Here is a 68,269-nt window from a genome sequence, read left to right on the forward strand (position 1 = left end):
ATCCCGTTTCAAGCTGTTGGACAAGTGTGAAAGAAAACAAGCCATATCATTCAGCACCATCTCCATCCTACTCGAGAAATCCTGCTACAATGGCCGGGGTTCTCGAACAACTGTGCTTGTAGTAGCAGCCATTCTCATACTCGACTGGTTCTAACATTTCCGAGAAGGGATTGATCTCGATCCAGACCTCCCTGATCATGTTTTCAATGTAATATAACATATAACTTGACTATGCTCATTTTGTTTAAATAGAAACGGGTTTACAGATCATTTTTGTAGAATTATGGAGAAGGTAAGTATTTTTTCCTAGTGTTTTTCATGTTTAATAAATTATACTCTGTTCTGCATCGGTTAGTTTCTCTTTCGTCTTTCTTTCTCTGAATTTCACTTTACTGTTTCGTGTTTCCAAAGATTGTTCGGCTCTTGATGCATATGGCAGATTAGTTTCAATTTTCCTTAAAGGAATCAAGCAGTAGAAGTCTAGTCCTTTCTTACGCACTGAGTTTGCTATTAATATTGTGAGTTAACGGGAGTAGGGGAATGTAGTGTTGTACCGACCAGCTATGACCGCTTACAAGATGGTGAAGGCAGAACAGAAAATTCTGAAGTTGGTTCATTTGTTGCTCGCTTTTGTTTTGGGAATTATAGTAATGTATACACTGTTCAAATTCAGAGCCAGAATTATGGTAATGTATACTCTGTTCAAATTCAGAGCCAGATACCAGACATGTACAACTTGCACTCTGGTTTGGCTTGAGCAACATCTAAAGAATATAATACGTTTACTCTGTAAAAATTTATCAATTAATCAGTTGAGTCATCCATAAGAATAAGATTTATCTGAATCAGTTAGATGATTCTTGTTATAAAATTGTGTATAAATACTATTCTAAATCAATACAAATCATAGTTCAATTCAACAAACAATAATTTGTTTCATGGTATCAGAATACCACATTTATTTTTCCTCTGTTGCCACTGCGTTCTGACCACCTCCACTCAAAATCTCCACTGTCTCTTCCTCTTCCCTTTCTCCTCTGCTCGACTGTTGCTTGACCCCATTATTCGTTCACTTGCATCATTGTTCGCCCGACGCCATCCAATGTTCGCTCTGCACCGTCATTCATCCCTGACCCTGATCTTGTATCGCCTTTTGCAGGAATGTCTCACTCTACCTCATCGAGATTAGTGCTTCCACCGTTCGCTCATTTGGCCTCTCCTCCGGACGGTGTCCATGTAGTCAGATGTGATCCGCTATCTTAGAAATCGGAACATTTCCATTGACTCCACCATTTTGTTTTGTGTGATCGCAACCACCGGTCCAGATTGTATCAGCGAGACGAAGCTCGCATGTGTAAGAGATCTGCATGTGTGAATTTCGCAAGTGCAAAGAAAAAAAACTACTTGGATTCTGTTAAATTGGGTCCAAGTCCCTATCCCAAAATGACTAGCCACCTTAGGCAGCCTCTTTCCCAACTAATAAACTCAAGATATTTGTACTCACTAATCCATGTGGGACTATTTCTTAACACTCCCCCTCACGTGTAGACCCTCTTTTGTGACTCTACAAGTGGATAATTTAGGAGTAACCAGTTTAGGTGTAGGCCCTCTTTTGTGGCTCTACACGTGGATAGTTTTAGGTATAGGCCCTTTATTGTGGCTCTACAAGTAGATAGTTTAGGTATAGGCCCACATATGAGTACCTGCTCTGATACCATGTAGAATTTAGGATCTCATGAAAGGAACTTTAGATCAACAAGAAAGAAGAAAAAGAAGAAGAAGAAGAAGGAGAAGAGAAGAAGAAGAACGTGGAAGAAAAGAGTTTGGATTAAGGCCTAATCGGTTGCATCTACTTTCTTCTCTTTGTTCTTATGAATACAAGAGAAGTTGAGTGATGGCTGGATGTTATTATCACTTTCTAAAGGCACAAATTTGTTGATAATTTGGTGTTTGCTCTTGTGAAAGAAATTGGTTATTGTTCTCTTTTGTTGGTGATTGATTTGGTCTACGGGTTCTTCAAATTACATAGTGTAATTGTTCTTTGAAGAAGGCATTTTCCCTTTACCTCCATATTTTACTTGCCTCGTCATGGAGATTGGATACAATAGTAATAAGAGTGATATACTCCATATTGCTACAATTCCACTTAGAGGTTTCTCCAATTACATGAGTTGGTCACAATTGGTTCGGAGGGTTCTTATTACTCGTGACCTCTTGAGCCACGTTGTTAACTTTCCTCCTCCGATTGATGCAGAAGATACGTCCTACCACAAGTAGGTTAAGGATGATAACATGGTGATAAGTTGGCTCATTAATAGCATGGAAGAGCAGGTGGCCAACAATGTGGTCCACTTGGAAACCGCCAAGAACATATGGGACACTTGTGCCAAGCTTTACTCAAGAACTACTTCATTACAAAAAATATATGATGTCTTATCAAACATGCTGCATACGAAACATGGAGATAATATTCACGAAATTTTGGCACGGTTTCGCGGTCTTCTTCAAGAATGGAAACTAGCTCAGCCATATTCCACTGATATTGCCGTTCAAAAATGACAAAGAGAAGCTTTGGCAGCAGCCATTTGCTTATCGAATATTAAACCATACCTTGAGGTGGCCAAAACTCAACTTCTAAGTTCTTCTGCTCTTCCATCCTTCGATGATATTAGTGCTACATTACTTAGGAGACCGGATCCATCCCCTCCTTTTCTTATTGATGCTCCATCGGCGATGTTCTCTGGCAATCGGGGAACATCTTCCTCATCCTGAGGATGGGGCAGAAATATGAGAGGGGCTGAAAATAGAGGTGGTAGAACGGGTCAGAATTCTTTCCGTACTGAGCCTCAACTTTGCACTTATTGTGGCTGTCAGAACCACCTTGTGGCATCATGCTGGAAACTTCATGGCAAGCCTGATTGGGCCACAGCTAACCCAGTCTCAGTTAACGTTGAGAAAAATGAAGATAAGGCTGAATCATCATCTGAAAATGTGACTCTTACGACTGAGGACTATGCTGCATTTCATAAAATGAAGTCCTTCATGGGATCATCTATTCCCTCATCATCTACTGCCGCCACTACTATTGCCTCAGGTATGCTTTCTTCCTCTTCTTCCTCTTCCTCTTGGATTATCAACTCCGGGGCCTCCGAACATCTATCAGGTAACAAACACTTGTTGCAGTCCTTATCTCCTTGTTATCCTCATAAATTCGTTACTATTGCTGATGGTACCCAAACCAAGGTCTTTGCCAAAGGTTCCTCCTCTCTTACTTCATCTATTCCCCTTCAAGATGTTTTGTTTGTTCCTCAATTTTCTTTAAATTTGCTCTCGGTTAGCCAATTGACCAAACAATTAAATTGCTCTATCACCTTCTCACCGTCTTCTTGTGTCTTTCAAGATCTCACTACGAAGCGGGTGATTGGTGGCGGCCATGAAAAGGGGGGTTTGTACTACTTCACTCTTCCACCATTAGCTGCATTATCGTCCACTACATCTGAGGCCCAACTTTGGCACAATCGACTTGGTCATCCGTCTACCCTTTCACTTTGTTCTTTGGTTCCATCTTTAAAAGGACTTTCTAATATCAGTTGTGAGGTTTGTCAATTAAGTAAACATGTCAGGAGTACATATTCTCCTCGTCTTACAATTACAAGTACTGCTCCATTTGAGCTAATACATTCTGATGTATGGGGCCCTTTATGTGTCTCAAATATTTCCCAAGTTAAATATTTTGTCATTTTTGTTGATGATTTTACTCGAGTGACTTGGTTATATCTATTTAAAGAGAGTTCCGAAATTCTTCATTTGTTTAAAAATTTTCATGCTATGGTCTTGACACAATTTGGGAAAAAAATTCAAACCCTTAGATTTGATAATGTTAAGGAATACATATCTCATGGCTTCAAATCATTTTGTGAGAGTAATGGGCTTATTCATCAAACATCATGTGCCTATACTCCTCAACAAAATGGTGTTGCTGAAAGGAAGAATCGTCATCTTCTTGAAGTTGCTCGGGGCCTCCTCTACTCCATGAAGGTACCCTATTTCTATTGGCTTCATGCTATACTTATAGCATGCTTTCTCATTAATAGGTTACCTTCATCAGTCCTTCATCATAAAACTCCTTACTCTGTGTTATTTAATGGTGAAGATCCTTTTTCTCTTCCTTTGAAAGTGTTTGGATGTACGTGTTGTTGAAACCAGTGCGCTAAAAGTCTCGAACCTTTTAGGAAAGCAACCCCACGGATCTTATACAAGGGTTGACCCGGTTAATACAAACAAATATTCCAACACTCCCCCACACGGGGAAAACCCGTGGACAAACTCACCAAAAAAACCTGGGACAAATTCCTGGAAAAACCCAGGATAAATTCGGTGGGAGCGGGATTCGAACTCGGGACCAACCTGCTCTGATACCATGTTGAAACCAGTGCGCTAAAAGTCTCGAACCTTTTAGGAAAGCAACCCCACGGATCTTATACAAGGACTGGCCCGATCGATACAAACAAATATTCCAACAGATTCCACCTGTGCTTACTATTTCATCAACTTCGTTACCACAACCGACTTCTAACACTCCACCTCAAGGGCACCCTGAGTAGCAACTATAACCTATCCAACCATCACCATATCCTACCCATCTATCCATCGAAACACAATCTACCACCCAACAACTCACCCAATATTGTATGACCACTCGATCAAAAAATAATATCCGTAAACCAATTCAAAAACTTAACCTTCACATACGCCTAATATCCCAACCCGACCTTGAACCTATTTTCATGACTCAAACCCTCAAATATCATAACTAAAGTTGAGCTATGTTTGAAGAATATGATGTTCTTGCTGTAATGGAACGTGCAAGCTAGTTCATCCCGATGATATCACTAATCTTATTCGTTGTAAATGGAATTTTCAAATCAAAAGATACTTTGATGAGTCAATTGACAGATTTAAAGCTCGCCTTATGACCAAAAGATTTCATCAACGACTAGGTATGGATTACCATGAGACTTTTAGTCCGGTTGTTAAGCCCACCATCGTGAGACTTGTAATTAGTATTGTAGTTAGTAATGGTTGGTCCATTTGTCAACTCGATATCAACAATGTCATTCTTCAAGGCCGGCTCTCAAAAAATGTTTATATGACACAAACTTTGGGCTTTATTGATTCAAATAATCCAACTTATGTCTGCAAACTTCATAAAACTATATGTGGTCTCAAACAGGCTCCACGGGCATGGTATCATGAATTGCGTTAATTTCTTGTAGGTTTAGGTTTCAAGAATTCTTACTCTGATACCTCCCTCTTTATTCTCAATACTGGCAAACATGTTATGTTTCGACTGGTGTATGTCGATAATATTATTCTTACTGATAATAGTGATGACCTTATTTCTCAATTTATTGATTGTCTTGTTCAACATTTCTCTTTGAAAGATCTTGGCTTTCTTTCTCATTTCCTTGGAGCAGAGGTAGTTCTGCATCGCAATGACATATTACTCTTTCAAAGCAGATACATCCAAGAAAAAGAATCATATGGAAGATGCTAAAGCTATTCTCACACCATTGCCAATTAACTCTTCATCACTCACCATGACCTTGGGCTTTCCTCTTTTCTGATCCATCTCAGTTTCGTGAAGTAGTTGGCAACCTACAATATCTCTCTCTCACTCAGCTTGATATTTTCTTTATTATCAATAAGATATCCCAGTTTATACATCAATTGATTGACGAGCATTAGGTACTTGTTATATCAAACTTAGGTAATCTCATATTCTAGTTGTACAAACCGAAGTTGATGACATTGTATTTGGATCCACATATGAATTAACTTTGCTAAGAATTCTCATATTTCATGCAAAGTGAATCTGAAATGAGCATGATAGAAAATTAATTTCTTCCGAAGACTGCAAATTAAGCAGATAAAAGAAGGAATTTATATATATCTCAAACCGAATACATTAGGGAGTTATTAAAGAAATATAACATAGAGGAAGGAAGAAAATGTCTCAACTCCACTTAGTTCCACATGCAAAGATGAGGCAAAAAAGAGTTACACCAAACTAGATGTAAAGGGATATTTTTTCTCCTTTTAGGCTATTTGGATTCTAATTTGCAAGTAGCCTAGACAATAGAAAAAATACCTCAAGTACTTGTCAATTACTTAAAAAAATTGTTGGGTGTCATATTTCTCCAAGAAGCAAAAGTGTATGAGACTATCAACAAATTTGGGAGTGGAATAGCAGTCCTCCAGATAGTGTTGGGTTATGAACCATTATATAAATTATTTGTATTCTTACTATATATATTTTAATTTTCTATAGACTCATTTGAGATAAAAATTAAAATTAACCATAAAATTTTAATAAACCTATTTAGCACTTTTGTCTAGGTTTTACCTTTGTAGGACTTAACAGTTTAAGTGATCCAATACTGTATTTTTATTTTTATTAAAAAATAATTTTAATACATTCGATTGGCTTTACGACCAAGTGACAAATTGTTAGTATTTCCCCTCAATAAACTATATTAAATAATTAATAAATCACTAAACTGGATTACTTCAATCAACCATCAAATAAAGTGTAAATAAGACCAACCTTAACGGGTAGTTTATTTCAGTCTAATCATTGAGAAAACAGTTCAATACTTGGTACTTGGTAGATTCATTTGGTTAGGAGGTTCAGTTTTTAGCTGTGTTGCCTGTACCGCATTATTGATACACATTGGATAGTCTAAATTCCTATACTGATCAGTATATATCGGCCCATACATCCATCCATCGGCGTGTATCGGTTATTAGGGGATATATCAAATACCCAAAAGGCTGATACGCTTAGTGATGTTTTTTTTTTCCTTTAGGGGGGGTTAGTGCACAATGTAAGTGTGGAGGTAAAGTGGATTACAATGAAAAGTACTTTCCCTGGGAAAAGTGATATGGAATGTAAAGTACTTGTTTTTATTAGTGTGCGCAATGGAAAGTACAGTGTAAAATTCTTGTTTGTGTTAGTGTGCGTAATGGAAAGTGCAATGTAAAATACTTGTGTTAGTGTGCACAATAAAAAGTGTGGTTTAAAGTACATATAGATTATTTATTAAATAAAATATTTTGATATGTCTAACTATTAGAAAATTAAATTAATATTAGTTAATAAATAAAATATATTAAATATAATAATTAAACAAATGCTTACTTTTATATTATTAAAATTGTAATCAAATTTTAATTTTTTAATATCTAAATATAAAATAATTATACAAATATCGTACTACATAACTTACTACACAAATATTGTAATAATAAAAAGATACAAATATAACTCAATCACCTTTTTAATATAAAAAATTATATCTGTCCATACAAAAGTACAACACGAAAAATTTTTAGTGGCATTAAAACATAATTTATCAAATATTTATTTTAAAAATATTTTAATTATGACTATTAAATCACTAATTTAATATAATAATTATAAAATAAATATGTTAAATAAATAATAATTATTATTTTATAAATAAAAAATATAAATTATTATTTTTACGACGATGGATTAATTTTTCCTAAGTTAGGAAAAATTAAACTATCATCTTTTCACGGTGTGCGTCGTCTTCCTCAACGGCAGGACACTACGGCGACGGGCCAACAGGAAACGGCGACGGAGGCGACACTCCGACGGTACGCCGAGAGGCTTTGCGGCAAAGGCTCAGCCTCCCGTGCTCTGCGACAGAGGTCGAGAGGGAGAGGAGAGGGAGGCCGAGAGAGAAAATAAGCCGAAGGTCGCGAGTGAAAGAGAAATTTTTTTTCTTCGAAACCTCGTTCAACAGAGCTTCCTTCCCGACAGCCAAAGCCCGAGATGTAATTGAGCAATGACAAGTGAATTCAGAGCTCGACCCCTCTGAATTCACTTACCATTGCTTTATGCCTAAAATGGGGGGAAATGAAATTCATCTCTATTTTACTTTTCCCCGTCATTTACGCTACGCACTAATGGGTTTTGCCTCCGTTTCTCCGACGTAAGTGAAATACATTTCACTTAAGGGGGGGGTTAGTGCCCCAAAGTGGATTCTTGAAGATCAAGTCATGTCCAACATGAAGATCATGTCATGTCATGTACATGAAGATCAGGTAAGAATTTGTGTTAGTGTTGACGACTTCATGTGCACTGGAAAACAGTTTCTAGTGTTAGTGCCCCAACATGAGAAAAACATAAAAAACAAGAGAATTTCTAAACCTTTACAGTGCACTTAATTACAACATAATCCTTAAACCCCAAATTAGGTAAAACAACCATTATTACTACACGAATAAATTATTTAATGTATAATTAAATATACTAATATATTTATTAATTGAATTAGATATTTTATTATACATTAATATGGTAATTACATGAGCCAATGAAATAACTACATGATTAATTACAAATAATAAATAAATAACATTATAAATAACAAAAACGAAAGTAATACGTTGAGTTATTAATTTATTAATAACATATGATATACTTTAACCTAAAAATGAATAATTTAAGAGAAAAAAATGATCTAATCATAACTTTAACACACTATATATTTGTACATAACATATTTTATGTATTATTAATTATTAATATATTATCACAAATTTAAAACTATTGGTTTAATTAACTATAGCAATCGGATAATTATGCCAAAAATAATTTATCAAATATTTATTTTAACAATATTTTAATTATGACTATTAAATCACTATTTTAATATAGTAACTGTAAAATAAAAATAATTATTTATAAATAAAAATAATTAATTATAAATAAAAATAATTAATTATAAATAAAAATAATTAATTATAAATAAAAATAATTAATTATAAATAAAAATAATTAATTATAAATAAAAATAATTATTTATAAATAAAAATAATTATTTATAAATAAAAATAATTAATTATAAATAAAAATAATTAATTATAAATAAAAATAATTATTTATAAATAAAAATAATTATTTATAAATAAAATTAATTATTTTATAAATAAAATTAATTAAACCATCGTCGTCTTCCTCAGCTGCGAGCCAAAGGGCAACGACGATGGCAACGGCCAGCGACGACGGCGGGCAACGACGATGGCGACGGGGACGGGCTAGTAGGCAACAGCGACGGCCGGCGACGGAACGAGAGAGGGCTGCGGCAACACCGAGAGAGGGTTGCGGGAACGAGAGACGGTTGCGGAACGAAAGAGGGTTGCGGCAACACCGAGAGAGGGCTCCGAAACGAGAGAGGGTTGCGGCAACACCGAGAGAGGGCTGTGGAAATGAAACGGCAGAGAGGGTGTGCAGCAGAGAGCCCCCCGAGAGATAGCCCCACTCACCGAGAGAGAGCCCGCGCGAGAGTCATGTAGATGATTCTCAAAATCGGGCGGAAAACACTTTCCGCCCATTACTCTTGAGACATGAACTCGTGATTCATGTATATTCATGTACATGACATGAATTTCGGCACCCCCTAACAACATCAGGACATGAACTGCATAATGCGCATGAAGATCATGTCCTGAGTCATGTGCACTAACCCCCCCTAAATTGCGCACTAACAGTGCAGTTATTTGATCATAAAAAATCCTTATTAAGCTGCTTTAATCTTCTCTCTTTTCTCTTTCTGGGCTCAGAGAAGTCAAAATTGAACCATGGCAGCTTCCGACCTCTCTGAGTCTCAACAAGATCATGTGCGTTCTCAATTTGTCGTCGAAGAGAAGGAACCTTCACAGCTCCCCACCCTAAACAGAAAAGAACAGAAAAAAAAAAGTGTTTTGCTGCCTAAGAATAATTTGGCCACACAGGATACCAGTAACCAGAAAGTCTCCTTACATCCCGAAAAAGAGAGTTTAAACGGTAGAAAAATAAAGGAAAACAGTGTCCCAGAGACAGAGAGAACAGAAAACAAAAATTTTCTTTTCTCTTCCCATGGAAAATAAGAGAAAATTTTGAAAAAACAATAGAGTTTCATAGACGCGTTTATCCGCCACCCTTTATTCCGTCGCTTCGCCACAATGTTCTATTGAATCACAAAACTGCCTTTGACATCTCCGATGTCTTTCTTCTTTATTCCATTCTTTACTGCCTGGGTCGACATTAAAATGAGCTCAATCCGAGAATAAGGCAAAAGATTCAGCAAACAGTCCTAGGTAGTGAAAGAGGGGAAAGTCTTCCTGAAGATGGTAACCGAAACCGATTTTGGTAATTTGCGACGAAAAGTGCAAGGCATGGGCAAGGCCTACCTGTCCGATTCTGAATAAATGGAAAGCAATTATTTTACTGAAAGAGGGGAAAAGACAAGGAGGAGACGGCAACAAGTCGGCGGTGGGCGCGAGGAAATGCCACACTTGGTTGACTTCCGTATCGCACTTTAACTATCCGCCTTCTCCATAGTTACCAAAACGCCATTGCTTGACCTTTTTACTCTGAACGAACGGATAGATCTTCTCGTTGCCATGCCCCAAAAACCTTGGTTTGGCACAAATTGAGTTGTATCCACGGTACAGAGCAGAGAGATTTCTTGCTTCGTATCGGGGCGACATTTAGCAGAGAGATACCGGATGCCCCAAAGTTGCATAAAACGTAGGCCGAGGTTTTTACCTGTGATGGGCACTTCGGGTTTTCATATCTGCCAACACCTTACCCCTGTCCACCGTATAACCAGCAGGGCAAACATCCGATAAGGCGACCCGTCCAGGAAATGACTGTCCCACTATCAAATCCACCGGCGACGAGAACTGCAAAAAAGACTGGCGTTTTAGTTATTTTCAACTGCCTTAATGGCAATTCGTATGTTCGATATTCTCCTCTTGCAACTTGTTAAGTCGTAAGTCGTAGCGGAGGGACCGGTTCGGGGGACACTGAGCATCTAACATCGGTCAGCAGTCAAGACGGGTCATTTATGTAATTTGATGCTGTGGTCGCCTTCAGCTTGCTGCCTAGTGTGTAAAAACGCCAGGAATCATTCCTTTGGCACCGAAAATGGAGTCGTCGAGTCTAGACTCCTGACTCCTGTGAGGAAAACTTGCTACCAAGGGACGGGGGGCAAGGGTTGTTGGGAGTTCAGATCACCGGAGAAGCAGCGTTTCCGTCTTCATTAACCTTCAACAAAGGTACGTTTGAGTAACTAATATCTGCGTCATGTTCGTCAGGAACGATCTGCCGAACGGGTTCTCGGCTGGTCCTGAAAACCTCTCTGCGAAGCCTAAAAGTTCTCTTCCGGTACATGATCTTGAAGACCGAGATGAGAAGATGGAATTTTTGGTGATGGCTAGTCGTCTTTTGCCGGAATCCGATGTGGGTAATTCTGTTTTTTCTTCCAGACCGTCGAAAATGGGCTCTCAGGAGTTGACTTTGAGCTACCTATGCGATAACCCTAAACTGGGTATTCTAGATAAAGAGGCTTCAGGTACAAACCTTCTTGGGTCTTTGGAAAGAGGCAGATATAAGGGCAAGGAGGTTGCTTCTGATTCTCCTGAGGACAACCATAGATGGGTTGAGAGAGATTTCTTACAATTAAATGAAAACAAGGGGTCTAAGAGAGGGGTGTTATGTGGTAACGCTGAAAGTGATGGTAAAATGTGCGAGAAAAAACCGAAGATAGAGGCCCTCAATCTGTCTCTAGCACTTCCTGATGTATCGCTCTCCCTAGCTTCGTCAAACCCAGTGCCGAATCCTAAGAACACTCACAGTGTTCAATCCTGGGCCCCGTCGACTAACAATACCCGTACAAGTTCTGATGATTTTACCGCCTCCCTCTCTTATTCTTATCCTCACCAGCTTTCCCATAATCCAAGTTGCTCTCTCACTCGAAATTCCACCGAGAATTATGAATATTCCATTGGGAGTGTCAGGAGGGAGACTGATCAAATTTGGTACTGTGGAGAAGGAACCAACGGATCAGTTCATAGTAGGTTCAAACCCGCTGAAAATGGTGTTAATTTCTCAAACCATACTAACCGAAATAACAATCTTTACAGAACCACCAGCTCTGAAAACCATTCATTCTTCCCTACAGAATTACCGGCAAGACCCAGGAAAGATGCAGTTTCATCCGACTCCAGAGGCAAAGCTTTGGTCAATTCAGATACTGGACCTGATAAGATTTTACGAGATATAGTTTGTGAGTCAGTTCCTGTCATGGCCCAGATACTTCAAGAGGTGACAAACGATACATTAGATGCTGCAAAGGAGCATCTCAAAAGTCTACTGGTGGGATCTGAAAAGCGGGAGGAATTTGCAAATTTGCAGAGGCGGCTTGAGAGGAGAAGTGACTTGACTGCTGGGACACTATCGAAATGCCACAAGGTCCAATTAGATGTCCTGAGCACCATTAAAACAGGCGTTGTGGATTATATAGTAGGGAAGACTGTGGTTCCTACAAACGAGTTGATTGAGATCTTTTTGCTATCAAGGTGTAGGAATATTAATTGCAAAAGTGTATTGCCTGTTGATGATTGTGATTGCAAGATTTGCTCTACAAAGAAGGGGTTCTGTAGCACCTGTATGTGTCCAATTTGTATGAACTTTGATTGTGCCTCAAATACTTGTAGTTGGGTTGGGTGTGATGTGTGTTCACATTGGTGTCATGCTATATGTGGCATTCAGATGAACCTTATCAGGCCAGGCCAGAGCTCAAAAGGATCCACAGGGACCACAGAGATGCAGTTCAATTGTCTTGGATGTGGGCATGCTTCAGAATTGTTTGGGTTTGTTAAGGAAGCATTTATGTCGTGTGCCAAGGGTTGGGGTTTAGAAACTCTTATAAAAGAGCTTGACTGTGTGCGAAAGATCTTCCACGCGAGTAGAGATCTTAAAGAAAAAGAGTTGCACAATAAAGCAGAGGAGCTGCTGTCCAAGCTTAAAAAGAAACTCATCATTGCATCAGATGCCTGTAATGAGATACTGCTGTTTTTCAAGTGTAAGTTTCTTAACCATTTTAATGTGGATGCTTTTCTTTGTAGTTTCAATCTGGGTCCTTCAAACTTTTGTTTCTAGATTATCACTGAAAGATATCTCTTTATTTTCTAAATGTCATATTTTCTTCTCATCTCAGGTTACCCAACATAAATTTCCTTATCTCTGAAATTTATCTGTATTTTATCACCCTTCTTCCTATTTGTTCTTTCTTCTCTCTTTGCAGGGTTACATATTTGTTCACTAACCTAGCAAGTTGCTATTTCAATTTTGTTGGAACAGAAGTAGAATTCTAAAAGAGGCAAATTTCTATCTTCTTGTTTTTCTTATCCTCCTTTTCTCTCACATTTAGTTTCTTATTCGTTATTCTTTTCATTCTTCTATCTCCATTATGAGTAGTTCAAGTAGCTATAGTTTGGAAAGATTATTCTAGTCTAATCTTAGAAAGAGATATCCAAAACTATCTTCCCGTACCCAAAGTAGTAAAACTATGGTCCTCATTCTTTGTGGTCATTTCCTGGTTACAAATTTTACACTGCTGCCTTCAATTACTTCCACTACTAGTCTCTTTTGTTGGAAGGTAGGAACTATTAGATTCACTCTATGGTGAATTTTTGAACATGACTATACTGGCTGCTATGTCCGCTACCTGTGGCAGCATAGTTTTCTGGTGGAAAGGATTCTATTCTAGGAAAACTTAAGCTCAATTAATCAGTTTTACATTAATCTCACAATTACTTTTTTGCTTTGACGATAAATCAGATTTAATTTGGTTATCAAGAAAAAGGTTTGAGTCTCTGTTCCATGAAGGTATACGTGTTTTTATTAGTGAACTCTCACAGCCCAGGCAGGAGGGAATGGAATCTAAAATGCCTGATAAAATATGACGCTCTATGTTGGCCACTTCTTGTTTTAAAATCCTGCCAAAGCCCCTGAAGTTTGGATTTAGAGTTTATTTAGTTTTTTACATGGTTTCCAATATACCTACAAAACAATAATGTTTAACATGTTAATTTTGTCTTAAAGCCAAGAATCTAGGCCTACTGAAATGCTGAGGAAAAGTTGGGTCTCAGTTTGGTAAGTAGACACTTTAACTAGATGTTGAATACAAGGAAACAGCAAACAGCTTGAGGAAAACTATGGGGTACCCACAGTCAAGAAGGAGAGAAACATCCAAAGTTGTTTTAGATGGTTTTGGGCATGTTAGACATGATTAAGCATTGCATCAGTTGGAAGGTTTTGTCCATGTGGATTCTGGGGACTGTAAAAGACAATGAGAAACTCAAGAATGACATGGGTGAAATGTTTAGGAAAGACTTGAAGAATGGCCAACCTACAATGAAACTAAAATATGATAGAGCAGAACAGGGAAGGGTGTTTATTGTAGGTAGGGCAAAGTCCTAATGATGATGATAATGGAGTAGTTTATATGAACTTGTCACATGCACCAAGGTTGAAAAAACTTCAATATTTTGAGTATGCATTTTATTATGCATTAATTTTTTAAGTATCTCTAAAGATGCCTTTAGAATATTCACACACTTTCCTTCAAAAAAAAAAAGATGCCTTTAGAACGGAGTTGCTTTGAGTTGATCGATCTAACTTTGCACTGTAAATTCAGAGTGCTAACTGAATTTTCTCTTACTACATAATTTAAAAACGTTAGGATCAAAATCTTACTATATTAAATAATTTTTTTATATGATACAAATCTTAATTTTTTTAAAAAAATTAAAACATATCGGAGGCCAATGGAGAGTTCCATTTCTGAGGCTCTTTGCCTTTCAGGATATATAGAAACAAATTGAATCTACAGAGGCATTGTCACTTTGAGATCCTCACCCTATTATCTATGTTAGGTTTTGCTGCATGGGGCATTGTGACTGTGAGGTCCTCACCCTATTATCTATGTCAGGTTTTTCTACATGAATGCAGCCTTCTATTTTGCTACATCATTTACTGACTCTATTGGTAGTTGGCGTTTCTTTAAGTCTCTCCTCACCTCTTTAAATTGTTAAAGTTGGGTCCAAATCCATCCTAAAATGACTGGCCAATGTTACGATGCCTCTTTATAAGGAATAAGCTCAAGACCTTTCTAAAATTTGATCTGTATTCATGTAAGCTTTTTTTGTGGTTGCTGCACATGGATAATTTTTTGGTGTAGGCTCACGTAGTAGTACCTACTCTGATATCATGTGAAAGATGGGCTAAGGTCTATTCCAAGATAACTAGCTGAAATTAGGATGTCTCTTCTCAAGTAAGTTGGGGTTCGTTCTAATCCTTGGTCCATGTCAGATATTTTAACATAAACTATATCATTTTTGGGTGTCCATTGTTTCTTGTCTGCCCTTCAACTCACGTCAACAATACTCTTCTCTTAAATAAACTGTTAGATCTTATCAAGTATGCTAGAACCATTAGAATTAAGCCGCCAAGTCAATATTGTAGGCCCTGAAAACATGTCAGGAAACTAGAACAGTAAGCTGTGAAGTTTAGGAGTGGAGAGAATCACCACTTGTTTACAGATTTGTATGTTTGACAATTTTTCATTTCTTACCACTCTGATGCAACTAAATTTTAGCTTTAAAAATAAGACTCTTTTCCATCCCTTGAGTTTGTACTAACAATTTTTCTTATATCACTACTTTGATGTGTTTTCTGATTCTGAATGTCTTGAGATAGTGGGCATTTGGGTGGGACATTCTCTAATCCTATATTTTCTCCATAAGTGAAAATTCTAGGATTCTGCTAAATTGTTGTGCGTGTGAACCCTTGAAATCCTTGGCCCACATTCTTCGTCTAGGCTTATTATGATGTGATAACTTCTTGTCCTTTAGGTAGTGTTTTTGGTATCATTTGTTTCTTCCCCTCTTTCAACAGACATTACTTTCTACCTCACTAAGCTATATGCTAAATACCTTGTAAAAGTTGAGGTTTTAGGTGGTGGAAGGAGAGAGTAGTGAGAAGGAGAGAGAAGGAGAAGAGAGAGATTGAGAAAAGTTCCAAAGAGCACGACCCCCAATTCTATTTAATGAGTAGAGTTGAGCAAAATTATAAGAATACCCCTATACATTCAATAATGCTTATTCTCCTTATATCTTCCTAACTATGTGTCCTATGTACATGAAAATTAAACCATAGACATAATTCAATGCATAGAACAAGATTATGTTTAGAAATAAAACTATGAAAGTAGTAAAATGACCAAAATATTCCCCTTGGACATATTTTCTAACACTCCCCTTCAAGCTAGAGCGTATATATCCAGGAGTCCTTGCTTACTTAGAGCCTCGGTGAAGATATCTCGTAGCTATTTCCAGATCGGACAAATGGGGTAACTATCTCTTTCATCACAACATCTCGAATAAAGTGACAGTCTACTTCTATGTGTTTTGTCTTCTCATGGAAGACTGGAATGATTGCAATGAGGATAGTTGCTTGATTATCATAGAACACACTCATCGGTTCACTGTGGTAGAAACCCAATTCCTGTGAGACGGATTTGACACACATCAACTCACTCACTATGTGAGTCATTGCCTTGTATTCAGCTTTAGCACGAGATCATGCCACACCATTTTTTTTTTTTTTTTTACTTTTTCAACTGATGAGGTTGTCTCCTAAGAAAACACAATAACCAGAGGTTGACTTCCTGTCCAGTTTGGAACCAGTGTAATCTGCATCAGAGAAAACTTCAATCTTCATATGACCATTGGGTCTAAAGAAAAGACTCTTACCTGGTGTCCCTTTAATATACCTCAAAATTCTTGGCACGGTTTCTAGATGTATTTTGTGAGGATGCTCCATAAACTGACTCACTATACTCACTGCAAATGAAATATCATGTCTAGTAATTGTGGCAGATATGAACTTACCCACTAACTTCTGATTTTGTGTTCTGTCATTTAATTCTGCACTCTAATCACGTGAAGATTATGTCCCACATCCATTGGAGTATCAGTTGGTTTGGCTCCCAGCAAACCATGCTCTTGGAGTATATCAGTTATATATTTTTGTTGTGTCATTACAACTCCTTTGCCACTGCAATGCTTAGAAAGTATTTCAATGGCCCCAAGTCCTTGGGTTGAAAAATTGTAGCTAAGTGAGACTTAGTGTCCTCTATACCAGAAATATCACTCCCAGATAGAATAATGTCATCTACATAATAGCACTACAATTCCAGATGACTTCTTCATTAACTCCTCGAGAATCCCATAGTTATTACAACTTTGCTGAATTTTTCAAACCAAGCTCATTGACTCTGCTTTAGCCTATAAATTGCTTTCTTGAGTTTACAAACTTTATCTTTTTCTCCCTTAGTAACATACCCCGAAGGTTGTTCCATGTATACCTCTTCTTCCAAATTACCATACAAGAAGTCATTTTTTATGTCTAATTGACATAAGGGTCATCCTTGATTCACTGCAACTGAGATCAAAATACGAACAAAAGATAACTGGACAACAAGTGAAAAAGTCTCAAACACATCTATGCCATAAGTTTGAGTGTACCCTTTAGCTACCAACCGAGCTTTATACCGCTCAACCGAGCCATCAACATTATTTTTTGCCATATACACCCATTTGTAACCAACAACTATTACCCTGAAGGTAAACACATAGTTTCCAGGTACCCCGATCTACTAATGCTTCCATTTCACCATCCATAACTTGCTTTTGTTGGAGGGATAAAAAAGCTTCCTGTACTAATGAAAGAATAGTGCTGGTAGAGATGGACAAAACAAACTTTTTATAGTTGTCAAATAAGGAACCAAAGACACAGAATGAAATAGTAGATACCATGTACCTTTTCTGACACTTTTCCTAAGTGCAATAGGAAGATGTAAGTCACTAACATCAGGATCCTTAGATGATTCAGAGTCATGGTCTGATGTGAGAGAGGAATCTGAAGCCTAAGATGAAACTTCTTTCCTACGCTTATACTCCTGTAAATGTTTCTCAACAATGACAGCTTGTGAAGGTCCAATGGGTTCATCAACTGGTATAGGAATAACATATCCATGGTTAGAAGGTACAATGGGAGCTAAGGATAAAGAAGTAGACATAGAGAAGGGATCATTTTCAAAAAATGTAACATATGCTGACATAAAGGTTTTTTTAGTGGATGGGCAAAGACATTTATATCCCTTCTATGTTCAAGAGTATCCAAAAATATACATTTAACAGGTCCTAGTGACAACTTATCTCTGGAGGTCCCAATACATGTGCAAAATAGACACAACCAAACATCCAAGGAGAGATCGGAAATAGTGGAACTAATGGTAAAAGGACCTGAATAGGAATTTTACCTTATTGATAAAAAAAAAGGCAGTAAGTACAAAATCACCCTAGTAGGACTTGGGTATATTCATGTGTATCATCGTTGTCCTAGCAACTTCCAATAAATGACGATTCTTATGTTTAGCCACTCCATTTTGTAGAGGAGTGAAAACACAGAACGTCTGATGAATAATTCCTTGGCTTTGACAAAAATATGAAATTTATGATTCATGAATTTCAAGGCCATTGTCAATATGTAAAATATGGAGTAATGCAGCAAACTGACTCTTTATTTCATTGTAAAGTTTGAATACATAAAAAACCTTAGATTTCTCCCTAAGGAGGTAAATCCAAGTGCATGTACAAAAATCATCAATAAAGAAATAAAATACCTATGGCCAAACTAACTATTCATAGGACAAGGACCCTAGATGTCGAAGTGTACAATCTCAAACAAATGACTAGATTTGTAAGGTGAGACTTGGAAGGAACTTTTGTGATGTTGGCCTAGTTGACATGACTCACACTGAAATGAAAGATTAGAAGGAAACTCTAGGAAAACATGAATTAGTTTTGTTGCAGATAGATGACCTAGTCGCAAGTGTCACTATAGAGGAGAATCTACCGAGTGTAATGCCTGAATGTTATTTGGTCGGTGGCTATCCATATAATATAGTCCATCCCTTTCATGAGCAGAACCAATCATTTTCTTCGTTGCAAGATTCTAAAAAACACAGTGAGTAGGATAAAAAGTGAGAGAACTATTCATAGATTTGGCTAGCCGACTATAGATAACAAATTTAAAGGAAATTTGGGGACAAGAAACACTGACTGAGGAGATAAGGAGGCTAGAGTGATATTACGTACTCCTTGTACTAGAGAGGTAGATCCTTTAGCTTGATTTACATTTTTTATATAATAAGAAAATAGTAACGACATACCTAACATATGCCTAGAGGTCCTTGACTCAAGAACCCAGGATGGTGGTGAGTGAACATGGTAGGCTGACATACCTGAGCTAGCACCAATAGGTATAGAAACAAGGATGAAAGTATGAACTACAGATGCTGAAGGTGAGGTAATAGAGATTTGAGCCATCCGCTGTGCAATCTATTGTTGTTGTTGTATCAGTTGTTGCATCTCATCCGGAGTTCTTGATGTAACAGAGGTAGAAGAGTTAGAATGACCACTCCCACTATCATGGATAGTGGAGTTAGCCCATGCTGGAATCCCATGTGAAGATCATCTATAGGATTGAGAAAAGCTCTAAAGAGAGCTCATTGGCCCCCAGCTCTATTTAATGAATAGGGTTTGAGCAAAATTACAAGAATACCCCTATACATATAGTAGTACTTGTTCTCCTTTTATCTCCCTAATTATGTATCTTATTTACATGAAAATTAAACCATAGATATAACTCGATGCATAGAACAAGATTACATATAGAAATAAAACTTTGGAAGTAGTGAAATAACCAAATATCCCTGGACATATTTTCTAACACGCCTTTTCTACTCTTTTCACAGATGGTGGCACAGAATTTTCTAATTCAGGCAGCTCCTCCAAAGAATTGGCTCAAATGGCAGGTCCTGGCCCAAGGGTGGAAGTTGCTATTCCTCCTCCCATATCTGACCTATCAAGCCTCACTTGCAACATAAGCAAAGATACTCAGCAACACATACAACCAAGCAAAAACGAACGTCAGGAGAAAAAGCTTGAGCCAGAACTGAGATATGGGATTTTGAAGAAGGATGAGTTTGACAGCCTTGAAACCATTGTACGCATAAAAGAAGCAGAAGCAAGAATGTTCCAAAGTAAGGCAGATGATGCAAGAAGGGAAGCTGAGGGGTATGGACAGTTGGTTCGTGTAAAGAGTGAGAAGCTTGAGGAAGAATATACTGGGAAGCTTGCCAAGCTGTGCTTGCAGGAGACTGAGGAGAGAAGGAGAAAGAAGCTTGAAGACCTCAACATGTTGGAGAACTCACAATGTGATTATTACAAGATGAAGTTGAGGATGGAAGCAGACATTGCAGGTTTGTTAGAAAGGATGGAAGCCACAAAGCAGCAATTGGTGTAAGTAATATCGACTACAACCATTATGTATGATGATAATGATAATTTTCTCGATGTTTCTTTTTTGCCTTTGGTCTTTTTTCCTACTTTATTTTTTGGTGCCATGCTTTAAATTGCTGGTCTGTAGATTTTTTTAATGTTAAATAGCAAAGTTGCTTCCTTGTGTTTAGTGATTTTTCATGTTCACTTTACATGGTTGATGGTTGTGGACATATTTAATCTCTCCCTTCTTTGAATGAATGTCTCTGAAGTGAATCCGTGATGCATAAGTTTGCCAAATATATAGTACTCGGATTCGATTCGCGTTCAGGTGCATCGCGTTAGTTGGCCAAGTAAGCAGTAATTCTGAGATCGCTTATGGCTTAGTTTTAATACTTTCAAGGGAAACAACGACAAACGTCAGCAAGCTTCCGCTGGGAAAGCGCAGCACCGGTGGGGTAAATTATTCACGAGCACCATCAGCAGATTCTTTCTCCCTACTTACGTCCCTTTTCTATCCCCTTGCTTCATCAAGAAAGTCTCTTCTTTCCATAGATCATCTCCGACTGTCGTTCTGCATTTCTGTGGCATTTACTACGAGCAGTAATTGTGGGTTGTAAGATGTTAACACCTGCGTAAAATTTTCTTATTTTCTTCGCCATTGTTCAGATTGATCCTGTGAGAATGTGATTGGACTGGCTTTTTTAGTTTTTGTTTTAATACTATAATGGTTACATCGCAGGCAAGAGAACCAAGTTTCTTCAGCATTTTGGAGGGTAAATGTTGAAAAGGAAGGTTCAATTCATATTCAATGGATTTGACCAATGTCTTCATTGCTATGCTTTCATCATTCTTTGACTCATTTTAGTGTTGATTTTTGTTAAACTTCAATCATCAACAGGAGAGAGATTATGGTCCTCACTCGTGAGCTCCCATCTTTGGCATCGTATGACAGCAGGTGGCAGGAGATATATGTTATGTTTGTGTCGTCATGCTTAAGATTTGAGTCTAAGGGATCCTTATCTCAGTAAGAGCCTATAGAAAATTCAATTATGTTCTCCCAAGGAAGGAGGAGTAACAACTTTGGCCGAGGAAGAGGAAGAGGTGGCAGGTCATGTGGTAGAGGTAGAGGAAGAAGTGGTGGTGCAATTCTTCTAATGCTGGTCAAAATAGGAAGCCTACCTTTTGTAGTTTGATTAACCATGTGGTAGAGAGGTGTTGGAATCTACATAGTAAATTGGATTTTTTCGAAGCTAATCAAGCATTTATCTCTATTGTAGAAACTAACGAAAAGTCCCTTTAAATCTTTCAAAAGGTAAACTCTTTATAGAAGAGGATTATAATCTGTTCGATAAAATTAAACATTAATGGTTACCCCTCAAAGTGTTCCTACAACTACAGTTGTTATTGCTGGCACGTACTCTCGTCTCATGTTCTAGTTTTTCTCTTTGGATTATTGACTTAGGAGTTTTTAAACATCTTACCGGTAAAATTAGAAATTTATCTTCATTGTCTCCTTGTACTACAGATCGATTTGTATCTATTGCAGATAGGTCCCAAACCAAAGTTTAGGGTACTGGTACTTCTACCATATCCTCTTCCTTATCACTTTCCAATGCCTTGTTTGTTCTACAGTTTTGCACTAAATCTCATGTTTGTTAGCCAATTAACATAGAAGCTAAATTGTTCTATAACATTTTTTTCCTTTACATTATGTGTTTTAAGACATTAAGACGAAATAGGTGATTGGTGGCCGCCATGAGAGGGGGTATTTACTTCCTGGAGTCTTCAATTTTGACAGCTATAGCAACAACAAATCAATAAGTAAATCAGTGGTATAATTAGGTTGGCCATCCGTCCTTGTCAAGTTTTCCTTCTTTTAAATATCTTACTTAGTTATCTTATGAGTTTTGTGAGCTTGGGAAGCATCACGGATTTGCTTTCCTATTCATGTAAGATAAAGTATCTTCAAGCTCTGTTTTTTTATTTCACTCAGACGTTTGAGGACTAGTCAACGGCCAAATATTTCTCAATCCAAATATTGTTTTTATTTGTGGATGATTATTCTATAGTGTCGTGTTTATACTTAATGAAAGATATATCAAAAGTGTTTACTATCTTTGAATCTTTTTGTTCCATGGTAGAAAACCGAATTTCATAAGAAAATTCAGGTTTTTTATCTAATAATGATAAAAAGAATTCTCTTCTCAATTTCAATCTATGTAAAAAAAGGGTCATTTATCAATCATCTCTTGCTTATATACCACAATAGAATGATGTTTAAGAAAGAAAAAATAGGCACCTAGTGAATATTGCAAGGACTCTCAAGTTGTCCATGAATGTTCCTCAATTATATAGACCATATATTGTTCTTACTACATTTTTTCTTATTAATAGAATGCCTTCTAGTGTCTTGTAAGATTTGATAAAGCCCAAATTTATGTAAATACCGAGCCATGGGAAAGGTACAAATTCTAATTTGGGGGACATTTATTTTTAAAAGTCTAAGGGGTGCCAACTTAAGGGCATAAGTGGCAATTGATTTAGTTTTTTGAGAAAACTAGGGGACACCACTTTGGACATGTGACGATAATTTCCTTCTAGGATTCATCGACTTTCAACCTTGAGGACAAGGTATCATACTTAAGAGGGATAGAATGATAGAAACCCAAAAATACCCTCAAAGAGACAAAAGAAGAAGAAAAGTAGAAAACAAGAAGACAAGAAAAATATAATTAGAAGCCATAACAAAATAGAAAGTGCCACCTTCAAGAAACGAGGGGCATAGGGTTTGAGGGAGAAAAAGGAAGATGCCAAGGGATCACGGGGCCTGAGAGCAAAAAGGGGAAATGCCCCCTATTCTCGATAAGATAAGATCCTAAATTGATGTAATCTTTTAATTCCTAGAATATCGCTTGGATTTATGTAATCCTTTCAATTTCCTAGAATCTCTCCTTGAGTTATGTAATCCTAGTTAATTAAGGAGTTCTCCAAATAATGTTATAAATGGATGTGTTGGTTGAAGGAAGAACACCAGTCAAGCCGTGACTAAATCTCTTTTTCCCATCTCAAATTCATGCCTAGCACCTCTTGCCTATTTTTTCATCTCTTCTTCTCTGTTTTCCTTTTAGATCTCTCTTGCTCCCTTTTTTCCTCTCCTTCACTTCTCTCTGCTTCCTTTCTCTCTTATTCCAAACCTCTTAAAGATGTGTGAGTGATATTCTATGTAATTAAGTGGAATGACATAGGGTAAAACTATGTAAAAGTTTGAGTTCTCTTTTTCCCTTCATGTACTAATGCTTCCGGCCTGCTCATCTATAAATAACGAAGTGAGGGGGAGAGCTCATAACGTGCTCTCTTTTCCCCCTAAAACCCTAATTTTATATCAAGCTCATCCTACTCTGGCTTGCCCTCTTTGATCTATTTTCTCTCTTCTACTTTTTCTCTTTTCTTCTTCTTCTAAACCCTAGACCTTCTAATGATGAAACACTAGAATATAACATGTCATCAGAGTAGGGATTCTAGGGTTATAAACCAAAAGTTGTTCAAAGGTATTGAAGTATGCAAAGGAGACAACATTCCAGCCATTAGAGGAGGTACAATGTTGGTCTTTTTCAAATTTCAACAAGGCCCTACATCAGACAAGTGGTTGAAATCCATTTTTTACTATCTTAAATCATTCAAAGTCATGTTAGAATCAATACTAGATCCGTTTTAATGACAGTTACCCCTCATGCAAAATCGAGTAGTTTTGAGTTTGGTGCATGCCTGAATTCAGAATTTTGTTGAACTCCTTGATGTTGTCTTGTATATCGTAAATTCATGTTCATGAATTCGTAAACTCCTTTTGAATCCCAATTTAATTCTCCCTTAGTTGCTAACTTAATTGACTCTCTAATCTCTTAAAACCCTAAGTTGGGGTTTGAAAGTTTTTTTTTACTCAAACACACTTCTTTAACATAAATAAAAGACTAAAATAACTAAAACCTCTATAAACAGACACACTTCTTTGTCACTCCCCCAAAGAGTCCTATAAGATTTTGCCGTATTAATTATTGCTCTATAAAACTTTTTTCTGTAAAAATCATGTAAAACTATTCCTTTTGCCGGGGGGTAAAGGTCCTACCCTATCCTCCACTATGTGAGAATCCCACATAAAATTCTATAATTTTAAATATTATAAAATTACATTAATATAATATGAATATTTAAAAAATAAAATTAATATATTAGATTATATAATTAAATTAGGAATGGCATTCATTTTCTAAATAGCTAAGTACAAAAGCAATATATAGTTTAAACATTTACATAAAAATTCAAATATATATTTAAAAACTTACTAATTACTACTAATTGCTTCTTAACCATTTAGGGACATTCAAGGGGATATAGAAATTTACTCTCTTACAAAAACAAAGTCGACGTAACTATGACACTTAACGCAAAACCAAATACATGATACAGTAAGATGTCTTCAGAATCTTTTGTAGGCCATCTTTTGTTGTTCTACAAGTAGATAGTTTAGGTGCCGGCCTACATATGAGTACCCGCTCTGATACCATGTTAAATTGGGTCGAAGACCCTATCCCAAAATGACTACCAAACTTAGAAAACTTTTTTACCAATTAATAAACTCAAGATCTTTGTACTTACTAATCTATGTGGGACTATTTCTTAACATAGACCATATATTGTTCTTACTATATTTTTTCTTATTAATAGAATGCCTTCTAGTGTCTTGTAAGATTTGATAAAGCCCAAATGTATGTAAATACCGAGCCATGGGAAAGGTACAAATTCTAATTTGGGGGACATTTATATTTAAAAGTCTAAGGGGTGCCAACTTAAGGGTATAAGTGGCAATTGATTTAGTTTTTTGAGAAAACTAGGGAACACCACTTTGGACATGTGACGATAATTTCCTTCTAGGATTTATCGACTTTCAACCTTGAGGACAAGGTTGATACTCAAGAGGGATGGATTGATAGAAACCCAAAAATACCCTCAAAGAGACGAGAAGAAGAAAAGTAGAAAACAAGAAGACAGGAAAAATATAATTAGAAGCCATAACAAAATAGAAAGTGCCACCTCCAAGAAATGAGGGGCATAGGGTTTGAGGGAGAAAAAGGAAGATGCCAAAGGATCACGGGGCCTGAGAGCAAAAAGGGGAAATGCCCCCTATTCTTGATAAGATAAGATCCTAAATTGATGTAATCTTTTAATTCCTCGAATATCTCTTGGATTTATGTAATCCTTTCAATTTCCTAGAATCACTCCTTGAGTTATGTAATCCTAGTTGATTAAAAAGTTCTCCAAATAATGTTATAAATGGATGTGTTGGTTAAAGGAAAAACACCCGTCAAGTCGTCACTAAATCTCTTTTTCCCATCTCAAATTCATGCCTAGCACCTCTTGCCTATTTTTTCATCTCTTCTTCTCTGTTTTCCTTTTAGATCTCTCTTGCTCCCTTTTTTCCTCTCCTTCACTTCTCTCTGCTTCCTTTCTCTCTTATTCCAAACCTCTTAAAGTTGTGTGAGTGATATTCTATGTAATTAAGTGGAATGACATAGGGTAAAACTATGTAAAAGTTTGAGTTCTTTTTTTCCCTTCATGTACTAATGCTTCCAGCCTGCTCATCTATAAATAACAAAGTGAGGGGGAGAGCTCATAACGTGCTCTCTTTTCCCCCTAAAACCCTAATCTTATATCAAGTTCATCCTACTCTGGCTTGCCCTCTTTGATCTATTTTCTCTCTTCTACTTTTTCTCTTTTCTTCTTCTTCTAAACCCTAGACCTTCTAATGATGAAACACTAGAATATAACATGTCATCAGAGTAGGGATTCTAGGGTTATAAACCAAAAGTTGTTCAAAGGTATTGAAGTATGCAAAGGAGACAACATTCCAGCCATTAGAGGAGGTACAATGTTGGTCTTTTTCAAATTTCAACAAGGCCTTACATCAGACAAGTGGTTGAAATCCATTTTTTACTATCTTAAATCATTCAAAGTCATGTTAGAATCAATACTAGATCCGTTTTAAAGACAGTTACCCCTCATGCAAAATCGAGTAGTTTTGAGTTTGGTGCATGCTTGAATTCAGAATTTTGTTGAACTCCTTGATGTTGTCATGTATATCGTAAATTCATGTTCATGAATTCGTAAACTCCTTTTGAATCCCAATTTAATTCTCCCTTAGTTGCTAACTTAATTGACTCTCTAATATCTTAAAACCCTAAGTTGGAGTTTGAAAGTTTTTTTTTACTCAAACACACTTCTTTAACATAAATAAAAGACTAAAATAACTAAAACCTCTATAAACAGACACACTTCTTTGACACTCCCCCAAAGAGTCCTATAAGATTTTGCCGTATTAATTATTGCTCTATAAAACTTTTTTCTGTAAAAATCATGTAAAACTATTCCTTTTGCCAAGGGGTAAAGGTCCTACCCTATCCTCCACTATGTGAGAATCCCACATAAAATTCTATAATTTTAAATATTATAAAATTACATTAATATAATATGAATATTTAAAAAATAAAATTAATATATTAGATTATATAATTAAATTAGGAATGGCATTCATTTTCTAAATAGCTAAGTACAAAAGCAATATATAGTTTAAACATTTACATAAAAATTCAAATATATATTTAAAAACTTACTAATTACTACTAATTGCTTCTTAACCATTTAGGGAAATAATAGATGCAGGACATTCAAGGGGATATAGAAATTTACTCTCTTACAAAAACAAAGTCAGACTTAACTATGACACTTAACGCAAAACCAAATACATGATACAGTAAGATGTCTTCAAAATCAAAATTGGGAAACAGAATTTTGTTGCTGCCCCAAATGCCAAAGGCAGATGGATAAACGAGTCCTCTCCACGATTACTTTGTCACCAGTCCAAGGTAATATTCTTTGAAAGATAAAGCTTGTCGATGTACTGGATAATTGGACCGGATGCAGCTATATACCTCTCCATTTGTTTCCGTACTGAATCATCTGCAACAATAACTCATCTATGAGATGGCATCAGAACTGAAAAACCCATCTACAGATGGTGTGGAAAGATTTGAAGAAATTCAAGAACATAAAAATGATGGTGCAGGCAGAATGGCAGGGAAGGATTCATATATTTTGATCCCAAGCTAGTTGGGAAAGACTCTGAAGAAGAAAAACAGCAATGGTGTTTGATTATGAGAAACACATTTGACCATGTTCATGAAGTTTAGCAGTGACCAGCCCCTAGAGCCTTTAATCTGGATTTCCTCCAGTTGCAATGATTTATTGTGACAATTATGAGATGCTTGGAGATCCATCTGTGGGATAGGGATAATCTATAGCTATTTATAAAGAAGAACAGTTCTAATCCAGCTTCTTTGCCTGACATTTTTGTCCTGGTTGCTTACATAGATGTCAAATCTCAGTTTGCAAAAGGAATTAGGTTCAGCTAATTAACATTGCTTGTAGTTGATTTCGTTAACAAACTCTTCAACTCAAATATTTTCTAGGAATAACAAGATTGAGAAAAGCATCAACCAGGTTTCCTTCAGATCTTTTTTTTTTTTTTTGGGAAGTTCATTACATGCAGACACCCTCCTTACCCCTTGAGAGACTTGATCCCAAGACCTCACATTAGAGACCCCCATGTGATCATTAAAATCATGCATGCATAATCCAGCTTTTACAATATTTACTGCAAGAACTAAAAAAAATTGAAACAAGAACTACAAGCTTACCGGTTTCATTTAACTTCAGCAGTAGTTGTTCCCTTGTTGGAAGGGCATACATGCCAGCGCCTACTGCCGTTCTGATTGCCCACGTGTGAAATGGTGCACATACTTCTGCATAAGCTGTGGTAGCTGCTTCCCTTAAAGATAATGCACTGTCAAGGAATTCATGAGTAGTGTAAAAAAATAATAACAGAAAAGAGAAAGAGGAGTGGAAAAAAAAGAGAGAGATGCACGAAGGAAATGGAAAAGAGTGCTCCGAAAAGAGCATTTGTTGGGGACAAGAAATCAACCCCTCTTTGTATTATGCACTCACTTAAGTAAAAATAACACCAAATTATAATAAGGCCCCTCTACACATAAACCCTTATCTCTCCAAATACAACTCACGATAAGATAAATAATGGAAACATAGGACTCTAACATGAAGACCAACTTACTACTAACTTATGAAGGACATACAACCATAGAAAATGACTAAAATACATCCCCTCAAGTTGGAGCGTATCAATCAGCTTGTCACAAAACACTAAATGCTCACTTCTTCCAAGAGATTAAGTAAATACATTACTGGGTTGTTCAGATGATTTTACATATGGGGTAACAACCTTCTCTTACATTACAACATCAATAAAATGACAATCTACCTCAATATGTTTGGTTCTCTCATGGGAGACTGGATTATTAGCTATAAAAATTGTTGTTTGATTGTCACACTTCATAATCATAGACATTTTTTATATCTAGTTAAAGGTCATCTTCTATCGAATACCACAGAGACTAAATTTTGGACAAAAGTCGACAAGCGATAGGGGAAAATGTTTCAAGCACATCAATACTCATAGGTTTTGGTGTATCCTTTGGCCATCAACTAAGCTTTGTCCCTTTTCATACTCCTCTTTGTCTTGTATTCAATAGTATAAACCCACCGACACCCTACAATAGGAACAACCTTAGGTGGGTCATGTACCCCTAGAGAGCAAGGCCTCCATCCCCTCATTTATAGCTTACTTAGGCAACGCTAAGGCATTATCCACTGTTTGAGGAATAGAAGTAGAAAGGACAAGGCAAGTGATTTATAGGATGGAGACAAAAAATCAAAAGACACATTTAGATATCGAACTAAAATTACATGACCTTTTTCTTTTCCTGATTGTAATGGGTAAGTCTGAATCAGAGAGTTCAGAATTTGTAGGGGAGGATCTTGTTCATGCAAACAACGTCATTGATACACTTGCAATAGCTTTGAAAGCGATGAAGGTAGATGCATCAGTGTAGTACCAGCCCTTAAACTATCCATAACAGCTAAAGGAACTAGATTGTAGATGGCAGAACGCTCCTCAATGAGACTCAATGTAACTAATGGAGACTCACAAAAAGACAGAAAATAAATAAGGTGTCTTCTAAAAAAATGTAACATCAGTAGAGATATAAGTTTTCCTTAATAGGATTGTAGCACTTGTATCCCCTGTGATGTGAGTAACAAAAAAAAAACAAATTTGATGGAACGAGGGGACAATTTGTTACTATTATTACCAAGCAAATGAACGAAACACATGGAACCAAACACTCTAGGACATACGTCACATACATAGCATTGAGGTTTTAACACCTGGCTGGGAATACATCCCTATAGAACAAAAGATGACATACAATTAATTAAATAACATGAGGTTAGGATTGCAACTTCTAAAAAGGCACAGGAATATTCATCTAAAATAAAAAGTTGTGAGCAACCTCAAGTAGATGCCTACTTTTCCATTCAATAACCCCATTTTGTTGAGGGTTATATGCACATGGAGCTTGATGTAAAATTCATGTGCAATTCACAAAAAGAGTTGAACTTTTAGTTAAGAAACTCCAAATCATCATCTATATAAAAAATGTGAATGGAATCTCCAAATTGGATTTTTATTTCATTGAAGAACTTTGTGAATACATCAAAGACATCAAATTTCTCCTAAAGAATATATACCCATGTTACTCTAGTAAAATCATCTATAAAAGACACAAACCAAAAGTACATAGGATTCTACATGGGTCCCATAAGTCAAAATGAACCAATTCAAATAGACTAGAAGTGGCTAGAAAACTAGCTCTATGATGCTTCCCAAGTTGACATAATTCACACTCGAATGATAGATCAAATGGGAGAGAAGAAAGAAAGAGACGTAGCTTAACTGGAGATGGATGCCCCAACCACAAGTGCCACAAATATGGTGAAACTATTGTTGAGAGTGCACAACCTTTGAAATAGATTCACAATTCAGAAATAGAGCCCACCTTTCTCATGGCTGGAAGCAACCATCTTCTTCGTCTGCAAATCCTCAAAAACACTTACTAACAAAAGGTAGAATGATTACCCTGTTACATGCTGAAATAGTTGGCATACAATTCATACACTTTGGACAAACTGCTCTCCTAAGATAAAATAGATTCCAAAGTAAGCTAAGTTTCCTTAGATGTCTTTCAACTCATCATTTGATCAATAACTTTGGGTTCCATACTGTTAATGAGCCAAGTCATTACCTAACTATTTTTTTCCTTCTCATCCTCTGTCATATGATTAGGAGGATCCTCCTTAAGATGCTTAGTCTTTCTCTTTGCTTTAAAAACATAAGGACTAATCTAGACCAATTCAAATAGTTCTTCCCATTCAATTTTACTGAAGTAATTTAAATAGAATGAGAGTATTTACTCTCAAAATTTCTAAAGGGATTGCTTGGAGGAATAATTTCCCCAACATTAGTTCTTTCTACCACAATTAGATTAAATAGCAGCCAATAAACAACCACAATAGAGGTCTGTCCAAGAGTACACTTGAATTGCAGCACACAACTTGCACAGGTTTAGGCAGGGCCCACCCACAGAAATCAATTTAGGGTATGTCACAAACCCTAGAAATCAAATTCACAACTTCAAGTACAATAAGAATTGAGACCCAATGCAGTTTAATCCATCCAAATAATTATGTTGTGCATGACACAGACTTGAACAAGTCTGTGCAGGTCCAGATCTACTCTAGATCTAGGACGAGATAGGAAAAAACCCTCTAGGGGGGCATAGTAATACCTAAAAACTGCTCAAAAGGCAGTACAAACCATCAACCAAGTAGTTATGGCACAAGTAAGAAGGAAAGATCTGACCTTTATGCACTTAGAAGAGCAAATTATCCAAGTAGAAGTAATTAGCTTTAAAAGGGAGAACAAAGATTGTATAGAACTTCCCAAGCTTGAATTTTATTTCTCTGATACCACGTAAAAAATAATAGTAGCAAAGAGAAAAAAAGAGTGAAAGGAGAAGAGAGAGGTGCACAAAGGAGATGGAGAAGAGTGCCCAAAATGAGAGCACTCGTTGGGGACTGGAAATTAACCCCTCTTTGTATTATATACTCATTTAAGTAAAGAATAACATCAAATTACAATAATGCCCCTCTACATATAAACCCTTATAATTCTCTAAATACAAGCCAAGATAAAACGAAAATTGAAACATGAAGACCGACTTAATACTAATAAGGGATAGACAACTATAAAAAAATGACCAAATTACCCCTATACATGTACTTCAACAAGTAACATATACAGCCAATCTAAGCCAATGACACAAGTACATTTAGACTAAAAAACTATAAATAAACAAATAAACTACAATAAAGAAAGAAGGTTAAAAATGAAGTTTGTGCCAACTCCCTTCTTCTATATCCATAAAACAATTTGTATCATGACGTTGTTGAGTTCTTACATTTGGTTCAATGATCAATCTGCTCCTCAATTATAGTTACTTCCTCGTTCACTTAAATGTTTTTTATGAGCCTTTCCTTGTCGACTAGAGAACAAATAACGACACTAGGTAATGTTACCTCAGTATTGTTAGACCCAGACTAGACTCGCTAGTTGAATAGTGTTGAATCGGAATGGTCCCTCCACTGCATCAAAAGATTGCAAGACGGAGAAATGGGCCAAAACCTAGTTGACGAAGCTACTTTCGTGGATTAACCCGTGACCTGGGCTATATCTGTGTTGTGAACTAGGTCATGGTCCTGCAGAGAAATAAAAGAGAGGAGAGGGGGCTGCACATGTATAGAAAGAGGGAGAAGAGAGTAATTACATAAGAGGGAGAGGGGGGCATTCCCATCTCCTCCCCCTTTTCTTTGCATTATGAGGAAGAGATTCCCTGTTGCAGAAAGATAGGGAATAGGAGGCATAGCCCCCACCCCTCACCCTTCTTTGTGCTAGTAGGGGAGGAGCCCCTGCCCTCCCCTCTGCTATGCAGTAATGCCGCATGGTGGAAGGGACAGTGGAGGCCCATCCCCCTAATAGATGGAAACCCTCCCTCTAATAGATGGAAGGAGAAGAGGCAGAGTTCAGCATTCTCACTTATAAGATTAGGAGATATGACTCTCAACTGATCCTTTTTCATTCATTTTATTAAACGATTTTTATGACAAAATCCCAAGTCAACTGGACGAACTTACCAAGTCAATGACTGGACTGGGTTTAATACCATTGGTATACCTTCTCCAAAATCTATATGACTTAAAAGGGGAAATGACATAGCATCCACCAATGAGTCTGTCCTGCTAAGAACAGAAAGAGAGAAATAGTTTGAACTTAGTATTATTCAGCTTAGTATTGTTCAGCTAGACATATTCCAACGCAATTGATGGAGTAGATTTTGGAAGGGTCTTTAGTGTTCAGGCTTCCTCTTAGGATACTTTCAAACTTAAAGCTTGAGATATTTCCTAAATAAATCTAAATTATCTAGGGAAAAGATTGAAATATTCTGCTTTCAGTGTAAGGATGCTGGAGTTACATTATTGGAGAAGCTATGAGATTATTGTACAAGTAGATTCGAGCACTACAAATTAGGTGCAGTGTCATTATTCATCTTCTAGGGGGCTAAAAATATTGGCTCCTTTTCTAGGAAGAGATCAATTATAGTGAATCTAGCCGAGTGAAAAACAGGTCATCAACAGTTATATCATGCAATGGTTCCTTCATTCTCCACAGATGTATCACAAGATGTAGCTCGGATTCAATGTTTTGATGATTTTTTCATTCATTAGACAGATAATGTAAGAACTGAAATCAAATTGCACCCTGTATGATCTTAAAATGCCAAATAATATAATAGCTTAATCCAATATCCAGATCCACAGAACACAGTCCACCTTATCCACCAATTAAAAGCACAACCCACTAGCATTTCTATCTCTATTAAAAAACAAAAAAAAAAAAAACAGTTGATGACCTGTGTAGAATAGCATGGACACATCAACAACTTAGTATTTCTAAAATTGATGAAAATGCCTGGATGAGAAGTAGAACAAAGAGGCTGCAGATGCAACAAAAAAAAAAAAAGTGTTATAGAAGGCAATTGAGGAGGAGAAATACCCTGAAGAAAGAAACTGCTCAAATAAAGCTCTAATGAGGTCAAGACCCTGCCTAACTCTTCGCAAATTACGTGAGAGGCTCCCTGGTTGTTTTACTGTATTGTGTCTAACATCGTAATCAAGTACACTTGTTAAAGTGTCATAGCTCTTTGATGCTTCTGATAATTCTTGTACCTGAATAAATTTATAACAGAATTATATCACCAGTAAAACTGATAAGAACTAAAACCCTATAGAACTTTGAAAATGTTGGAGAGCAAACTTAAGTAATAAAGATAACGTTAGCTATGTACCCATTTTTGCACCTTCATGCGTTAATTCAAATGGGAGAAAAAAAAAGAAATCCCACCAATACATGTACGTAACTACAATAGCAGGAAATGCATGTAGGGGAAGAACGAGTTGCTGCCCTTGTATATAAGTATATATCACAACCAACAAAAGTAAGATCACAACAGCAACAAGAGGCAGATATCACTAAGGCAGTCTAACAAAACAAAATAAACACTTTTGTCATCCGAACATAACAAGGTGAGGCATGTGATGTTATTAAAATGTGCAGATGCAGATGTAGTCAAAATAGATTTTATAGCACACTACGAACCAAATGGGGAAAAGAAATGGAAATATTTCGCTTGATATATAAGAGAAATCCCCAGATTCCCATCAGACAAAAGAAAAAAAAGAAGAAAAGCAATGAATGGTAAATGACCTTGTAGACGTATTCAAGCTCTGCAAATTTAAAAGCAAGGCCAAGGCAACTAAAAAGAACAGATACGAGAGAACAGGCTTTGCAGAAGTCAAACAGGGGGAGGCCCCCGGAGCCCGAATCCAGCGACCGACCCAGCTCCTCGAAGGCATCCGCTATTGCCGAAAGCGGAGTGCCCGCATCCTCGAAAGAATCTTCTTCCTCATCCATTATGCCTCCTCCGATAATATCCCATTACATTTGGTTTTTGCCCTCGTCTAAAGAAGTAAACATCGCAGAGAGAGAAAGAAAGACGAAATTGTTGCCTTCCGAGCGTAACCAAGAGAGACGAGGCCGTTAGGGGCCATCGGAAAGTGAGAATGCGGGGTTCGTGCGGTGTTCCTACGAACGCGCTCTGCCTCTGCTTTGCGAAAAGAGAAGGGCGGGCGCATGAGCAATTGAACATACGACGGTTGGTCCCCCTCTCTCAATGTCTACCGGTCAAATAAAACAGTCAATAAGGAGTAAAAGAAGAACAACCTCTGGGTAAACCGGCGGACACAGCTGACCTCAGCTCCGGTGAAGCTGTCTTTTTTGCCCTTTACGGATGGTATCTTGAATTCGTGGTGTGCAAACAAAAGTATTGTGATTGGTTTTTCTTGCTTAATAATTATTATAACTATTTTTTGTATGAAATCATATTGTGTGTCAATTTTGATTTTTTTGTTTGTTTGTTTGCTTGTTTCTTTAACTATGCCCTCTAGTTAGGATTGGGAGAGTCTTTGTTATTCTAGGGGAGATGGAAGAAGTTCCAATGTTGAAGGATCTAGAGTTCCTTGTATATTCCAATTGGGTTCTTGTGTCATGGTTCTCAGACTTGAAGGGGAGAAATAAAATGGATTAGTGAGGAATTGCTTACCAAAGTCAATTTTTTTCAAGTTATCCAAGTAAGAGGGAGAACAAAAGATGCAAAACTTATATTTTTCTAATCAACAACAAATAACAGTGAATTGTAGAACAAGATGAATCAGTATTTATGAACCGAAAGAAAGGTGAAATTGAATTTTTTTCTTACAAGCTAAAGTTACAAATTCTAGGTTGATGGAGAGTGCTAAAAAATACATGTGACAAAGACTCCAAGAAAGACTTTGATGAGTTTTTAAAAAAGTGAAATATTTCATTGACTTGTTATTTGAATATAATAAACACTCTATTTATAATAGAAGAAACAAGTATAATCAAATTACAATTAAACTACATTTGTCCCAGTGACACCTAAAGTCTAACACTTAAAGATAAATCCTAACACAATTCAAATAACTAAACATAAATAAAAGATTAATATAACTAAAACACCTATAAATTGAACCTCTTATATGATACCTCCTTCCCATGAAACTCTTCTTAGAGTCCACCATATTAATTATAGCTTTGTGAGATTTCTTGTTATGAGAGTCATATAAAACTCTTTCATTTTTGCTCTTCAATACTTTTCCTCAACCTAGAGTTTATAACTTCAACTTGTAATGAAAAAGATTATTGGTCTTCAATATTTTTTTGTTAAAAAATTCTTCATAGATGCAAAAACTTATCTTTTATTCTCCCCCTATCTTGAATATTTTGGTCATATAAAAATTACCACGACATGTGGAATAATATACCTCTTTCTTGTATCCCCCCCCCCCTTAAACCAAGGGTAACAAAGACATAGAAACCTAGCTTAGACAAAACATAATATGGGAAATAAAAATTACCCTTAGACATACAACAAAGCTCCATACACCAGTCAAAACGGTCATAAGTTTAAAACACACTCCGCTCAATTTCAAAGGCAAAAAAACAACCCACCTTTAGGGCACAACAAAAAGACTACTAATTTTTTACAGCTAGCTCAAACATAAATCACCTTTTAGGTGAAGAATAATTTTTTTTTACTCAAACTATATGTTGGACAAATTTCTACAATTTTAGGTAGTGAGTCTAGGCATTGCTTTGAAATATAGAAAACACAAAATAATAAATGAAAGAAATACTAAAGGAAAACAACTAAACTTGGAAGAAGGCAACTATGTAACACTAATACTTCCAACAAAGCCAGAATGTGTCATTTTTGTATAAAAAAAACTAGGACAATTTTTGGGGGTTGACCCATTTTTTTTGGAGTTGACGATGCAAACAAGCAACCAAACACGAGAGAAGAGACCTTGAGCCAAATCGAAAAAATATAACTTTACATAAACATCTTGTGGACCGAGCTGATTCTATTTGTTTGGACAGATGATCATTTGGTCGAAGATGAAAGTTGAAGAGAATTTCATGTTGATGAGGATGATGACTATGTTTGGGCACCCTTGTACCGAAGGTATGGTCCTAGTCATTTTCGAACTCTTTTTAGTTTTTAATTAATAATAGTAACAATAACACCATCCGGTTTAACCCGTGTTTTATCAGATCCGGTCACCGCCGACTCGGTCACCGCGTCGGTTTTTATAACATCAGTGGCACCTAACAGTCGCGTATCTGATGATTTCAGTATCTTTCTATGCCCTGTCTCCTTCGTCTTCTCTCGTCTTCTCTCGTCTTCCGGTAAAACTCTAATGTCTAATCTCCGTGCCGCAATGTCACTCTCTTCATTCGATGATTCGAGTACCCCCTAATTTTTTCATGGCGAAGTTAGAACCGAAAGACAGAAAGGTTCTTTACCTGTTTGCTGGGTTGGACGCTTCCAATGCTAAAATTTTCCCTCGTTCATATCCTCGTTCATTCCAATCTATTACGGTTTCCACGATTTCCACTTCTCAGACCTTAATTTATATCGGAACTGAAGATGGAAAAGTTGTACTACTGTCTCTTAATCCTTCCTTGAACTCCAAAGACAATAGTTCCGATCAAGATCCTGCTTCGTCCAGAAATATCGACTTCTTAAGGTCTGTGTCCGTGAGCGATTCGCCGGTTATTGCTATTTATGTATTCGTTGAGATAGGAAGAATTCTTGTGCTCTCGGATGGTACCTTATATTTGCTGGATACGCTTCTCTTACAACCTGCACGCAAATTGAGCTTTCCTAAAGGCGTTTCGGTGGTTGCAAAGAGATCGTGTTGCGAGGAGTCTAACTCTGTTAGTCTGGATAGGTTTGGTGATGGCGTTCCGAGGGCTGAAATATCCGCCGGTCAGAGACTTTTCCTCAAGTTGGGAGGGATTAGGGGAGGTATGAAATCCAGGGCGTCTGAGCATCGCGGAGATCGAAATTGCGTTATAGCCATCGCTGCATCGAAAAAACTGATTTTTGTTGAATTACTCTTGCCGGGTAATGATGCTGATACTAGCAGCGTTTTCATTGTTTTAAATGAGATTCAGGGTGTCGATGGGGTCAGGAGTATGGTATGGATTGATGATTCTATAATTGTTGGGACGGACGATGGGTACTCAATGATCTCCTGCAGTTCGGGACAAATCACTCTGCTGTTTTCGCTTCCAGAATCTTCAAATAATCCGTATTTAAAATCTATGTGGAAGCAGGAAGGGGCAATTTTGTTGGTAGACAATGTTGGAATTGTTGTAAATTCTTTGGGGCAGCCTGTGGGTGGGAGTTTGGTATTCCGGAATCTGCCAGATTCTATTGGGGATATTGGCTTTTATGTGATAGTTGTGAGAGATGGATCATTGGATTTGTATCACAAGAAAACTGGTGCCCGTATTCAATCAATATCTTTTGCTGCACAAGGAACTGGTAGGTGTATCATAGCAGATCTAGAGAATGGAAATTCAGAGGTGGTTGTGGTTGCTTCACCTTCAAAGGTAGGAATCGGCATATTTCATTATTGTGATAATGCTGTCATGTTCACTCTGAGTTAGGGTATTTGAGGTAGAACTTATTCATTTTTTAGTGGAAAGAGGCATGCAAAAGGTTAGTTATTGAGTCTATAATTTATTATTATTGTTACTTTTCATTTTTAACTTCACACTAGAAGTGATTATTACCCTGCTAGCAGATAATTGAGCTACCTACTGATGGTGTAAATAACACTAGAGGTTTTTTAGCAGCAAGCAATTATACAGAAGTGATAAACAACGTTTATGGATGCTGAAGTTGTGTCTGGAAGTTAAGATTCATGAAGGCATAAGACTCACTATATGTAAGACCAAAAAGAGAAAGTCAGTAACCAACACTAGCACTTCAGTATAGAGTTTCATTAAATGGGTACTCCTATAGTTCCAAGAGTTCCAAGAGTCATGCAGTAATGCTGTTGTCTTACCTTTCATTGTCTCTTATAAGATTTGCGTTTTTTTTCTTTTAAATGTGGATTTAGTTTTTTGAAAAACCGAATCTATACTTGAAAAAATTCCAGTAAAAAACTAGAGGAATTCCAGTTTTAGCAGATTTGGCCGTCTTTTCAATCATGTCTTTTTCTAGATGCAATATTTGGAGGTTTCAGGGCCTTCAGGTTGAGTTGATTCTCTTCTACAGTCTCACAGAATGAGCAAGACTGTTACTTATTTTTGGTGATTAACAACCACTGGAATTAGAGTGGCTCTAAGTTCTAGTTATTTGTTATATGAGGTCATCTATGGTTTCTAGGACCACTTAAGGATTGGTTTTCTGTAGAGTTTATTTATTGACATTGATAATCTTTTGTAAAAGGTCAACAAGTTAGTGTTTGAGCTATAATTCAAGTATCATATTTGGTAACCACTAGGTGTTTAAAAAACTACTTGGGGACAAGTGATATATCCATACATACAATGAAAACCTCAATTGCCCAATATATTTTTCTCTCCACTTATTGGGACTGATTGGAGCATGTACCTTTGTAGGTTCTGTGCTTCCGAAAAGCATCTGCAGAGGAGCAGATTAAGGACCTTTTGAAGAAGAAAAACTTTAAGGAAGTAATTTCTTTGGTTGAAGAGCTCGAGTCCATGGGTGAACTGACAAAGGAAATGCTGTCGTTTGTTCATGCTCAAGTGGGCTTTCTCTTGCTTTTTGATTTGCATTTTGAGGATGCAGTGAACCATTTCTTGTTATCGGAAACAATGGAACCATCTGAGGTTTTTCCATTTATAATGCGGGATCCAAATCGCTGGTCACAGCTGGTATTTATTTTAAGTCTTTTTCCATTTATAATGCAGGATCCAAACCGCTGGTCACTGCTGGTGTTTGTTTTAAGGTCTTTTTAATTTTTACCTCAATAATAGCTCCTGCATAATGACATCAGATTGATGAATGCATTTCTATGCATGGGTGTTTACCATTTTATCATATCGTCTTTATGTAAGGTTATGGAATTTTGGTCAGTCTATTCTTAATGGGAGTTTAGTATTTGACTACTTATGCATGATTCTATTGTCGTGGGGATTATCTTGGACCCTTTGCTACTCCTCTCTCACTTCAAGCACTTTGTTTCGTGCCTCCCAGGTCCCCAGAAATCGCTATTGGGGTTTGCATCCTCCTCCTGTACCTCTTGAAGATGTGGTGGATGATGGATTGATGGCTATCCAACGAGCTGTATTTCTTAGAAAAGCTGGTGTAGAGACAACAGTAGATGAGAAGCATCTTTTGAATCCTCCAAATAGATCTGATTTACTGGAGTCTGCCATTCATAATATGATTAGGTTTCATATATTATTACAATTTTGAATGTCTTACTAAATTCTTCGGTTAATTATTGAACGTTTTCAAATAATTATATCATGATCAATATTCTCTTGGCGGGTTTCAGGTATCTAAGAGTTTCTCGTGATAAGGACTTAAATCCGTCAGTGAGGGAAGGAGTAGATACTCTTCTGATGTATCTTTACAGAGCCCTCAATTGTGTGGACGAAATGGAGCAGCTGGCATCTTCGCCAAACAGTTGTCTTGTGGTAGGTCCTGCTGTCTTAGGTATGCCATTTTGTTTATTGTTTGGGTGTCAGTCGAAACTTAGTTAGTTATGCCTCAAGTCCATGCACTCCCTGTATATGTTGCCAGAGGGATGCTTGAAGGATGACTCTGCAACTTGCATTGCCGGTGCAGGAGGAGTTAGAGACTCTGCTACATGATTCTGGGCATCTAAGGACATTGGCCTTCCTGTATGCAAATAAGGGGAGGAGCACAAAAGCTCTGGACATCTGGCGTATTTTGGCAAGAAACTATTCATCTGGTATATGGAAAGATCCTAAGGGTTCTGAAGATAATTCTGTTATCATACTTTCAGCTCAGGAGATCGCAGTAAGAGAGGCTTCAAAGCTTCTTGAGGAGTCATCTGATGTAGAGATGGTTCTGCAGCATCTTGGATGGGTAAATGACATTTTAATAATTTGAAGTTGTTGAAGGTGAGGTGCTATTTGGATGCTGTAGAGCTTGCTGGTTTAATCAGTTGTTTTTCATCAGATTGCAGATGTAGATGAGGACCTTGCCCTCAGAGTGCTGACCTCTAGCAAACGGTCCCATCAGCTTCCACCAGGTGAATTACGTCAGAACTTCAGTAATCATTTTCTGTTTAAAAGTTGTTCTGTTTTGTGGTTTCTGATATATTTAGATTGCCCTGAAGTTCAATGTTTATGTATTTTTATGGACTTTTTGGTAGAGGAAGGATGAAGTATAATGGAGGAAGTGGTTTGGTGTGAAGAACATGGGTAAAAATATGTTTTGTTTGTTCAAAATAGGAGGGATAATAGGTTTTTTTTAGGAGACCCTGTCCTGCACACACACAAAAACACAAAAACACAAAAAGAGAGATTAAAGAAGGTTTACATGAATTCCCATTTCCTTTTGTGATGGAAATTAAGTAGACAAGGTAAGAGAGTTATTATGGGGCCCACCTTCCCTGCTGATGAAATGTAGAGCCTCATAATAGAAGGCAAAGAATGGGATTGAAGAGAGAAAGTGAGTGAAAAGAGAAGAAACCTGGGACAGGAGAGAAGGAAAGAAAACGAGAGAGAAATATGGAGATTGAGCCTAACTTCTCATCTCCAAATTCACTAATTTATAGATAATATTACTTCGAAATTACTTTTACTATGGCTCTGTAGGTCCTAAAAAAAAAGGGAAAAGATGACAATTTGATTAAGAATTTTTGCAAGTTGATATACGAACGGATCAGAATAATTTATTCCAAATACTGTTCCTTTATCATTTGTTATTCTGTTTATTTTCCAATTGATTATAAATTAAAGTATTCTGTTCTGTTTGTTTACCTGATTATGGATTAGGTAAATGTCAAATAAACAGAAAATTGAAAAATAAAAATCTATAAATTTTTTTGGGGGGAACAGGGTGGATGGTTGAAGAACGTCCGCCAGTTTTCGGTGGTGACACAACATGCATTCCTCCCATTTTGAGGATTTTCTTTCGCAACTGTTTCCAGCAGGATGTGGTTCTGAAAAATTCTAGGAGAAAAATTCGAGCCATAATTAACGTCCCTCTTCTCTGGACGATTTTGAGCTCCCGAACCCCTTTTTTCGGAACACCGAGAGGGAGAAAAAGATTTCTCCCACTTTGATCTCCTGAAGTTGGGGTTCTCTCGCCGAATCCCCATCCTCGAAGCAACGTGCGAAATCAGGGGCTGCGGCCAGTGGAATCGAGATGAAAGAGCATCGTTTTCCATTTCTGATGGTTAATCGTATAACCATGTTGAATCTACCTGACTTCATCTCCAGAAAGATTTACGAGTCTCCATAGACCCACATTTCGTCTCCTTCTCTCCATTTCCCTTTCTTCTCCGCATTTCTTCCTTTTGCCATACACCAGCGTCCCTCTTCCTCCAGCACAACTTGGTCAAGGTCAAGGTCCTCCTCAACGGTGCCGAAAATGATGGAAGTCTTTGTCGTGGTGGTGGCTGTTGCCGACTTCACACCAGTAGGCGTCGGAAGTGAGGGTTCAGAAACTTCTCCAGGCGTCGATGCTTGGGGGAGATGAGTCATGTTGGGGAAGCGCTCCTCCCGACGACATCTCATTCTTCCGCATCTCCGTCTCCATATATAAAAATCTATAAAATTATAAAAATTTAAAAGAAAATATGGCATCAATTTTTAATACCTAAATACTTGTAAAAAATTGTATGATAGCATACACATTTTTTTGAGAAAAAGTGCATTTCATTAAGGCTTGAAGGCAAACAGGAACATTAAGGAGGGGGCCCCTTTACAATGAGGGTTTGGAGTGTAACCCCCTTTCTAGCTAAATAATTAATATCATTATTAGTTAAGCTGGGGTCATGAGTTCATTTACAAAAAATGCCACTAGATAAGTCTAACATTTTAAAAAAATGCTGCCAATGGCGGCATGGAGGATCCTTGAGGCCAGAACACCAACTGATCTGCAGGAGTCGCCTTCAACGTTGAGATTTCCTTTAAAACGATTTTTGAAGATTTGCAACCTGTGCCCGGGAGCCTGTAGTTCAGTTGTGGTGGAGCCCAAGATACATAGGTTCAGCATACGAAGTGTGCACATCTACTGGAATTACAAAAGACACCATTAAACCCTGAAGGATCTGAATTACCAAGCAACTTCACCATCAAAGTTGAGTTTGTTATCATCAATCTTCGTTGGCTCTCATTGTACAATCACTGTGCGCTTGTGCTGAGAGAGGTTCCCGACCTGAAGCCAGTTACTCCTAATGTGTCCTCCCTATACATCTTCAAAGAGATCAAGAGAAGACTACCAAGATATAAGATTAGCTATAATCTTATCAGACACAACCAATTAATGAGACGATTTCTGCATAAGACATCACTGATTTCTCTCACCCCAAATGCCCCAAGAAACGAGGCTAGAGTTGCTTTGGTCATGGTTGAGCCCATCAGAGGGAAAAGACTACTGCAAAGCCGCTGAAAGGGCTTGGAATGCATAGAGGAAGGTTAAAGAGGTTGATGAAGTAACTCCATATGTGCCAGGAGAAGTTGCAATGGAAGAGCAAATGATAAATAATTTCTTCATGATGGCCACACAACAGGAATTAATTACTTGACAGATTGAACCTTGTTTGATGAGATTGTCTCAAATGAGGATTTTCCCATGGAGGGTACTCTAAATGAAAATCTTTATTTTCGAAGAACTAGGGAGAGATCGGGTAGTGGCAGCAGCATAATAGTCGGCTGGGGCGTCGCAGTCAACATCGCATAGCAAGAGGAGATGAAGAACTTGCCATATGGAGAGGGACACCAAATGATTTTGTCTCACTGGTCATGCTTGAAATACATCTGATCCAAGTCCTTAGCAAGGTTGCAAATATCAATAGCTTCAACATCATTAGAATTCTAATTTACTTCTTGGAAGCCTCCATTAACAAGAATGCTGAAGGAGAGGGCATTTTGACTTCTGGCTAGGTTGAATGAGTGAGGATATAACGATTTCAAGGGAGCATCTTGGACCCAAAGATCTAACCAAAACCGAATACAATCCCCATTACCGGCAGAGAAATGAGTATGGGGAGTGCAGTGAGTGAAGTTGTGATAAATATATCTCCAAACTGAAGAGAGATGACTTGTGGATCCAGCCACCAATTAGCATTGACTTTACCCATCTTCTTAGCGACAAAAGAAAGCTAAGGGAAGGATGAGCATTTATCTGCCAACACCATTTGGTAAGAAGAGCCATATAGAGTCTTTGATCTGTCGGATTTCTAGTTTTTTGGGTTTGCACACATCTGTCCACTTAACTAAATAGTGCTTAAACCCATCAGCTGAACGCTTCCCTCGAAAGCTTCTCATCAACTTCTCCATGCTGCTGATCACACTTGCCAGGCAGTGAAGGAATAATAAGCAGTAAACTGGAACGCCTGTAGAGCAAGACTAGATGAGAATTAACCTTACCGCCTTAGAGATGAGTCTGGCGAGTGTGGATTTTCTCCAAAACCAGGTTTCAAAGGGCTTTATCCATTCTGCCTGGGAAGAGGGGCAAACCAAGTTGGATTCCTGGAATGGAACTGACACAACAACCTAGTTTTTTTTTTTTTTTTTTTTTTTGAAAATGGTGAACTTTTATAAAGCCAAGAGACAACTACAAGAAAAAAGGGGGGGGGGGGGGGGGGGGGAGGATCCTGAAACAACGAGAGATTGGAGGGTGGTCCCATCCTTAGCAAGAGAATCTGCTGAAGAATTGGTGAAGTGCGGCACGTGAGACCACATACATGGAAAAGCAGAGTAGACATCCATAATCTCACAAAAAGCAGACCAGATCCAATGTCATGAATTTTAATTTAAGTACCTTAAGCTAACGTGAAAAACTTGTGAGACTGTGGCTAATATTTTTTTTTTTTTTTAAATGATGTCGAATTTTATTAAGAGAGCTCAAATGAGCAGATTACAAGAGGGGAAACCTTCCCAAACAATGAGAGATTGCTGGGAGGTTCCAAATTTTGTCTATTTATCAACCAAATAATTGGCTGATCTAGGAACGAGGTTCCAATTACAATGAATGGATGGCACAATGTCAGCAATGCAATCAGTGATTGGTCAGTGGTGCCAAGGGGGGGAGCTATCTTTTGAACACCAGCTGATGACAGTCTTTGAGTCTCCGTCGATAAGCAACTTGCCATGAAGCTGCTCTGTAAAGATTTGGAGGCCGAATCGAAGAACACTCACTTCAGCAGTATTTGAATCAGCAATACCCACCGGCCCAACATAGGATAGAATAGGGTCTCCACTACTGTCTCTGAAAACACCACCACTTCCAGCCAGCCCAGGACAACCTAAAGCATTGCCATCAAAATTGAGTTTGATGCAGTCGTAAGGGGGAGATCCCAGGTGGCCATAACCGGATTCCTGCAGGGGCCCGCCATGTGCGCGATCAAACCCCAGTTTTTCGAAGGGAAATGCCTGATAGAGAGGCAAACTCCTTCCTAGTGTGCAACCAACTTGAGATAAGGCCTACTGCCTGAGAAGTTGTATTATCCGGGGTGCTAGCCTTGGAGTTAAATCTTCGGTTATTTCGCTCGAGCCATAGGCACCATGGGACATGCGCAAGGCATGCCAAGAAAATTATCTTGCCCAACCTAGGAAGGCGGATCCCCTTAACCATCTCATAGGTGCCAAAAAGGTCCTGATGCAACCCCATTTGGAGTCCAATCTTCTGAAATATCTTCATCCAGACTTGCCAAGAAAAATCACAATGCAAAAACATGCTGAACTATCTTGTCGCACACACCACAAAGGGGACAAGTACGATCGGGGGTTGTGTAACCTCTTTTATGGAGGTTGTTAGAGGTGAGGATTTGTTCCCTGATGGCCGCCCACACGAATAATTTGATTTTACTAGGCACTGAGAGCTTCCATGCCAGGTTTGCCTTGTGCTCATGCATGCTGTAATCTTGCTTTCTAATGTGAGAGTAGGCGGATACAACTGTGAATCGGCCATTAATGCTGGGCTTCCATGTTAGTTTATCAATTGCATGCTCACGAATAGTAATGCTTCTGAGTCTGGAGAGGAGAGAGCAATAAGGCGAAGTTTCCTCATCATTTAATCCTCGGCGAAACGAGAGACTCCATGAGCGATTTCTCCAAGAATTAGCCATTGAGCAAGAGAGGTCCCTCACCACCCTAGAGAGCCCCGGGAAGTCCTCGGAGAGGGGGCGGGGGCGGGGGCCGCACCATTCATCTGACCAAAAGAGGAGGGTCCTTCCATTGCCTGTGTGAAAGGAAGTTGCATCTCTGAATATTGGGAGGTGCTTTTGATTTGATTTCCATATCGGGGATAGGAGGCGAGTAGCGCCAACCTCCCTCCACTAGGCACCCGAAGGTTGAAGATAGAACCTGACCATATCTCCCCATAGGTTGTTATACTTGATGTTGAAGTTCCAGATCTATTTGAGCATAAGGGCATTGTTCATCTCCTTCATAAGCCGGATGTCTAAACCACCCCGATTGCGGGACATGCAAATATCCTTTCAACTCACCAAATGATATCTGAAGGTGTCCTCTGATCCTCTCCAGAGAAAACACCGACGGATGGTCTCAATACTGTTGCAAACGGAGGCCAAACAGTGCCTGAAGGATAATAAATAGTTTGGCAGTCCTGCCAAACAAGACTTGAGGAGAGTGAGTCGCCCTGCAGTAGATAAAAGCTTTCCTTCCAAGTAGCTAGTCTCTTCTCAAATTTCTCAATAAGGGGGGACCAAAGCATTACCGAAGGCCGAAAGTCAAAGAGTGGGAGTCCAAGATATTTAATTGGCAAATTTCCCACTAAGCACCCCAAATAGTCAGCCATTCCCTGAAGCATTGGTGAGTCGATATGATAGCCTAGGAGGGTGGTTTTCTTCCAGTTAATGTTCTGACCAGATGCCAATTCAAATAATCCCAATACAATTCACAGTTTTTGGATCTGATCCATAGTACCAACCCCAAAGTAAATGGTATCGTTTGCAAAGTGAAGGATCGACACATCAAAGGTTGCACAGTTCGTTGTGGGAAGGAGCCAACCCAAGTTCTTGGCCAAATAGATCAAAGAGGATAGATATTCCACTACCACATTGAAGAACAAAGGGGAAAGGGAGTCTCCCTGCTTGATTCCCCTGGATCCCTTAAAAATACCCACAAGCCGTTCTGTTGAGAAGAAAGGAGTAGCTTGCAGAGGAGATGCAACATTGAATCCAGAAGTGCCATTTTTCCCCGAATCCCATCTTCCCTAGGAGAGTGTCCAGAAGCTTCCAACTAACTCTGTCAAAGGTGTTCTCAAAATCAAGCTTTAGAATGAATCTGGGGAGCTTTAAAGCATTAAAATGGTGAATGAGCTCGTGACATGCCATGGCCAAATCTAATATATTTCTTCCCTTGATAAAAACACTCTGGCCATGATGAATGGCAATAGGGAGAACTGCCCAAAGGCGATTGACAAGGAGGCGCACAAGCACCTTGTAGGCACTGGTAGTGAGATTGATCGGCCAGAAGTCAGATGGAAGTTCTGCCCCTTCTTTTTTAGGGTCGAGGGCGATAAACGAAGCTCCGATGCTCCTATATCTGATGCTATGCTGATAGAACGAGTGGACCATGCAGGCAATATCGTCTCTGATGAAGGGCCAGCATTGGCGATAGAATTCCCCATTGAAACCATCCGGGCCCGAAGCGCGATCCAAAGGAAGACCCAAAGCTACTTTTTCAATTTCCTTACTGGAGAAAGGGAGCTCGAGGAGATTAGCTGCGGCCGAAAGAATAACATGGAAATGGACCCTTTTGAAGAAAGGGCGAACTCGCTGGCAATCAGAATATAATTATGCAAAAAAGTTCACCAGTGAGTCTGAAATAAGGGATCAATCTGAGGTAATCTCACCATTGATGTTGAGCGTGGTGATGCGGTTGGCTCTTCTCCGTGCAAAAGCGACTGCATGGAAGAATTTAATATTGGCATCCCCCTCAACGAGCCACTTAAATCTTACACGCTGCTTTCGGTGCACGATCTCACTATGAGCGAATGACAGCATTTGCCCTTGGAGGGCATATCTCTGGGTTACTTCCGAGGAAGAGGTGTTTCTAGATTCCTCCTCAGAGTCAAGAGTGGAAATCTGAAAAAGGACGGAGGCTCTCTCGGTTGAGGAAGATGCCTTTCTTGCAGAGGCCCAGGATCGCAGCAAGATCCCAGCTGCCAATAAAGTCTGCAAATAGCCTCATTGAGGTAGTGATTCTTCGGGAGGGCGGGGATTTCTTATGGCAGAAGTGGGTAACATTGAAATCCCCCGCAAGCATCAAAGGAATGGGCCACCTCTCAGAAGTCATCAAAAGGTCATCCCAGAAGAGATGTCTCTCATAGTGTGTCTAGTAGGACCGTACACACCCACAAAGCTCCAAATGTTCCCCGATCCTTTGTCTCTCAGCTTGATTTCAAGGGAGTAAGTGCCACAACAACGATCGAGCACCTCAATGGTATTAGTGTCCCACACCAACAGAATGCCGCCAGCCGATCCAATCGCATCCACATAAATCCATCCAACTGTGGCTAATATTTTGAAATTATATGTATTTAATTGGTCATATGTTCAAAAGCACCTGAATCATCTATCCAAGAGTGAAAGGAACCTATACTTTTTTAATGCCAATGTGGCACTGGCAGAAGCGAGAAACCAACTTTTCATTTTCTGGAACATCCCAAAATCTTTGATAGAAACAAGACAGTAGCCTTTTGTAGACTCGGATGTGGCAGTAGAAGTCTCTGCTATATATTTTTGGGTGTTCTGAAGTCTGTGTTACCTTGGTTCAGTCAGGTTTTCCCTCCAGTGACCATCATGTGTCAATTGAGCAATGTAGATGTTCACAATTTGTGTAGTTTTTTTTTTTTTTTTGTCACCATCACCTTGTCCATGGCCATGTTCTTTTCTATTGGAACCACCTGTACATCTGTTATTTCCATTGCCTTGTACCAATGTAGCATACATGGTTATGCTATCAAAGGGCTGGGGATGAAAGAGACAAATTTACTAGAATACGCAACATGGTAGCAATTACATCATTCAACTTGGGTTGTACAGATTGACTCAAATTTTTTTTATGAGCTGTCTCCAACTATGCTTTTGGCATTGGCAAAGTAGAGGGCCAACTTGCATTCTTGGATAAACCTTTGAAACGGGCCAAATAGGCATTTAAATCCTCTCCCTGTTTATAAGTGTATACCTCCCTAAAGATATCGTATAAATGTTGTAGGTTATTTGAACTAGAGTACATCTAAAGACAAGTATCCCAAATTTCTTTGGCTGTTTCCAAATGAGCAACATTGTGAGCAAAGTTCATTGAATACTGTTTTGCATCCAATTGATGACTAATATATCCTTTTCCAACCATTATTATATTTTATATCTATGGGGTTCTTGGTGGGTGTGGAATCCTTGAGAGGTCCAACAAATCTCGTGTAATGAGGAAGCTTCTAACAACTTGGGACCAAATGAGGTAACCTGTGACATCTTTCAAAGGCATTGAGGCAATTTTCATGATTTTATGTTTGATTTCTGTCAAAGGCTAGACAGTTGGATTATCTTTAGGAAAAAGGACTATTTGTGGAAATTTTGTCACTACTTTCCTAATTGTTTCCTGGTTTTCCCGAATTTTGGGGTCTTTCTAATTTATTGGAAGTTGTGGGACTTTGCCTAATTGGATGGAAGTTGGGTTATTTTTTTTAATCTGATAGAAGTTGGGTTATTTTTCTAATTCGATGGAAGATTGGGGACTTGTTTTCAAATTCTAAAACCTTTTCTTGGATGGATATTTTCCCTGGAAAGTAAACTACTAAAACCCTGAGCTTTCTTGGAAAGTAAATCCAGGCATTCTGTCGTGTTTAACCTTGTGCAAGAGGTCTCTATTAACCCATCTCATTACTTGTTAGGAAATAGAAGGTACCAGGAGGACGGCGATTGGTTTTTGATCCATGTTCTACAAGATATCAACCAAGAGCCACAACCTTGTGACTAAGAATTGCTGCACAGTGACTGTAGTCATTGTAAATCTTCCAATGCTTGTATAAATTGGTAAACTCATAAAAATAGAATGAAATAATCAAGTGAGACTGAATTTTAACTTATTAGGCAGGAAAAAGTGAGGTTTTGAGGCACTTATCTGGACATAAGAGGAGACACAAGACCCTTGTAGCTGATGCCCTTTCCCATGGCTAAAGAACTGTTTTTGTTTCTTCAAACAGGGCTAATGAGGCTCTATATTATTTGCTCTGATGCCATGATTTAATCTAAAGCCTGATATTAAAAAGAAAAAGAGTTTGATTTAAGAAAAAAAGTGGGCACAAGGAGAAGAATAAAAAAGGAGAGAGGACAGAAGGAAAGAAAAGAAAAAAGTGAAATAGGGCCAAGTGGCAAAGGGGGAGGGGGGTCCTGGTATCGATGTGGTGCCATGTGGGGGGTAGAGGTGTCAGAGTGGTGGGGAACTGATGGAATAGGCTGCCAAAGGCATAGGGCCAGGGGGTTGTCAAGCATAACTTCTTGTCTCCTAATTCGTTAATTTATAGATGATATCACATTGAAATTACTTCTACTATGGCGCTATATTACAGATTCCAATGACATTAAAATTTCAAGTTTCCTAATAGAACAGGACTTCTTCATATACTTGAACACCTTCAAAATCTATCCGAGAGCATGTTCTATTTCCTCCTGTAACTTGCATCCACACAATCTGTCCCTTTCTCAAATTATCCTCCCTGTTCCCTCTCCCCACTCTCCTCTCTCCTCTCCCCTTAGACCTCTCTTAACTACGTACCTCCTTTCCATTAGCCAATGCAATGTATCCCTTTTTTACCCCATAGTTACAAAATAAACCTAGTTACATCCTAAGACTTTTTACCATAGATCTATGAGATTATAAATGACATGCACTAGAAAAAATGTGTTGACAGCTTTTTTCAGCAGAAGGGAGTGAAATCTATGTGGAGAGGCATAAGTTTGTCAATCTTTGAGTTTTTTAGCATCAAGAAGTTTTGATGTTATTATATGGGAAACACCTCTTTGGGGACTGAAAGAACACCTTTCTATCACCTGCATCTGTATATTGGCAAGGCTACACCTACAAAGGCCTAATTAGTGCTCACTTAATCCTAGAGAAGTGCTTTTAATAACCACATGGGGGGGGCATCTGTTGTGATGTCTTGTAATCAAGTCTTACCAAGGTATGGGGTTCAACATTCAAAAAAAAAAAAGTGAATCAAATGGGAAATTTTTATTTTATTTTACTAACTGTTTGTTTTATTTTAGTTTTAAGGGATTGGCATTTGTACATCAAGCTTTACTTCTTCCCCTATAATTTCCTTGCATTTCTGTTCTCCTGCTAATCCACAATAGTGTTTTGGAATAACTTCTTCTAACTGTATTCATTAGTTGTGTATGGTTTTTACTGATTCATGTTGCATTTTCCAATCTTCATTCACGTTCAAAAATATCGGAAGTACTTGTCTTGAATGTGGATCCATACCTGGTCATATAGAATATTAGGCACTTCCAAAAAACGATTTTTGGCACCCTCCAGACAATTTTATCTTTGTGACCTTTTATGCTTAAAATTTTTCAGCTCTGTTACTGCTTAACAAAAAATTCAAGTTTTCTTTCTTCAGAAGAAGTCCTTGCAGCAATTGATCCAAAAAAGGTGGAGATTCAACAAAGGTAATTGAAAATTGTTTATTTAGCTGTTAATATCTACTCCTTTATGGTGGGATTGGGGAATTATCTAACTTCTGTTTGCATTATAAGTATCCAATAGTTTAATTGTTTTTGCCATGATGTTTTTTGGCATATCTTTGACTCTTATCTCCAATGAATATATAGTTGGTGGAAATGCTGCTTGAATTCAGCTTTAATTTGTTTTTAAAATTAGCTTCTCATTAATCTGAGTATCGTTCCATGATTTCCTCAGGTTTCTGCAGTGGTTGATTGATGACCAAGAATCAGATGACTGTCAGTTTCACACTATGTATGCTGTTTCGCTAGCCAAATCAGCACTGGAAGCTGTTGAAATGGAACTTACATCTCAGAATCCTAGTAGTGGAATAATGGAAGAAGTTAATGAAAAAATATCTAGAATTCCAGTACGGGCACAACTTCAGTTGTTTTTATTTTGTTCGGACTTATACGATCCAGAAGAAGTTCTTTACTTGATTGAAGGCTCTGAGTTGTGGTTGGAAAAGGTGCTTGTCACTCTGTTATGTGTTTGTTAGGTTCTATTGAGTAATAGATTTGCTGGTTGTATCTTGACTCTCTTTTGATTCTTTTTGGTTATTTAAAATAGGCAATCCTATACAGGAAATTAGGGCAAGAGACACTAGTTCTCCAGATTTTGGCACTGTAAGTTCTTATAATAGTCTTAGTTTATGGTATTGATTAAGGTGGATGCAATAAAGAGATCGAAGTGCTGTACTAGAAAGCAGTCTTTATGATGTTTATCTTATGTAGTTTTTATGTCATGTGTCTTAAGGAAGCTAGAGGACAGTGAAGCAGCTGAGCAGTACTGTGCTGAGATTGGCAGGCCTGATGCCTATATGCAGTAAGTTTTTATTTTTCCTGTTCGAGATTTCTTTGGAAACTTGTCTAGTAGTTGGTTCTTGACATACCAGATATGCTTGTTTGTTGTCAGTTGATCATCTCATCACTTTTATCATCAGGTTGCTGGATATGTATTTGGATCCTCAAGATGGAAAGGAGCCTATGTTTACAGCTGCAGTTCGTCTACTTCACAAACATGGAGAATCTCTGGATCCTCTCCAAGTGCTGGAGGTGTTAAACTTGTCATTCCTGTCTTCTGTTTGCAAATGAACAGTAATGGATGCTGACTACCAATGAAAATGCAGATAAAAATAATTTATGCCAATGATAAAATTGATGTTAGAAACATATGAGTCTTGTAATTGTTTTAGTCATTTCAATCTAGTGGAAAATCTGTCATTTGTGCTTTATGGTGCTTTATTTTCATTGTTAGTGTATTATGCAGACTTCTTTTCTTTTGTACTTGATCTATGATAAGAGTGGTAGGATGCCCCTATTTCTGCATATTTTCAATTACTGTTTTCCAGAAGTTCTTGGTGCGGAAACAAATAAATGCAACCAGCATGCTAATGTTGACGTTTCATAAAATTTTCTCTCTTTTTTTGAAGTAGCTATCTCATTATGGTTCATTTTCCAGATTTGATGATACAACGTTAAATATGATCTTGCAGACCCTATCCCCTGATATGCCCCTCCAACTTGCCTCAGAGACCATATTGAGAATGTTTAGGGCACGTGTTCATCACCATCTCCAAGGACAGGTGCTAACCATCTATACTTCCATTGATTTACTTGGTTGGGTCATTTTAATGACATGGATGTCAAGGGCATGCAAAGATGTCATTTTTAATTTTGGAATATTTTACTGTTGTTGAAATAGTCACTCTGTCAAAGCATATGTAGGGAGTGCTATCTGTTAATGCGATGTGTTCTTGGAATTTTTTTGCCGTATCAATAATCGTTGTGGTAGTATTTTGAAAAATTCAATTTGGTTTTCTTGCTTATCTACAGGTCGTGCATAATCTCTCCCGTGCATTAAATGTGGAAGCAAAGTTGACAAGGTTAGAGGAAAGGTCACGGCATGTACAGATGAATGATGAGAGCCTTTGTGATTCTTGCCATGCCCGCCTGGGTACCAAACTTTTTGCAATGTATCCAGATGATTCAGTAGTTTGTTATAAGGTTCGTATTAGTTCAGCTATAGTTGCAAATTTTTGTGCTATTGTGAGTTTTCCCGCTCTTTGAACTTTTTTTTTTTTTTTTTTTTACAATTTTGACTTTGGCTGCCACCTGATAACAAGTTGATTTGGACGTTAGCAGAATCAAGTCATTTTCTGGCAGCTTATTTTATTTGTTTGCTTTTCCCCTTTGAAATAATGCAGGAAACCTTGGTGTCTCTCTATTCTTGATAGGCTTATTTGTGGAGCTCACTAGTCTGGTTTAGTTGCCCCTGTTTTCCAGTCTGTCATAAAGGCAAAAAAAAGCATCTAAACTTAATCTCCAGCTGCTAAATGGTGTCATAGTTATCATTTGCCTTTATATTTAAACAGAGTTCTGCTGTTTTTTTGTACCACCTTATCTATTTTTTTTTCGTCTGATTTTTGTTGATTTGTTTCTAAAGCTTTGATCCACTTGCTTTAGAAACATTTTCCAATCACGAGATGCTTAAAAACCTGTTTTATTTTATTATTTTCTGGTATTTTCTTTCAGGTCCTGTTAGTGCCTTTTCTAGGAAAAGTTGTAAAGACATTTCTAGTAGAAATACGTTTTCAGGGATAATTAGTGGCTAATGTTTCCTTGGAATATTTTTTTAGCTGGAAATTCTTATTAGGAAAATCATATAATTTTTTAAATTTCTCTTTTCTTTACACTGATTTAGTTTGCATTTACTGGTTATTTGTTGGTAAATTAAGATGTATTGCCTTATTTGGAGTCAAGTTGACCGAAAAAGGCTAAGGTGATTATTAAGTTTCCAACTTTGAACTCTTAGTTAGTGGATTAATTGTCTAGTTGCTTTCTCTGTTTCAGTGTTTCCGCAGACGAGGTGAGTCGTCTTCCGGTTTTAGAAGTAATGAGCAGGACTTAATGGCATTTAAGCCTGGTTGGCTGGTCAATAGACAATCTTAAGCGGCCCCGAAGGAACGATAGTGTTGTGCACTAATCAGAAAGCGCTCTCAATGCTCTTCAATTCTTCAATCAGTCCCTTGGGCAACCTCTGGAGATGAAAACGTATTGCAACAGGGTGGTGCATATGGCCGATTACTGGTGATTCGTTTCCCTGCTGCCCTTCTTACCTTTGTTTCAACCCGACATGGGATAGTGGTCGTTTTGTAATATAAAATGCTTTTATTGCCATTTCAGGTTAGACGTCTAGGTGTATTTGATTGAATAGGTTAGGCCAGAATTAACCAGCCAACGCAGAGAAGTGTCTAGTCCTGTTTTCATATTACTGCTTTTTTCGTATTTATGTGATATAATTATTCCTTAAATTGCACTTAATGAACATAAGAAGCGTCCGTGATAATAGGTATTTGGTCAATATAATAAAACCTCCAAAGTTGATGGCATGCAATTTGAGCTTATCCTATACTAAAGTTGATCCAGTTTTGGTTGTGCCCCTAGGATTATCGTAGTCCACTATGCTTTAGCGTGTAACTTTGTGTTAGTTGTCACTTTGGCAATGTGTAGCTCCTGACTCAAACATGGGAAGTGTCGGTTTTGAAATTGATATTCGACACCTAATCTATATGCCAAAAACTCCAGAACTGATAGAATTTATAAAATTAGAGCTTTAAACTTGTCCTATATTAGGTTGATCCAACTTGGTACCTATGCCAAGATTGGGTTCCACAAGATTATAATACATGAGTTCATTCCTTGTAGTGGGAGGGCAAGTGACTTGGCATGTGTAACTACTCTATAATGGCTACACACTTGTAACGCTTTAATGACATGTATTAGAATTTTATGGGTTATAAATTGGTAAAAAATTAAAGTTAATCAACTTGGGAGGAGAGAAATGAAACTGGTTCAACCACCTACCTTGCTTATAATTGAGAGGTTTTACCTAGAAACATACTTTTCTGTGCCATTAGAAGACACTATAGAAGTTCTATAGAAATCTTGTCTTAGAACTTGTCATAAGCAGTCACCTCATTGAAGTAGTCAAATACTACATGAGACATAAATTTTTGTTAAGTTCGATGAGGATAAACCTAGAGGGAAGAAGGGGGAGGGGGAGAGTGAAGGGTGAATAGGGTTATCAAAATTTAATGGTTAATATAAGCTCTAACTTAAATTTGTGTAATTCAAACAACACTCAAAGTAATTAATCATAAATATGCAATAATTTTTATAGTGGTTCACAACCCAAGACTATCTTGGGATAGCTAATCCACTCACTAAGTATTAATTCCTCAAAGTGTATTAAGTATCTTCAACATTCTAACATAATCTATTAGACAACAAAGGTCTAAATTACAAACCAAGGTACATGGGGATTACAACCATTTTTGCTACACCGACACTTCCCTTAGAAGATGTTTTATTTGTTCTACAATTTCCTTTGAATTTTTTGTCTGTCAGTCAATTAACCAAAAATTTTAACTGCTTCATTACCGTCTCCCCTACATTTTGTGTTTTTTTTCAAGACCTACAAACGAAACAAGTGATTGGTGGAGGTCATGAACAAGGGGGACTCTACTATCTCGATCGACCAACACTCACTGCTACGTCTAGCTCACAACACAAGGCACTTCAATGGCACAATAGACTCAGACATCCGTCTCTATAGTCACTTAATTTTTTTTTCTTCTCTACATTCTTTTTCTAGTTTAAATTGTGAAGTTTATTAGATGAATAAACACCAGAGGAGTAGTTTTCCCTTCGTGGAGAACCTAAAGGTGTTGATCCTTTTTCATTAGTCCACACTGATCTGTGGGGACCATTAAATGTTCAAATATTTCTTAGTCCAAGTATTTCATTACTTTTGTTGATAATTTCTTGAGGGTTACATGATACTTTTTTTTTTTTTTTTTTGTTAAGGATAGATAAGAAGTCTTACCTATATTTAAGTCATTTTGTGCCATGGTTTCTACTCAATTTCATACCACCATAAAGGTCATTCAATAAGATAATGCCATAGAATACATGTCCGATGATTTTGATTCTTTTTGTACTAATAAAGGAATTATTCACCAAAACTCTTATGTCTACATACCCCAATAGAATGATATGGTTGGAAGAAAGAATCGCCACCTCCTTGAGGTTGCACGACCCCCTTCTGCACCATATGCATGTGCCTCACTTCTATTGGTCACATGCCATCCTTACGACATGTTTTCTTATCAATAGATTACCGTCTTTGGTTCTTAATGGTGTCACTCCTTATTCATATTTTTTTCCCAGTGATGGCATATTTTTTCTTCTAGTGCGTGTCTTTGGTTGTACTTGTTTTGTTCAAATCACGTCTCCTCAAACTACTAAATCTGATATGAGAGCACTTAAATGTATCTTTTTGGGGTACTCTCATACTAAAAAAGGATACGTGTGTTACAACACTTATATTTAAAAAATATTTGTGTCTAGAGATGTGACATTCTTTGAAGGCCAACCATATTATATTCACCTATAGGAACACCCCCCCCACCCCCCCCCCCCCCCCCCATCTCTAGGCCGCAATGATGTATCTCTTCAGCCCCCCTGCGGATATGCCTGATACCTCACCTATGACTTTTGTAGATCCTCCTGAGGTAACTTCTTCTCCTCCTTGTGTGTTTGGTCCTCTATTTGATACTCTTCTGATTGCTTTTCACAAAGAGCCTTGGTCTTGCACACGACCTTCTACTTCTCACCCCATATCTCAATTTTTATGTACTCACCGCCTAGCACTATCCTGTTATCACTTTCTTGCCTCTATTTCCTCCACTTCTATTCCTTGGTCTTATCAGGAGGCCCTTCAACATCTAGGATGGAAAACGGCTATGGACGAAGAAATGACAACCTTTTATTAGAATAAGACATGGCAACTTGTTCCACTTTCCTTTGCCAAACAACCGGTGGGTTGTAAATGGGTTTTTACTATGATGCACAATCTAGATACTTATGTGGCCCGCCTTAAAACCTGACTTGTGGCTAAAAGCTACACTCAGTGCTATGGGGTTGACTATGAGGAAACATTCTCACCTGTTGCTAAATTTAACTTGGTATGTCTTTTACTCTCTCTTGTAGCTAATTCTCGGTGGTCTATTTTTCAGCTATGTAAAAAATGCCTTACTCAATGGTGATATTAAGGAGGAAATATATATGAAGCAACCACTTGGTTATGTGATTGAGGGGGAGTTGGTATGCTACTTACAAAAATCTTTATATGGCTTGGAGCAATCTCCACGAGCTTGGTTTGATAAGTTTATTCAAGTTATGCTTCGATTTGGGTTCATGTGGTGCTCTATAGATCATTCGGTCTTTGTCAAACATACTAACATAGGTGTGGTGCTACTTGCAGTATATGTGGATGATATTATCTTGACTCAGTGATATCGATAACCATCAGTCAAGTTAAGCATAAGATTTGTAGTGAATTCAAGACGAAAGACTTGGAGCTCCTAAAGTAGTTCCTTGGTATTGAAGTCCATCAATCCAAGCATGACATTATTCTATCACAAAGAAAATATGTACTTGACTTACTCAGAGACACATGAATGATGGGATGTGATCCTGTAGACATTCCCATAGATACAAATATAAAATTATGTGTTGGTTCTGAAAATAATGTTAATGTGGACAAATATCAAAGGTTAGTTGGGAAGTTGATTTATCTTACTATGACTAGACTGGATATTTCCTTTGCGATTTGTGTGGTCAGTTAGTACATGCATAGGCACCAGATTTCTCATTGGCAGGCTTTACAAAGGATTCTCAAATATTTGAAAGGTCTCTAGGACAAGGATTTCTATACAAATGCCATGAATACCTCAAAATTAAAGGCTTCATTGATGCAAATTGGGCTAGATCTCCAGATGATACGAAGTTTACTTTAGGGTATAGTACTCTAGTTGGAGGCAAACTGGTGACCTAGTAAAGTGAAAAACAAAATGTCATTGCAAGATCTAGTGTAGAAGCTGAATACAGAGCTATGACACTTGTAGTAAGTGAGCTCTTATGGGTTAGATCCCTCTTAGCAGAGTTGGGTTTCAACAACAGAAGACTAATGGAACTCCACTGTGGTAGTCAAGTTGTAATCCACATTGCCTCAACCCAATCTTTCATGAGAGAACTAAGCATATTGAAGTGAATTGTCACTTTGTTAGTGAAAATCTACAAGCAGGAAATATATATCTTACGCATGTCTCTTCTCACAATTAACTTGCTAATATTCTCACAAAACTAGTCAACTCAAAAGTTCTCTCCACACATATACCAAGCTTGGTACATATGACGTCTTCTCACTACCACTTGAGGGGGAGTGTTGGAAGATATGGTCAAGATTCAATGGCATTAATGTAATAACCTTTTTATTTTTGTCTCTTATTCATGCCTATTAGGGAGAAGGGTACACTTTTAATTGATGTATTCTTGACAATTATGAATAAAGTTGAAGAGGGAGGATTAATTTTGTCAATTGGGGCTTTTAATTAATTTTCATGGTACTTCTATTACTTTATTGGAAAACTTGCATTTTGTTGGCAATGGTGTATATAAGGGTTTGTTCAAAATTCCTTCTAATAATTCTATTTCTTATAGCTTGATGGCTATACATGGTAATGATGGAGTTAAATGTTTTGTTATGAATGAGAAATCCTCTATGTTATGACATCGGAGATTGGGACACATCTCAATTAAGAGAATAAAAAAGATTAGTACATGATGGAATACTCTACATATTTTGATTTTATTGATTTTGATTCATGTGTAGACTACATTAAGCAAACCATTAAGAAACAAAAAAGGTTCCAAGAGGAGTATTCACATATTAGAAATAATACACGCTAATATTTGTTATACTGATATGAACATGAGTAGTCAAAAATATTTCATGACTTTCATTGATGATTATTAATATTATACGTATCTTTGTATGCACCATAATAAGAATGAAGTGTTGATTTTTTTTAGAATATATAAAGCAAAGGTAGAAAAATTATGTGTAAAATGGACTAAAATCGTGAGATTAGATAGGAATAGAGAATATTATGGTAGGTACATGGGAAGTGAACAAGCACTTGGTCCATTTGCTAAGTTTCTTGAGGAACATGCTATTATTTTAAAATACACTATGTCTAGCTCACTAGATTATAATAGTGTAGCAAAAAGCAGAAATAAGGTGTTATTGGATATGGTGAGGAGTATGTTCAATAACTCATAACTATTGGCCCGAGTGGCTTCTCAAGTGGGGGATGAATTGAGAATTTATAATTAAAAATCGAGTGCTTGTAAATAAAATTAAATATAATTAAGATAAACAAAAAACACACACAATAATAAAAGATAATTTTTTATATCGATGTTTCCTTATTGGTAATCACCACCCAAGAACCTTTTGGAAAATTTCACTAATAGCTCTATTAGCTAAAATTTACGTAAAAGAGATTCTGACTCTCTTTTAAGCCACATGCATACTCAAATAAACAAATACAAACATCTCCTAGAATTGATCAATTAGATTTTAGCTCTAGCAAACTTTTTTATCTAGATTTTTGGGCTCTAGATCAATCATAAGAAGAAACAATGAAAATACTAAAATAAAGGAAAACTTGCATTCTCCTTGAGATTTCCACATCTTCAACCTTTGATGCACAAGAGGAAAAGTTTTTGGAGTTTGAATTTCTACTATGTATAGAGAAGTTGAGAGACATTGGGAGTTTTTATAACTTTGTAGCTATTTTATCTCAAAATGGGTTTGTGAAGAAATTTTAAGTAAAAGCAACGGTTGAATGCAATAAATTGCAACAACTGCTCCCATTACCGTTTACTAGATGTTTATATGGGAATTAATATGTTTTCCCATCAAACTAGCCATTTTGTCTATTTTTAAAAAAAACTACAAAAGGTGTTGATCAATCACTAGAAATATATGATCGATCGACCACGTATAATGCCTATATTTTTGTGTTCCCCAAGCTTGTTGATCGATCAAGACATCGATCAATTGAATTCTCAACTTAATAAAAATGGTCGGTTGATGATCAATCCAATTAGGTTTATCGATCATGCTTTATGGGGACAACTATGTCGTGTTCTAGATGAACAATAATTGTATGGGGTATGATAGGTCATGCTTTATAGCTCAATCTGGTAGGTTGCTAGATGATCAATCAATTAGTTACATTGATCCATCATGCTTTAGGTGTTTCTGTAATATGCATTCTTCATGATCGATCAAGCCCATGCAAGTTGATTGGTCATGCTTTATACCAGATTATGAAAATTAGATTTTAAGCAAGATGATGTAGCTAAGGGTTTTTGAAATTTAAATTTTTATAATGCATAAGTTAAACTAGGGGTGGCATCAAGCCGAGCCGAGCCGAGCCCGAACCTGCCTATGTTCGAGCTGAGCCTGATTTAAATATTTCGAACTCAAGCTCGAGCCGAGCCTAGCCTTGAGCCTAAAATTGTTATCGAGCTCGAGCCCAATAGTTTTAATCGAGTTCGAGCCGAGCTCGAGCTTCAACATTCATTGAAAACTTTAAAAAATTACATATCTCGAGTTCGTTCGAGCTCCAACATACATTTAAAACTTTTCAAAAATACATGTCAAATAAATTGTATATAAAATTATACATACATTTTACATAAAATTGGGCATATATTTTACATAAAATTGGGCATGACCTCTACTTAAAATTGAGCATAAGGGTAACATCGAATCTAGCTGAGTCTGAACCTTCCTATGTTCGAGCCGAGCTTGATTTAAAGATTTCGAATTCGAGCTCGAGCCGACCTACCCTCAAGCCTAAAATTGTAATCGAGCTTGAGCCTAATAATTTTAACCGAGTTCGAGTTCAAGCTCGAGGTTAACCTACATTTAATACTCTACATAAAATATATGTCAAATAAATTATCTATAAAATTATGCGTACATTTAAAAAATAAAAAAATAATAATAGGGGAGGTTTGGGATTGAATCTTGATAATAGATTAGAACCCACCAATATTAATCTTTTTTACCCCAAATGTTGTCTAGCTTATTTTGTAATTTAGAATATGGCCATAAATTTACTATAGCCTCCTTAGTGCTCTGATTGAAAATTTATATTATAGGAAAAACTAGAAATTTTTTTCCTAGGGTACTCATTTCCAAAAAAACCTTTAAATAAAATCCTATTACTATTAGAGACTTACTTAAAATTATAAGAAATATTTTAAGACTTTATTAGGAAAGTTCAATGGACCTCTTATTGCCACTTCTAGGGAAATAAATAAAAATTAATAATTAATTTAATATATTACTATACTTATCGATAAATTTTTAATCAAATAAAATGTCTAAAACAAAATTCCTATGAAAATTGCCTCATGCTAAAAGTATTATAGCATTAACTGTCAAATATTTATTCAAAAGTTTTCTATATGGTTTTCTAGCCCATCTTGGTAAGAAAATCTTACTTAGAAAATTATATAATTTTTTAATAAAAATTTCAAATTAGAAAAATGTTTCCAAAAAATATGAGGCACTAATGGTCCCTATATTTCTACTAAAAATGTATTTTCAACATTTATTGAAAAAACCACTAATAGTCTCTAGAAACGTTTTCTACTAAAATGTCTTTTCAATTTCTTCAAGAGCCAAGAGGAAGGGACAAAGAGTTTTTTTTTTTTTACTTGTTTATGATCTCGCAAGTGTGACTTTCACACGTGCGCAATTGTCTAGCGTGGGGTTTCATGGGTTTATGATCTCGCACGTGTGAATTTCACACGTGAAATCGACTTCCCGCTGGGGTGGGAGAAATTATTTTCTCCCAACTTAGGTATTTACTTTGGTTTTTCGCCGAGGCGACTCAGAGCGAAGGTGTGGCGCCGGCGATGGAAGATGCGGCAACAGAAATAGAGGTGACGAAAACAGAGGAGGCGAAGAAATCGGAGGAAGAAGAAATCAAAGGGAAGGGGATGTAGCGGCCGACGAGGAGCTGCTGACGATGATAGAGGCGGCCAGAGCGGCAGACGGAAAGGGCTCGACATTTGCCCCACCGCTCTGGCTCCAGCTCCCGATCCCGCGACTCGTCTGTTAACAAGCCGGCTCACAAGCTTTCGAGCCGAACCTTGATTCCGTTGAGCTTGGCTCGTTAACTCAAATGAGCCGATTTAGGATCTTGAGCTCGAGAGATACCGAATCGAACCGAGCCGACACCAAGCTTAACTCGAGCCGCTCGCGAGCCGGCTCGGTTCGAAGCTACCCATAGGTTAAACATGATTGTGAAAAATATACCCTATAGCTCCAAAGTCTCAAAATCAGAGTTTGGTGTTTTTTTTTTTGCATGAATTAAGTTCTTGAGACATATCTATACAACCTAGATTCTAGTATTTAAATCTTCATTTCTTCACTTGTGAGTGCTTCTTCAAGATGACTTGACACACGGTTGAGTTCTAGGTTTTGCATTGAGTTTTGCCAATTCTTTATGTACCTTATTTTTTGTGTCTCTTGAAGGAATTGCATTTGAAATGCTTTGATTGCTAATATTAGTAAAAACGTGGTTAAGTTTTGTTATCATCAAAATATAGATGGAAGTCAACCTAGGTCAACAAAATCTTTCTTCCCCATTGTAGATTGAAGCCATTAAAAAGTTATGTATGTTTTAACTGAGTTCCAACTAAGAGTGCTCCTAAAATGATATTTTAATTATGAAAAGATTGAAATGAGTTTAAATCATATACACATTAGGGGTTACACATTTGAAGTTCTGGTTTATAATCCACGAGAAAGGAAGTTGGACCTATGGACTATTGGTGCCTATTTTATTTGCTATGATGAAAAGTTCAAGGGATATAGATTTTATTGTCTTTATCATACCACTAGGTTTATCAAGTCTAGAAATGCTAAATTCCTTGAAAATGACCATGTGGACAATGGGAGTGATCCACCTCAAAAGATCATTTTTGAGAAAGGTCATGTTTATGATACAATATCAACAAGTAATAGACTGGTTCTTCACTATAACATTATGCCAAATAGGGTGGACTTTGAAGAACCAATTTTTGATATTCCACACATTTATGACAATATTTTAGTTGATCCTATTCAACAACAACATCTGCTATAGGTAGATCCTATTGTGATAACCTCTTGAAGAGGTAGTTTCTGTTGTGTACCAGCCTCCACAAGAGATTGATGAAGTGTTGATTTTTCAGGACTCCATGGATTTAGTTCATGGAGAAAAAGGGAGAGAAACCCATTGGGAGAAAACTGGAGGAAGAAGGGCTATAGACTTGATTCTCTAACCCTCCCCTTGAAGCTCTATTTATAGATTAATAAAACTATTGTATTACAATAATACCCTGAACTTAGGGTTTATGGTTTTAACCTAGGAACTTTAACTTAATTATATCAATGCCATCTCTATGAGATGACCCTTTATTTACCATCTTGCCATCTAGTATGTGGGCCTATGGGCCTTGAGCCCGTCTTCTATATCTCTTGGATCTATGCTTCTTCCTTGGTCATATGGGCTTGGATGCTATCTTCTGACACTCCCCTTCAAGTTGGAGGTGAGAGAACAACATGAACTCCCAGCTTGATGCAAATGATGTATAAAATCTTTGTATACAATGACACATATTCCAATATGCCTTCATCTTTCGACACTCCCCTTCATGTTGGTGCTCTAGTTCATGAGGTCTAGGTGGCATAATATCAGTGAGAGTAAATCACTCTTAACCGCTAAGACATTGTTCCATACTCCAGTCATAACTCATGTTGGATGTAGGACACATACCGTCTTCTGTAGGTAGTGTGTCTATCGGCATTGTTATGAAGTGTCCACCTCCACCACCGTGTCCCTCCATAGGACAGACTCTCAAGTGGTAGAGTAATATATGATATTAATGGGGGGGAGGAGTGGGGGAGGATAATAAGTTCCTTCGTCATGGACTCCCAACCACAAATATTTTTGATATTTTTGACGGGGATGAAGTTCTTCCGTCATGGACTCCCAACCACAAATAATTTTGATATTTTTGACGGGGATGAAGTTCCTCCGTCATGGACTCCTAACCACAAATAATTTTCATATTTTTTATGGGGATAAAGTTCCTCCATCATGGACTCCCAACCACAAATATTTTTTGATATTTTTTATGGGGATGACGTTTCTCCGTCATGGACTCCCAACCACAAATAATTTTGATATTTTTTATGGGGATGAAGTTCCTCCGTAATGGACTCCCAACTAAAAATAATTTTGATATTTTTTACGAGGACAAAGTTCCTCCGTCATGGACTCCCAACCACAAATATTTTTGATATTTTTGACGGGGATGAAGTTCCTCCGTCATGGACTCCCAACCACAAATAATTTTGATATTTTTGTCGGGGATGAAGTTCCTCTGTCATGAACTCCCAACCAAAAATATTTTTGATATTTTTGACATGAACAAATAAATAATGGTATGAGGCTACCTCTTTTTCAATAATAATGTCTCATCAAAAGAGACAAAAAAACAGCAATTGAAATAGGTTTGGGCCCATTTAACACGAACCAAAATGACCCATGAAAAAATCCAATGCATATATTTGTTCTAAATAATATGTTTACCAAGGAATAATTTATCAATGCTTCAAAAAAAATAATCCAGCCTCAGAAAAAATTTATCGAGTCAGGCTGAAATATGTATAAAACTTGGATACGTATATCGAGGCAGAAAAATAAGTGAAGAGTCTAGTTGACCTAGTACGAGTTGACCCGGACCGAATTGACTCGGTCTGGCTGGTGCAGGAGCAGTACCTTCGAGTCGGCTGGGAACTCGGTCTGGTCCGAGTTCGGTTGGAACGGGTGCGGGTTGCGCTAACTTGACCCGGGCGAGTCCAGGTTGCTCGGCAGGCGCTGATTATTTCATGTTTCCAAACTTAGGGGGGGTTAGTGCACATGACTCAGGACATGATCTTCATGCGCATTACGCAGGTCATGTCCTGATGTCGTTAGGGAGCGCCCAAATTCATGTCATGTACATGAATATACATGAATCAAGAGTTCATGTCTCAAGAGTAACGGGCGGAAAGTACTTTCCGCCCGATTTTGAGAATCATCTACATGACTCTCGTGCGGGGCTGTCTCTCGGGGCTCTCTCTGCCGCACACCCTCTCTGCCATTGCATTCCCGCAGCGCCCTCTCTTTCTCTACTCCCGCTCTCTCGTCTCCTTTCCCGCAGCCCTCTCTCGTCTCCGTTCCCGCAGCCCTCTCTCGTCTCCGCAACCCTCTCTCGTCTCCATTCCCGCAACCCTCTCTCATTCTCTGCTCCCTCTCTCATTTTCGCAACCCTCTCTCATTCCCGCAGAGCACGGGAGGTCGAGCATTTGCAGAGCTTCTCGGCCTCCCTCTCTTCTCCCTCTTGGCGTACCGTCGGAGCGCCGCCTCTGTCGGCATTGCCCGCCGCCGTTGCCTTTGCCTAGCCGTCCCCGTCGCCATCGCCCCGCTGGCTCATTGCTGAGGAAGACGAAGATGTTTTATTTTTCCTAAGTTAGGAAAAATTAAACTATCTTCATAAAAATTATTAATTTATAAATTTTATTTATAAAATAATTATTTTTATTTATAAAATAATTATTTTTATTTTACAATTACTATATTAAAATAGTGATTTAATAGTTATAATTAAAATATTTTTAAAATAAATATTTGATAAATTATTTTGGCATAATTATCCGATTGTTATAGTTAATTAAACCAATGGTTTTAAATTTTGTGATAATATATTATTAATTAATAATACATAAAATATATTATGTACAAATATATAGTGTGTTAAAGTTATGATTAGATCAATTTTTTCTCTTAAATTATTCATTTTTAGGTTAAAATATATCATATGTTATTAATAAATTAATAACTTAATGTATTACTTTTTTTTATTTATAATATTATTTATTTATTATTTGTAATTAATCATATACGTATTTCATTGGCTCATGTAATTACCATATTAATGTACAATAAAATATCTAATTCAATTAATAAATATATTAGTATATTTAATTATACATTCAATAACTTATTCGTGTAGTAATAATGGTTGTTTTACCTAATTTGGGGTTTAAGGATTATGTTGTAATTAAGTACACTGTAAAGGTTTAAAAATTCTCTTGTTTTTTATGTTTTTATCGTGTTGGGGCACTAACACTGGAAACTGTTTTCCAGTGCACATGAAGTCGTCGACACTAACACAAATTCTTACCTGATCTTCATGTACATGACATGACATGATCTTCATGTTGGACATGACTTGATCTTCAAGAATCCACTTTGGGGCACTAACCCCCCCCCTTAGGAAACATGAAATATTTCAACAGTGCATCTTCTTCCCCCTCTCGGCGCCGAACAGAGAGGCTGTTTTGTTCAATTTTTTTTTCCGGATTCTGGATTCTCTGAAAGTAAACGAAAAATGGAAAGAAGTATCATCTTCCTCACGACGAAAATCCCAGCTTCAGAACAAAGCGGAACAACAACGGGAAACTTTCCGAAATAGACTAGCCGACAGAGACGAGAGCAGCTTCCGAAAAGGCAACAATGCGGGATACAGCCAGTGCCTTCATCCTCCGTGAGCCAGCAGAGAGATGTTGAATACGGAAACGGAAACTTTCCAAACAGGAAATTTCCGAATTCTGTTGTTCACCAGCCAAGCCGCAAACACTTCCGGTGGTCGGAGCCGATTTCCTAGCAGCCTTAGTAGCGAGCTGCTTCCTTGGAGCCTTGCCTCCAGTTGACTTACAGGCGGTCTGCTTCGTACGATCCATGACTTCTCAGATAAAAAATCAAGAAGAAGAAGAAGAAGAAGAAGAAGCTTTTCAAGGTGAGAGGAGCACGAAGAGAGGCAGAAGCCGGGAAAACAGAGACTCCTGAAGCGGCACCTTCCGAACTAGTTTCCAACTTCGAATGGAAACCGAGGCGGGATATCGAGTAACTGAGTGATCACCTAGTCTCCAGAAACTGGCAATACCGACGTTGATGGTATGTAAGGGAAACGGAGTTTCTGGTTGCACTTCGACGACCGGGTCCGATGGCAGATGTAACGACGAGCAAAGATACCAGAGGTAGCAAGACGACAATAATAATGAGCAAGGTCTCACGGAGAGAGTACCACTAGAAAAAATAATAATCAAACATAAAAAACAAATATCAACTATGGCAAAAAAAGAACACAACTGAGAATGAACCTGAAAAACCATAGTTGGAGTCCTGAAAACTTGGCTCTGACACTTTGTTGATTTTTAGGACTCCATAAATTTAGCTTATGGAGAAAAAGTGAGAAAAACCCATTGGGAAAAAACTGGAGGAAGAAGGTTATGGACTTGATTCTCTAACCCTCCCCCTGGAGCTCTATTTATAGATTAATAATACTACTATATTACAATAATACCCCTGAACTTAGGGTTTTAACCCTGAAACTTTAACTTAATTTACTTCAATGCCATCTCTATGAGATGACCCTTTATTTACCATCTTGCCATTTGTATGTGGGCCTATGGGCCTTCTAAAACCCTGAAACTTTAACTTAATTTACTTCAATGCCATCTCTATGAGATGACCCTTTATTTACCATCTTGCCATTTGTATGTGGGCCTATGGGCCTTCTCCATGATCTGTAGGCCTTGAACCCGTCTTCTATATCTCTTGGATCCATGGGTCTCCCTTGGTCGTGTGGGCTTGGTCCCTATGTTGATTTTCAGGACTCCATGGATTTAGCTCATAGAGAAAAAGAGAGAGAAACCCATTGGGAGAAAACAGGAGGTATAAGGGTTATGGACTTGATTCTCTAAACCTCCCCTTGAAGTTCTATTTATAGATTAATGAAATTACTATATTACAATAATACCCCTGAACTTAGGGTTTAGGGTTTTAACCTTGGAACTTTAATTTAATTACATCAATGTCATCTCTATGAGATGAACCTTTTTTTACCATCCTACCATCTTGTATGTGGTCTATGGGCATTCTCCTTGATCTATGGGCCTTGAGCCCGTCTTCTATATCTCTTGGATCCATGGGCCTTCCTTGGTCGTGTGGGCTTGGGACCTATCTTCCAACATGAAGCA

The 68,269-nt window shown here is 37.6% G+C and overlaps 4 protein-coding genes across 7 annotated transcripts in view; 3 read left to right on the forward strand and 1 right to left on the reverse strand.

The window, feature by feature from the left end:
* Nucleotides 1–270, forward strand: part of LOC137958864 (extra-large guanine nucleotide-binding protein 3-like) — a 12,289-nt gene extending 12,019 nt beyond the window's left edge. Inside the window, exon 8 of the mRNA XM_068806048.1 lies at nt 1–270. This exon is cut by the window's left edge and continues 1,019 nt beyond it. The gene's annotated coding sequence lies outside the window, so the exon portion shown is untranslated.
* Nucleotides 271–10,998: 10,728 nt separating this feature from the next.
* Nucleotides 10,999–21,511, forward strand: LOC137960149 (protein OBERON 3-like). Of its 3 annotated transcripts, XM_068807653.1 has the most exons (4): nt 10,999–12,941; nt 19,743–20,289; nt 21,011–21,063; nt 21,170–21,511. In XM_068807653.1, exons 1-4 carry the CDS (start codon nt 11,162–11,164, stop codon nt 21,265–21,267), a joined length of 2,478 nt encoding a protein of 825 aa, XP_068663754.1. In that variant the 5' UTR covers nt 10,999–11,161; the 3' UTR covers nt 21,268–21,511. The 3 variants fall into 3 exon arrangements, with proteins under 3 accessions (XP_068663754.1, XP_068663755.1, XP_068663756.1); XM_068807654.1 differs by lacking the exon at nt 21,011–21,063 and having other exon boundaries at nt 21,224–21,511; XM_068807655.1 differs by lacking the exons at nt 21,011–21,063; nt 21,170–21,511 and having other exon boundaries at nt 19,743–20,475.
* Nucleotides 21,512–26,928: 5,417 nt separating this feature from the next.
* Nucleotides 26,929–34,551, reverse strand: LOC137960250 (ACD11 homolog protein). The gene is made up of 4 exons (XM_068807813.1): nt 34,118–34,551; nt 33,407–33,579; nt 28,020–28,165; nt 26,929–27,282 (listed from the first exon to the last, which is right to left on the reverse strand). The coding sequence occupies exons 1-4, from the start codon at nt 34,322–34,324 to the stop codon at nt 27,176–27,178; spliced, it is 633 nt and encodes a 210-aa protein (XP_068663914.1). The 5' UTR covers nt 34,325–34,551; the 3' UTR covers nt 26,929–27,175.
* A 2,052-nt stretch (nt 34,552–36,603) lies between these two features.
* On the forward strand, nt 36,604–54,594 carry LOC137960051 (vacuolar sorting protein 3). 2 transcript variants are annotated; one of them, XM_068807516.1, is made up of 14 exons: nt 36,610–37,891; nt 38,909–39,184; nt 39,507–39,703; nt 39,811–39,952; nt 40,104–40,367; nt 40,461–40,533; nt 51,105–51,153; nt 51,404–51,674; nt 51,776–51,831; nt 51,962–52,030; nt 52,149–52,260; nt 52,701–52,790; nt 53,041–53,211; nt 54,058–54,594. In XM_068807516.1, exons 1-14 carry the CDS (start codon nt 36,731–36,733, stop codon nt 54,154–54,156), a joined length of 3,030 nt encoding a protein of 1,009 aa, XP_068663617.1. In that variant the 5' UTR covers nt 36,610–36,730; the 3' UTR covers nt 54,157–54,594. The 2 variants fall into 2 exon arrangements, with proteins under 2 accessions (XP_068663618.1, XP_068663617.1); XM_068807517.1 differs by lacking the exons at nt 53,041–53,211; nt 54,058–54,594 and having other exon boundaries at nt 36,604–37,891; nt 52,667–52,738.
* Nucleotides 54,595–68,269: the final 13,675 nt, after the last annotated feature.

The sequence above is a fragment of the Aristolochia californica genome, unplaced genomic scaffold (genome assembly GCF_029961685.1).
Source record: "Aristolochia californica isolate CCGP_79_NKW_82.1479 unplaced genomic scaffold, dmAriCali1.0.hap1 SCAF_3, whole genome shotgun sequence".
Lineage (NCBI taxonomy): Eukaryota > Viridiplantae > Streptophyta > Magnoliopsida > Piperales > Aristolochiaceae > Aristolochia > Aristolochia californica.

Excerpts from the sequence above, each read along its gene's own strand:
- LOC137960051 (XM_068807516.1), top strand. The coding sequence starts at position 36,731 with ATGATTCGAGTACCCCCTAATTTTTTCATGGCGAAGTTAGAACCGAAA. Across the intron at positions 40,534-51,104 it reads GTCCCATCAGCTTCCACCAG|AAGAAGTCCTTGCAGCAATT; the intron begins GTGAATTACGTC and ends TTCTTTCTTCAG. Across the intron at positions 51,154-51,403 it reads AAGGTGGAGATTCAACAAAG|GTTTCTGCAGTGGTTGATTG; the intron begins GTAATTGAAAAT and ends TGATTTCCTCAG.
- LOC137960149 (XM_068807653.1), top strand. The coding sequence starts at position 11,162 with ATGTTCGTCAGGAACGATCTGCCGAACGGGTTCTCGGCTGGTCCTGAA. Across the intron at positions 12,942-19,742 it reads GATACTGCTGTTTTTCAAGT|ATGGTGGCACAGAATTTTCT; the intron begins GTAAGTTTCTTA and ends CTCTTTTCACAG. Across the intron at positions 20,290-21,010 it reads GCCACAAAGCAGCAATTGGT|GCAAGAGAACCAAGTTTCTT; the intron begins GTAAGTAATATC and ends GTTACATCGCAG.
- LOC137960250 (XM_068807813.1), bottom strand. The coding sequence starts at position 34,324 with ATGGATGAGGAAGAAGATTCTTTCGAGGATGCGGGCACTCCGCTTTCG. Across the intron at positions 28,166-33,406 it reads GAGCAGTTTCTTTCTTCAGG|TGCATTATCTTTAAGGGAAG; the intron begins GTATTTCTCCTC and ends ATTCCTTGACAG. Across the intron at positions 27,283-28,019 it reads GCTGAAGTTAAATGAAACCG|ATGATTCAGTACGGAAACAA; the intron begins GTAAGCTTGTAG and ends TTATTGTTGCAG.